The sequence below is a fragment of the Scomber scombrus genome, chromosome 4, assembly GCF_963691925.1.
Source record: "Scomber scombrus chromosome 4, fScoSco1.1, whole genome shotgun sequence".
Lineage (NCBI taxonomy): Eukaryota > Metazoa > Chordata > Actinopteri > Scombriformes > Scombridae > Scomber > Scomber scombrus.
This window is the reverse complement of record NC_084973.1, coordinates 11,157,663-11,227,230: the sequence shown is the minus strand read 5'-3', so window position 1 is coordinate 11,227,230 and position 69,568 is coordinate 11,157,663. Positions and strand designations below refer to the sequence as shown.

General features: G+C 40.7%; 3 protein-coding genes across 4 annotated transcripts; 2 read left to right on the top strand and 1 right to left on the bottom strand.

The window, feature by feature from the left end:
• The first annotated feature begins 14,690 nt into the window (after positions 1 to 14,690).
• On the top strand, positions 14,691 to 46,183 carry tcf7l1b (transcription factor 7 like 1b). 2 transcript variants are annotated; one of them, XM_062416840.1, is made up of 12 exons: positions 14,691 to 14,876; positions 15,004 to 15,076; positions 15,195 to 15,322; positions 33,515 to 33,598; positions 40,491 to 40,626; positions 41,189 to 41,291; positions 41,897 to 41,980; positions 43,883 to 44,026; positions 44,161 to 44,317; positions 44,420 to 44,527; positions 44,692 to 44,743; positions 45,291 to 46,183. In XM_062416840.1, the coding sequence occupies exons 1-12, from the start codon at positions 14,691 to 14,693 to the stop codon at positions 45,776 to 45,778; spliced, it is 1,743 nt and encodes a 580-aa protein (XP_062272824.1). In that variant the 3' UTR covers positions 45,779 to 46,183. The 2 variants fall into 2 exon arrangements, with proteins under 2 accessions (XP_062272824.1, XP_062272822.1); XM_062416838.1 differs by having other exon boundaries at positions 44,158 to 44,317.
• Positions 46,184 to 51,206: 5,023 nt separating this feature from the next.
• tgoln2 (trans-golgi network protein 2) lies at positions 51,207 to 55,056 on the top strand. Its single transcript, XM_062417760.1, has 4 exons — positions 51,207 to 51,366; positions 52,708 to 53,954; positions 54,743 to 54,826; positions 54,916 to 55,056. Exons 1-4 carry the CDS (start codon positions 51,312 to 51,314, stop codon positions 54,919 to 54,921), a joined length of 1,392 nt encoding a protein of 463 aa, XP_062273744.1. The 5' UTR covers positions 51,207 to 51,311; the 3' UTR covers positions 54,922 to 55,056.
• A 1,824-nt stretch (positions 55,057 to 56,880) lies between these two features.
• LOC133979264 (dual specificity protein phosphatase 18-like) lies at positions 56,881 to 57,645 on the bottom strand. Its single transcript, XM_062417761.1, has one exon. The coding sequence runs from the start codon at positions 57,427 to 57,429 to the stop codon at positions 56,881 to 56,883; it is 549 nt and encodes a 182-aa protein (XP_062273745.1). The 5' UTR covers positions 57,430 to 57,645.
• Positions 57,646 to 69,568: the final 11,923 nt, after the last annotated feature.

Sequence of the window (69,568 nt, the reverse complement as noted above, 5' to 3'; positions counted from 1 at the left end):
CACAGGCCAATTTATCAAATTGCATGTTGCATGCTCAGACTCAATTAATTCATTTGAATATTATTGTTTTCAAATGAATGTGTGCAAGTACAAAAATGCTTAACAATGGAGCAGCAAAGTACTATGAAGCTAAACGTGTATTATTTACACATACACAAGACGAAAGAAAGAAAAAGACTATAGAATTGCTCATTCAATACTCAATCATTGTAAAGGCATATTCATCTGAGTCAGCTGCATGCTCCGGTTTCTGCGCAGCCTTGTCCTGCAAAGCCTCATGAACTTCCCTTTATATGTCTTAAACAAGGGTGAAAAAAGAGCTCTCATTATTTTAGTGAGTATGTATGAATGGGTCGCAGTGTTCATTCTTCTTAAATGGCTGATTCAGTGTCAGGTTGAGGATCCTATCGTCAATGTGACACTGAGAGGGACCATTTTCCTTTGGAAAGCTGTAGATTCCTCCAGATAATATCTTATTGTTTGCTCATCTCTGTGCTCTCAATGACCTGCCTGTCCTCAGGGCCTCCCTGTAATCAGATTCAGCCAGCAGCAGAGGTAGCAGTTTGGGTCTTATGCAGCAGGGGCCTTGTGTTCGGAGTTTGTCTACTTGGAGAGGCCATTTATCAGCATGAGGTTTTCAGAAAGAGTCAAGCCCACACTTTGTTGGCTTAAAGCCTCAGTTCACAAAGCCTCCCACAGTCACCCTACTGTACTTTCTTCTGAAATCTCAAATCACATTGGTTTGCTTGCTACTGTGTACTTTAACCTATAGGATTTGTAGCTGGCTGAGACACTAGTGAGCCCGTCAGTTATGGGGTGCACACTACCTTGTAAGCGTTCAAAGCAATAAGCAAGACTTGTTTTTGTTTCTATAAGGCAACATATCACTGACCTGTATGGGGAATTTCCCACTTATACCCAGAAGTTGAGGTTTTAGTTTCAAGACTGGTGCCCCAAGTTCCAAATTGATGTATGAGCCAAGGTGTGAATGTGTCAGAACTGGGATGATATGGGTGGGGGTAGGAGCTTAGTTGACCTGTCTCATGATGAATATAGCCTATAGTGCTGTTATTTGAAACCATGGACTCAGCAGACTCCAGTGATCTGTCTTTTTGGTCACATGAATCATCTTTAGTAGAAGTTCCATTGTATAACAGAAAGCATTTCACTTATTGGGACAATTATCCTAAAGCTGTGTCTGAGCTTATTCCTCTCAATGGCACTTTTCCCATAGTTGCCATGACAAACCACATATGCTCACTGTCATTTTCAAAATTAACTTAAATGGTTCTTGCAAATGTCTGAATTATCCAATAAAAGCACCACCAATTAATGTTGAGCACAAGCTAGGCTCACAGTCCCCAGAGGTGTTCTACCTTCGGTCAGTGTATTAGCTTTCTGAGGGCTCTCTTATGGAACAAAGATCCATTGTTCCCACATACTAAGAGATATTTGTTCACTCCTTGTATCAATGGTCTTGATTTGATTATACACTCAGGCAATATGTGCAAGCAGTGCTCATGTTTGCAGTGAAGTCAGCACTCTGCACAATCAAATAATTCTTGAGCTAAGCAACTGGAAAAAAAGGTCATTATGTATGGAGCAATCAGTGTTTCATGGCTCATTTCCTTAGCTGTGATTTGATTTTGCTTGTCAGTGTTAAGGTGGCCTTTAACCTAGAAAATCACTATAAAATCTTAAAGGTCTAATATGAGAGCCCTCAGTAGCCTTCCCTTGTCTTCTTCGTGGTTTTGGACATTAAAACAAGCTGGTGCATGCCTGCATTTGCTTGTTTGTTTTTTGGCTTACAAGATTTACATGATGCAATCATATAAACATTTATAGCCTCAAGGATGTGCTTATTAACTGGCATTATATGCTTAAAGTGGGGCTGTAGTGAACTTTGCAGGTTTTATTGGTGGTTAAGGATGTCTCATTTACAAGCAGGGATTCTAGCACAAAAATAAGACTGGATTACTTGTTTAAAATGAGAGGCTGAGTGATACTTGTTTGTAAAAGAGTTTAAAGGTCCTAAAAGCTTTACAGCTGATGAAGAAAGTATCAAAACTCATAAGGGGAAGTAGCAATATAAAAATACAAATGCGAAAGTATGAAATATAATTTTGAAGAATGGTCCCTTTCAGCGTTTAATTCAAACTAGGCCAATGCGTGTTTAAAGACATCTAGAATATTCAGAAATTAAAAATGACTTGTGTGTGAAATGGGTTTTTTTCCACAAGAAAATTTAAATAACTAGTTACTTAGAAATTCTTACAAATTACAACTACCTCTACCTTCACGCTCAGTGAAAAAAAAAAAATCTATAAATATGTAAATAGTTATTGTTGCAAATATTTAACTGCTCGACAGAAGATGCTTCACTTCAGTGAAATGTCCATTCTCTGTATGTGCACTGGAGATGTCAGTTTTCTGCATCACACTTGCAACCTTGATTTTAACTAATGAAAAAAAAGTGATTTCACAAATCATTTTGTATGTTCATGTCTCAAACAGTTGAGAACAGAGACACTTCTACTGCACAGTGAAGCTCAAACATCCATGTGTGTTTGAGTTGAGGGATGCTTTAAACTTATCATAGGTTTCTGCAAGTATCATCCAAATTGCAAAATGATATGTAATTTAGCTATCACAGAAATGTAGGCTGAGGAATTAAATGTGGAAAATGTCCCCCTGAAATGTACTTTGGTAAAATAATATAGTATCACTGTATGGAAAAACTAAGGTAAGAGCAGAAACTCAAACTACACTTATGTTAAGATTTTTTTCAAACATTTTTACACTTGGATTAAAACAAAATGACTTAACATTGTTTTTACAACAGCAAGTATGAGTCATTGATTCAACATCTCCAAAATGATTCCTATTATTCTCCTATGATCATTACAATTTAATGTCTCTCCAGAGAGAGCAGAGAATAAGATCTGATCCAGTCCCATGTGTCCATCAACTCTGATCCACCCTTATCACATGTGCATTGTGTGGAGCACAGGCACAAACCACACGTATAGTCATAAAGAACCAGTAATCCTTTGGGGTTAAGCACTTAAAGAGCAATCCCCACGGCCCTCTGCGTTTCTCTGTGTTGCGCCACATTTCTGGCACAGTGATTGACAGCTCTGGAAACTGTTTTACTGTGCTGCTCTTGCAATGAGTAGTCTCCAGAGCCTAGGTAATAACTAGTCTGGAGTGTTGACTAATACATTTAGTGGTGACTCTCCGTAATCAAATGTGTTCCAGCTGTTTGAGCTCTGATGACAAATTCAGGTTTTCCCAGTTTGCTGAGCTTCCTTGAGAGACAAAGGAGGGATTTCCTCTGTAACAGACAGGCAGTGGCAGCACCAACAAATGGCTTGGTACTGTTATCAAATAGAAAGTCTGACTAAATATAAACTTATCTTCTGCAGCTCGAGCCTGTGCAGACATGAAGGAGAAAGCAGAAGTTGAATGAAACACTGTGTGTGTTTTCTCTGTCTTGGGACGTGAAGAATGAGGGCAGATTCATATAACAAAAACAGTAAGAGACATAAAAACTGTCCTTTCAATCGCAGCATATGGTAATATGTGTGACCAAGGTGAAAGGGACACGTCCTTGTTATCTCTTGTTACAGCCAAACACACACACATGTACACACATGCACACCATCTTCTTTACTAGGATCCAGAAGATATGCAAGATTAAACTGATGTTCAGTGGTACTAAAGCAGCCACCTGTTGTTTGACATAATTTTTCTACACTGAGGTATGTGTGTGTGTGTGTGTGTGTGTGTGTGTGTGTGTGTGTGTGTGTGTGTGTGTGTGTGTGTGTGTGTGTGTGTGTGTGTGTGTGTGTGTGTGTGTGTGTGTGTGTGGTGTGTGTGTGTGTGTGTGAAAGTAAGTGACTGGGGCATTGGGGGGCTGTCCATCCTGCTGCACAATAAACAGTTTGTTTCCCAGGAGCACCCCTCATGTTCCTGTTGTTGGCTCCAACGCTGCTCACTGGGAAACGTCCTGGCCTCTATTGTCCAGGAGGTCAGGGGTCACAGGATGCTCCTAAAGGCCCAAAAGGGGAGGTAAGAGGTTGGATTTGAGGCATGATAAAGACCCCCCGCCCCTTTCTAGACACACACACACACACACACACACACACACACACACACACACACACACACACACACACATACACAAGCACGAACCCCTTAAAAAACAAAACATTAAAATTGCTTCTTTTTCTCTTCTCTTGTCAGACCGTCTTTCACACAAAATCCCAGTCATCATCAAGAGTTTGAGGAAATGAAATCAGGACAATGCTCCAACTGACTATTTCATATTGAACATACTGATTGTCTTGAATGTGTTCCTTGTGTGTAGAGCTCTGTTCCTTGTGTACGTTCTTTGCATATCTTTAATAAAGCCCATAGGCCACAAGCTTTCCCATACAAATATGGGAAATTCAATCTAACTAGCTAACAGAGGGTAAGGCATATCATTAAATTTTAAAAAACTGCAGAGAAAGGAGTGGTTGTATTGTAGCACGTTCACCGCACAAATGTTACACTTCAACCACAGTCAGCACAAACACCGGCTGAGACGAAGGAGTATATATACGCTTGTGATTGCAGTGACCTTTTTTAACAGAATAGCATATAAACAGCCATATAAATGCTGTTTTTGCAGCCTGATTAAATATGTCATCTCATAACAACAGACGTTTACGGTAGTTAAACAGAGACATCATGCTGCCATAATGGAAACTTCTCGCACGTCTCCTGAGATTAAACTGACAGCACAAACTTAGGTGCGTATCAGTATGTGCTCCTGTGTCAGTGTGAAACAGCATCCATGCATTATTCCCTGTGAAGTTTATTTTTTAAAGCCTTTTGAACAATAAACTTTTTTTTTTTTGCACTTGAACCAAAGCGCTTTAGGGCCTGCAGCCTGTCCTCTGTATCAGTGTGCTGGAGGAGTTGGATGAGTAGACAGTGTCTCTGGACATTCAAAGAGACACATTTATCTTTTTTATGGAGCTAAGCAAACTGGAGCTTTGAACAATATTCCAGATGCCTGTTGCATTTCATTTTATCAGCTTATTACTAATAGACTGCTATCCAAAGCAACACAAAGGCTGTTATCCTTTGTGTTTGTGTCTGTTCTCAAATAAATAATAATGTATTTTTTGTGAGTGCTATTTGTCACATTTGATGTATTGTGCAGTCCACAGACAGCTTAATACATCTAACCTACTGTATCTCACATATACAGGTGAATAATAATAAACATTACAAACATAACTGAAATGGTTGACAATGTATTCAGGTAGCTTACAAGTAGCTACAGTACACAACAGTGTCAGCATACTCAATTACAAAGCCTGCATTCAGAATTGTACTCAAGTACACATACATAATTATCATCAGCACATTGTACTTGAAAGAAAGAAAAGCTCCTGTGACTGTTGTATTGCTGTATGTTTATTGGGCTATTGTTACTGATGCTGTGGAAGCACGATAACAGTTATCGTTGGTTGAGCTGGAGCTAATTTTAACCACATTATATACTGTTAGGAAGGTAAATCTGTAACAAGGTGTCATATTTTATAAGCTGATATTTTTTTAATATAAAATATTAATTAAAAAATTGAACCAGTATATTTTTATACGTAGCCTATAAATGTAGTCACATTCCACACTGAGTAATTGTGGTTTTCATTATCATTGACTACTGTCTTGCAACTGTATGTGTGAAGACTTGCAGTGTCTGATGTAAAATGAGAAGTTAATACAGGTAACATGAGAGACAATAGGTACAGCACATGGCAGTCTTCACTTTTCAACCACAGGCATTTATGAATATAATGCTCTTAGTTTGAATTACATGTTATGCATCTTCCTCAAGGCCTGACCCCTCACCTCTTCTTGCCTTGCCATATCAGGTTAGGAGTCCTACTAGAGGAGGGACATGACAGCTGGGAATGGTTTGAGGATCTCTGGATAGTTTGTTTTCAGACCACGCTGCAGGGAATGCATGAGAGACACGTGTAAGTTAGCCTTTAGGCTTTGGTGCTTATGTGCCTCGTGGTGATAAAATTGTTACTGTGAATGATATCACTGTGAAAATCTGCAGTGCAGCAGCATATCAGGTCAGTTTGAGGTGTTCTCTGTAAGTATGACAGGCTGATCTGAGTTGTCCAGGTATGTCAGTAATGTGCCACTATGTGGACTAATTAGACTCCTCTGTGCTTTGAGCACTTTGACCTATTGGAGATTCATTTCCTGGCCTGTTGTGTTTCTAAGTCTGCAACTGGGGTTCTGGTATTATTTGCGTTCTCACTTCCCAATCCTTCTCAGATGGTGGGGTGCTTTTCCCTTTCTTTATGACCAAATAAATGTGACTGGTGCCAAATAAGAAAAAAATGGGATTAAAATTCCCCTTTCGCTGTCTTGAGGAACCCAGCTGCACTGCACTGTTTGTTTTCCACAGCAGTGCAGCTGCAGAGTCGAGCATTAGAGAGGTGGGCCAAAGCAAAACAGAAATGACTTATTTTTATTGGCATGTACCTTCCCAGTCACTGAGTGATAATTGTATTGTGGAATTAGAGAGCAAGAACGAACAGCAGTCTGGTTAAGATAATTTTAAAGTAGTTAAACGCGCTTAAATGTAATATCTTCAAGGTGGTTTTCTTCACTCGGGTTTGTTTTACAGTACATCTTTTTCTCACAGAACTAAATTCTCTTTTTTCACCACAGTCTATTTCGGAAGACATAAGCTACACATACTGTAGGATGCTGAAGCTCATGAGAGACAACACAAATAGGTACAGACACAGAACATAAAAAATGATAATAGCTCAGGTGGTTAAACGATAATCTAAATTCTATAGAGCAATATGTACAGCGGTTTAGTTATGTTACAATTATTGAACAGCAGCTATTTCTGAAACCGCAGACGTGCAGCTAGACATTCAGTGAAGAAAGAATGAGCTGCAGAGAGAGAGAGGAACACACAGGAGAGGTGTTTATTCATCATGAGATAACAGGTAGAAATGTGGTGCAGCAGGTAAGACATGTCTGTGAGCAATATTATTAGGGCTATGGCACTGTTCTGGTGATTCTCAGTAAATGCTGCCTGAATGTAAAAGAGCATGACTGCCCAGCAGGTTTATGAGAGCTCACTCTCTCAGCTGAATGTGATTACTCAATACCTGCCCTGACCTGAGAAGAAAGTTCACCAAAGAGGAGAGGGAGCTGGGCTCTACACTCTTTACTTAATCATCCAACCTATCTCATGAGATTTCTCTTACACCTCTACACTGAGGTATATGTGTGTGTGTGTGTGTGTGTGTGTGTGTGTGTGTGTATGTGTGTTTGTTTTTTTTCTTCTCTTTTTTTCTTTACAATATGTCAATTTTCAGGTCTTAGAGTCTGGATGCGTCTGATCAACATGACGCAGTTCCCTGCAAAGAACGCACTGCCAGAACATCATTTTAGAAACAGCAAAACATAGTGCATATTTCATCCACTGCATTAATAATAGTGTTCAAAGAATTTCACAATTACCAGGAAAACAGATCTCTACTTTCCACATAGAGTATACCTTTTTAGCTCTGAAACAAGAATACATTTGATCATAATTTAACATGGCCATTACAAATTGATCTAATGAATATTTGAGTTTGTTAGAGACAACAAACTCCTCAACAGTCTCAGTCTCCTTATTACTCGTGTCTCAACATTCAAGTAAAAGTATATCTATTCCCGAAGACACCGGAAAGAGCAATAATACTGTAAAAATATATGCAAGCAACACGTGTACAAGTTTCTTTTTCTCCACAGCAACCCTATCACTTTGTGAGTGCACACACACAACACAACACACACACACACACACACACACACACACACACACACACACACACACACACACACACACACACACACACACACACACACACACACACACACACACACACATCCAGCTGCAGACATACAAGTATGAGGCAACCATCAGCACAGGGTTGAGCAGTAATTCTATGGAAGAGAGTTTTACACACTCACACATAAAGATGATGGTTTCCAGACCTCGTGCATTCTGACAGATTTTGTACTGGATATGGTCATTCTATAGCTAGAGAGAGAGAAAAAAATAAGCCAAAAGACAACACTAATAATAAGTAATCCATGTGAAACACAAAAGTCCTCATGGCCCGGGAGTAACTTTATCTTCTCCTGTGGATACACAGACAAAAACCAGCAAGGACGCTAAAAATATGCAAAAGACTTGTGGTGCAGTTTCCCAAGGCCAGAGAAAGGAAATAGACTGACAGTTTCTCCCTGACCCCTTTACTACCCCCCTGTAACCTCTTAACAACCCCCACGGGGGATCCTGTCTCTATGTGTAAAACAGACAGTCAAAAAGCATCCTGGAAACTTTAGAGCCACGAAAACAAGGGGACGTGAGGAAGTCCAATAAGCTTGTATGTAGAGGGCTCAGTCAGGAGATAATCTGGAGGCCACACAGACCAGGCGCCAAGCCTATAGAGCCTAAAAGCTCTGTGGCGTAGCAGAGCAGCGTGGGCATTGTTGTCTTTGGAAAGTAAGCAGCTTCAACGAGGCCAGTGGTGTGAAAGCTACCTCTCTTCTTGAGTGTCTGCTCCAGACCCTGTTGTTGACATACAGGGCAGGTGCAGCTGCTCTCTATGACTGCATCAAGTGGAACCCCCTCAACACACACACACACACACACACACACACACACACACACACACACACACATAGAGCTTGGATGTCACAAGACAGGGTTATATGGACAAAGACAAATCTACCATTTTCTTTAATATCTCTGCAACAATCAGCGAGGCATTGCTGAGTTAACACAGGGCCCACAGAGATGAAAACAATGGCTGGATTCTTCTGGCTTGAAGATGGCTATGGGAAATGGCAGGGATGCCAGGGCTGATAAGTGACTGAGGGGGCTCAAGTTACTTCCAGCTGTCTGCAGCCGTGCATGCCTCTGTGGAACGTATGGTTCACGCATAATGCAAACCATTTCATTTGTGTAATGCTCATAAAAATCTGGCGGACATATTAAATAAAGTCAACAGCCTCTCACTTGGGCAGGGTTTACATCACAGGAAAGAATCTCCAATCCTCCGAGGAGCGGTGCAATGCGTCCTCAGCTGAGAAAACACAGACAGTTGAAGACCGTGACCTTGCGAACGATGATGTTAACTGGATCAATAAAACCAGTGATAGCTGAAAGCCTGTATGCAGCATCTGGAAAGATTCAGGCTTTGTGGACAATTATGGTAGTTACATTGTTGTACATAGTAAATAGCGTCCACAGAGGACCTGTTGGTGTTGTTAGCTGTGATTACTTTTTAAGTCATAAAAGACAAATTTCCATATAGACACAGCAAAAATAAAGAATATATGTGTCTTCTTGCAATTAAAATTAGGGGGAAATTAAAGTTTGTATAAAATCAAGCCTGTAAAAGATCAATACTGTTTAAAACAAGCCGTGTTTTTGTGTGGTAAACCCAGTTATACTGAAAACTAGCGCCACACTGCATTAGCATCACCTCAATACCAGTGAGGGCCTTTTCCTGTCCATTTGGAAAATATAAGTACATTTTCAAGCTGCTACACACTCCAAAATGAGAGTGCTCTTGGCAGGCTTTGAAGTTCTCAGAAATAATGCTCCTTAAAAGCATCCTCTGCAATACAGAAAAAACATGAACATGTATTTCAGTCAAGAGCCGTGAGTGAGCCCTTTCTTAGCAACCATGTAAATCTGCACTGGAGGACATGTTTGATGTCTTTCAAGGCTTATAACGTTACACCCTTGCATGACCAGCATTGATTAGCCCTTGCTAAGGCAATATTCAGTCATTCATTTATTCACCCAGTCATTCACTGGAGGCTGTCTAAGCAGTGGATGGCTGGAAAACACTGGACAGAAATGAGTTCATTCAAATCTGTTAAAATGTGTTCATTCAGAATGAAATCTTGTCACAGCTCTAATTATATAAATTATATAGAGTTTAACATAGTCAACATTCATTTAATTAGAGCAGGTTATCAATCATGCAAGAATCCTCCTGCAGAATCAATCATTCTGCAGATAAACAAAAGAAACCAGGAACCTTCAGGAAAAATGATATTGCAAATGCAACAAAACACCAGAAAGAAGGAGAAAGGCAGGAGTAAAACTTTATTTTCCCTTCTCTGTGCACAGTTTAGTGTTTCAGCTACACCCTTTAGGCAGTAAAAACTGTCATCTAATCATATCCTCACACAGTCTTAAATGCCATATACGCCCATACCAGCCTGGAAAGGGGACCTTTCTGTGGATTAAAACGGATATGAGGTTATTTTTGTGAGATCCATGATTGCATGAGGCACTCCCATCCAGACTTAGCATGATGACTGAGGAGGTGAGCTAATATGGCACAGTGGTGATGCAAAGAGTTGTGCAATGGATCCTGCCCTTTGGTTGAAAAGGCAAATGTTTAGTTTTCAATCTTTTTAATCTTCAGATCCTGTCTCAATGAAAGTTGGTGCACAATTGATGTTTATATAATAGGGTTAGATCAGGGACAAAGGATTTGAGCGTGGAAATCTAATATAATTAAAACCACTGACAGGTATTCAATGATTTTAAACCCTTAGATCAGTCAATATTTGGATTAAAATAACATAGAAAACAATGTGTTTTACATGCAGTAAATACAATAATGTATGCTAATAACAGCATCACTTATATATACATATATATAAAATATATAAATATTAAGATATGAGATGACATCTATTATAATTGTTCCTGAATTTTTTGACCTCTTTTCCGCCCAATCTTGTGGTATTCAAGCTGTGAAAAAAAAGGAATGGAGACATTCTGGAGGGCTGATTGGATTAATGAAATAGCATGGCTTCAAAGACAATCAAATGAAACCCAAATCTCCTGAAGTGAGATAGATGGAAGCAGTAGTAGCACAATGTGTGATCTGACATGTCCTCCGCACACTTTAGCTAGTATTATTAGAGAGCTTGACAGAGTGGGTTTGGCCTGGGAAGACATATTGGACACACTGCAGCAGATCAGAGGAAAGACAAGGGAAATGCCTTAACACCTCTGAAACAGCGAGGCGAAAACGTGATGAGAAGATGGGAATTACTGCTGAATTAAGCACCGCTTTGATTGGAAAGTGATTGGCCGATGGTTGGCAAAACATGAAAGGATGACCTTGAATTCTCCAAAGCAAGTATGGATTGGCACTCAGCATCTCTCCCTCTCTCTCCTCCCTCTACTGCTTTCTCTCATCCACTCTCACTTTCTCTTGAGTATGCCAAAACGTGCATGGACATATTACTGCACAAACACATACACCGCCGGGCACATTCTGAGTGAAACACACCTGGCATGGAGGAACACATACATGTGTATCGGCACACGCAAGCACACCATCTCTCTCTTTTTCACACTCTCTTTAGTGAGGGGGGAAAAATGAACACACAGTCACGTACGACAAGCCAGAGTTGAGAGAGCAACTTCAAAGTAAGGCAGATGCAGGGACAGCACCCTCTGAATAAATTTTCTGGCCACCAGTCGATCTGCCCCCAGGCTAAGATTGTGGCTGTTCGTATCTCTCCTGACCCCTCATCAGCTCCCAGTTAAAACCAATCCTAGTCTAACAAGGAAAAGGCAGAATGGGGGATACATAGGTAAATATAAGGGAGATAAAGTCCTTTTAATGCATACAAATGTTGTTTTTTTCAAATACTTGACAGACCATATTTGCCAAAAAGCCACAGTGTAGCTGATGTGCTGAATAAATCACAGTGAATAGCTTTTTTTTCTTTCTTTCTTTAAAAAAAACTAAACAAACTCAACATATATAAGATATGTGAAAATGATCAGCCAGTTAATATAACTGATTCTGTCCACACAATCATCATGTTTTTCAAGCAAATTCAACAGCAAACCCATTAATGTACTTTAATTTTAACAATTTGCAAAGTCAGGAAGGCATCATTTTCATAGACAAAATGATGCTTTCCTGACTTTGCAATAAAACTTTTCAGATATACTGGATTTTTTTTATTTATCACAAAAGTGTTATATCTCACTGTCCTGTTACCGCTTTCTGTGAACAACAGTGAACTTGCTGCATGCCAATGCTGCTTAATAGCACACTGCTGAAACTTATGCATGAGTGAGAAGTGTCAGTGTTTAAGAGATATTCCTGTTCAGCAGCTGATTTATGCACGTGATTATTATTTTTCCGTGTTGACTTGTTTTAATATTTGATTTCTTTATTAATCATTCATAAGGCTATGGTGCATGAGCACTGAATAATTGTAATTACACCTGCTGGGACATGAGTCTGTTACATCTCTGAAAAAATATATATTTGATCTTATATGTGTTTCATTTAAGAGGAGAAAACTATAGTTCATTGACAAACAAGAGGGCTGCATCTTACATCAGGATGATTAAAATTAACATCTTGGGTGAGCATCATTTGGTAAATGCATTCTGTTACATTCTCTGCATATACTGTAGCCCAGAAAAACAATGATATGTTGCCCTTAGGGCAAATATTCACCTGTGTGTGTGCATGCAAGTGCAAATGTGTATTTCTGCGTACAAGGAACCCACTATCAATAACCACCCTGCATGCAATTCATAGAAATGCAACTATATGTTGCTTTTGACTGAATACAAATACACACACCGACGTGCAAGCACACACAAACACCCAGGAGGAGTGGAGATCTAATGAGGCCCGTAGAGACACTGCTGAATTGTCAGTCAACCCTCAGCTTGCTGACACGCAGTCGACAACATCAATGAATTATTTTCTCAAACAGGAGAAGCCTGTCGAATTGCATCAGAACCAAAGAGAAGTCCACTGGACTTGAACAGGAAAAGGTGAAGGATGAGTGAGGAAGTGTTTTAAAATAATCAAATTGAAGGGACACATGAATAACAGATAACTTATTTGTTACACCTTGGAAAACTTTTTCAACTTGTAGTGATTTGTGATCAAATATTTCTTTTTCATGCATTTGCAAACACATCTCTATGCCGTGATTATGATTTATGTGCGTGTTACTTCACAGGAACAACACACAAAAAAAAGTTGTAACCACTTCCCTTGTTCTTCCAAGACTGCTTGCAAAACCGGGCCTCCAATCCTGTTCCTCAAATCAACTGAGGCTATGTACAGTATTTCAGACTAAAGAGAGAAAAAAAAGAGCCTGGCTTGTCCTGTCATACAGGGCCTGGATGTTCAGAGGCTTGCCTCACTCTATCACGCCTATAGTTGTGCCATAATGGGCCATGCTTATCCCAGGTGTTATGGCGCTTTGTCTTCCCCAGCATATTGTTTCAGGACACACAGACATGCAATTTACATGGCAGTGTGTAATTATGACTTTCCCACTGAACCCGGGCCTGTCATTTTCACACAGATGGAGGCAGTGTGGTCTCTGGTGTTTGCCTCGGCAGTGCTGTGGATATCAGCAGGACGCACCACATGACTGCTGCTCAAGTTTACTTTGAGTCTAATAAAACACAATTAGGGAAACACATCATTTGTGCTCATCAAGTTTTAATTGCAACAAGCCTTGCCACATAGTAAAGAACAACTGATATGACGGAATGCTTCTGATGGAGATGTGTCTTCCTGTTTATAATAATAATCATACAACATATGGTGATAATAATAATTTTGGTTATATAGGCCTATGTATTGGTTACTGTATAATCAACAAAATCTTCAAGCTCTATTCGCTTTAAAATGCCCTCGACTATTTCATTGTGTTTTGTGGTGTGGTGAGTTGTGCCTTGGTGGCTTGAGGGTTAAGAATAGCTGATCTACATGGTGGTGAATGAAGTGTCGGTTTTCAATACAAACTCCTCCTCTACGGACGGACGGGCTGCGCTTTTCTTCCACTTGAACAACCAAGTAGTTTTCAGGGCGCATTCCCCGGCAGCAATGTGGAGGGAAAGGGCGACTGCGTCCAGCTGAAAATCTACCACTTCTGCATCGGGCATAGTTTTTTCTTTTACTGAGTTTATCGCCAGGAAAACAACGAAGCGTGGGTTTCAACTTCTGCGGGAATCAAGCGAGTCAGAAGTGAAGTAAACTGCAGCCTGACCGTCTCGTGTTTTTTTTTCTTCTTTTTTTGCTGCTCACTGGAGCCATTGTTTTCTTACACATGGATATTAGGAGATGAAATCGGACGTGTTTCTTGTTCTTGAGTAACCTCTCGGTCGCTCGGACTGTAGTTTATGTGGTCCCTGGGCTCTTTAGGAGGAGATCCCATTCCTCAGCAGCACAACAAGGAGACACACACATTCACACACACACAGGGGCCACAAGTTGTCCACAAGCTGCGAAAGAGACGAAACTTTGCCAAGTTGCTGCGCATCCGGCAACCGACGCCAAATACTACCCATCGATATTTCCAATCAGAGTCCTTGTTGTAACTACTCGTGGATTATTGTGAGACTCGTCATGGATCACGTTCAGAGGATGAAAAGGGAGATCTGAAAATATGAACAGTTTCGTGTAGATAGTTTGCTACTCCAGTGACTCGTTTGGACTACACTGATCTGATAGAAAAAAAGTCAATTGTTCCAGCGATTGTTTTTCCTCCTCTTGATACTAACTCACTACGCTGCAAAAATGCCACAGCTGAACGGAGGTGGTGGGGACGATTTGGGGGCCAACGATGAAATGATATCGTTCAAAGACGAAGGGGAACAGGAGGAAAAGATCTCCGAAAACGTATCGGCGGAAAGGGATTTGGATGATGTGAAATCCTCTTTAGTGAACGAGTCGGAAAACAACAGCAGCTCGTCAGACTCAGAGGTAAGGGTTGGGTGTTAAAAATATGTTATGCACATACGGCTAAGCATTGAAAGAAATGTGTTTTTAATGTGGCTGAAAGTTTCAATAGTTTCTTCCCCACTCCGTGTGTATATTCTCCCCTTGTCAGCAAGCAGAGAGGCGCCCCCAAACCAGACCCGACTCAGAAAGTTATGAGAAGGCAAGAGACTACTTCGGTGAAGGTAAAAAAAGAAGAAGAGAGAGACATAAAATGCTCAGTATTCTCTGTACTCAAGCTGGTATTTGTTGCTTTTCTGCAATTTATGAACGCTCACAAACGACTTTTCTTTCTCCCCGCAGCACTGAGAAGGCAGCAAGATGGTGGCTTTTTTAAGAGTCCACACTATCCTGGTTACCCGTTTCTTATGATCCCAGACCTCACCAATCCCTACCTATCCAACGGCTCACTGTCTCCGAGTGCAAGAACAGTAAGTGCCCATGTGGATGTGTGTTCACTCTCTGTCCTGTGCTCTGTCGCACTCTCCAAAAAAACTTTGGCCGTGCGTAAAAGTTCCTGTGTGCGCTGCCAGACCGCCATATTCCCTCCGAGTGGCCTCTCAAGGAGTACTAACTACTTCTTTGTTCTTTTTGGGGATATAACTGTCTCCCAGCCATCCACCCCCGACAAGGGTTGCGTTTGACAACTTATCATTCTGCTCAAAGTTAAGACACATTAATGTTTTTTTTGTTGGTTTGGGATAATTTATGGTTACTCCTTATCGAAAATACCCTGCAGCAGCACACATGCTGGATGTTGATTATAATGACCACGTCTTCCTAAAGCTACTTATAGCTCTTATACTATCACTGTAATTCCACTGTGGGGACTTATGTGTTGCAACATGGAGCCTAACATTCCTCTAAAATGTATTTCAGCATTGCTAGATATTTTTATGTGTGACCATTTCCACAACACTGCTTTCCTTTTTTGTACCCAGGATGCTTTTAAGAGAGACAGTTCTTTTGTTTGCAGGCTAGTAGCTGTCCATTGAGTCTATTTTAGAACCCGCAGGCATTTTTGCACACATTATCTGTAGACAAAAAGTGAGAAAACAGTTCCTAAAGTCATATCCTACAGTCATAACAATGTAATACCTTGCTTTGACACACATGGTAGGCATTTTACTGCTGTGTCCATGACAGTTCATATCCAGGGACTTTTTAAAAAGTCTAGATAAGGTTGACTGTCGTAAGTAAGTGTTGCTGATTTATCCTGTGTAATGTGTTGCATCACATCAGCTGTCCATGAAGCAGTAAATGGTTTATAACCTTTAATGGCAGTTGTTGCATTGGCTTATTTCCTGGTAAAGTGTTATTATGATTAAGTATGATTCTGCATTGCCATACATATCACATATCAAACAATCTTTTTCAATTGATAATTAACCTTACAATAATGCCAGTTAGCGATGATGCAAACATTACCTAATGTAGAAACATTTAAATTAGGTTTGTTCACATTGGGGTTAAAGAGCGCGTTGTAGAAGAATCCTGATTCTACTCACATAAGCAAGATTTTAGGTGATTTTACTAATAATATTTAGAATGCTGTAAAATACATTTTAAATGGGACTATGCAAACTTCCTTGAAATAATCCCTGCTGGAGAGCTGTGTTCCTAAAAGCACGTCCATCCCCCAATCATTGTCACATCCCCCCCAAAAACAAGTACTTTCGTTAAGGCCTGGCAGGCATCTGACTGAAAAGACCCCCCCCCTCTCCTCCTCCCTTCTTTTTTTCTGTCTTCTTTTCACTGTTCCAGGCCCACTCCCCTCGCCTCCCTGTACCTTCCATTCAATTAGAAAGGCGTTAGTTGACCATTGTTATTCTGAGCAGTCTTGATGGCTTCATTGGAGGTCCCCATTGGGGCTCATTAACTAAATTGCTACTTTGCTCACACTAGGTGATACATACCAACTTGTAGATGGTCTATCTCGTTTTCCTTTGGCCAACAGAGTTTTGCAGGAATAATGTCACAGATAAATATGCGCTGTGTATTATGCTCTTCTTTTCTGTCACTTCAGTTCTGTTGCGGGAGTTTCAGTTGGAAACATTGGCAGATGTTTTTGATATAAGCAAGAAGTGCACAAATTCAGTCAGGAATCAGTGACAGATTTTTTTCTTGTCCATTATCTTGTCTTTTTGTTTTGTCTGTTGTGTCTCTGGTAGGAAAGCCTCTCACTTCCTTGTGTGGTTGTCCAGGAAAACAAAGATGAAAATTAAAAACGGCTGTTCTCGTTGCTTGAGGCGAAGTTACAAATAATTGGTGAGGATGTAAAATTTAGAGCATAAATCCTACATATTACAGAGGAGAAAAAAAGAATGAGGTCAATGGGACAGAGTCAGTAGACTGCGTCAATCATCACCATGTCAGAAAGCAAGCAGGCAGACAATGGCTGGCATACTTAAGGTCTCCATATTGCACTGTGCTCGTTGCTCAGTGTGGATGCAGTGAATTTGATGGATGAGAGGTTCAGCTTAGTGCCTTTTTAAGGCTCGAACTCAGGGGGTTTGGTTTGTTTACACCTGTGGATGAAACTCAATGCAATCAGATTTACTGGATGATATTTACCAGTACCCTGCACCCACATCTGGCCAGCAACTTTGTTTAACTAATGAGTCCTACAGTTACATTCATCATGCACACTTATGTGGAACATACTGATTGACTTGTGTGTTAAAAATTTGCCCACTGAGTAAAATTATTTGTGTTGTTGAGATACTGCAAACAGTTCATTATATTGTGTGTCTTGGACAGCTCTGCTGGGAATGACACATTTGTTTTGTAAGTGTGGTGCGGTATGTGGTTGTACTGGTGCTGGATGAGACACTTAAAAGTTATGTCACTCAAACAGATCATTTGATTAACACCAGGCAACAAAATCTGCTGAATAGTAAAGAATTGTGGAATTACACACACGCAACAATTTGTGTGTATGTGAGAGGCATTCATTTTTATATTTTCTGCATGTATCTATTTACAACTCCCCCTTCTGGTTTGACATCTTAGTACTTTTGTATGATTTTAAAGCAGTTTACTGCATGTCAGTATTTTAAAGAACGCAGTGCTGAATAACAGATATGTTGCTCAAGAATCAGGCAGTGATTTCACTCTGCGATGTGCTACACAATGAAGGATTTGAGGCCCAACTTTTAAATTTGGATGTGGCAACCCTATCATGAGCAATGAGAGACAGGCCTACATGGGATCAGCACAGAGTTCCCCCGAGGGCCAAGCATAACTGATTTAAAGCCTGCTCAGAGCTGACATTCCACTGTAATCCACCGAGAGCTGAGGAGGAGGTTTTATGTTTTGAGAGATGTTCCACCAGACTTCTGCCTGCTACGGGGTGGAGGTTTTTCCTACCAAGTCAGGCCTACAAATCTAGTTTGTTGTTTGTCGATTCATTGATGTGATTATCGCTGCATTGTTCCCGTAGTGACGGCTCGGTGCCAGATTTAATTGGTGAACATGCACTCCGCTTGACGCCACCTCTGTGAGCTTCATCAGCACTTTTAGATAACTCTGCGAGTACATCATCGTCTTCGTCACTAAAGAGTGAAATGCCTCTTGTGTGTGAGAGGTGGCAAGTAAGCGAGAGCAAGGTTAGCCGCTCAAATATATCTTCATCAAATACACAGTGGGACACTCAAACTCCTGAGCATGATTGTTGAATAGAAAATGGTTTGAGATTGAGATATGAATGGGGAGCTTGTATAAGTCTGAACATGTCAGTGGCTACAATTGCATGCCTCTCTGACTTCTTTTTTTCCATTCTTTCTGCTGCTTTTGGTGCTTAAAAATGTGTAGACAAAGAAAAGTCAACACAGACATTGTCCCCATGAATAAAAGGACCTCTCCCTGCATAAGCAAACGTTGTTTGTGTGGAGTCGTCTTTTCATCAGGTTGCTCACTTTGGCATTTCACTCACCTCAGTGCATATACGTGTGTGTACGTGCACACATGCATCCATGCGTGCCGCACGCTTGTGTGTGTAAAGTCTGCGAGGGTGAGGGGGAGGTGGCGGTGGGGCGTTCAGGTGGATACTTCGCAACAGAGGGAACAGTGTACAGGGCTCACATTCTGACAACCCTCAGTGTTGTATTCCACTGCTGCAAGTAATCTGAATGTTAGCGCGCAAATATTTTTTCAACCAAGCACTGTGTCAACACAGCTAACATTTTTGACTGGGTTTATAGTTTTTAAAAGGTTTTTCCTTCAAAGGCAAACACATCTACATCAATTTAGTGGCACTGTTCAATTAAAAACAGATCGCCAGCAACCGCAGAAATGCCATCGCTGGCTGAGAGCACTTCCCCGGAGTGATTCGTTTGATAATGCACTTATTGCCAGGCTTGAGGAAATTAAAATAAATTTGGCAAAATATGCGTTTTGAAATATCTAATTAGTCATGATTTAGTTTAAAAGGGAGGTGATGCACTTTCACATTTCAAAAATATGAGCTTTTCAATTGATTATGCTCACATGTCTCAGGATTACTTTTATATTACGCAGAGGTAATCACAGTCAGGTCTAATTAGTGCAACATAAAGCAAAGCAGTTTATAGTGGTGATTATATTGCCGTAACATGTCACAAATGTTCCACTTTACATGCCTCTACATGTATAAATCCCTGACTGTGTAACCAACATATCAGTAGATGTTACAACTGAAAGGGATACATTTTGTTTTAATAATCTGCAGCTTTAGTTGCTTCCCATAAAAGCTTCCTTTCTGGATTTTTACTGGAACACGCTTTGGCGTTTTCAGGCCGGGGATGCTCATGCTCATTCCCTAACCACACTTGTGTAGAACTGCGTGAAATGGTGTCAGTCCTGGTCTGTATCCTTCCCTCTTTGGTCTCTGTGGAAAGCATGAGCTGGCGTCAATTCCTCCCGCTACCCCATAGCCTGCTAGTTCACTACCTACCCACCCACCCGCCCGCCTGACATTAAAAATTCTGTTTATAGTGCTCTCTGGCTTCTGTAGCGCAGGGCCCATCAGGAGCATCTCAGCACCCTTTGAGGAAAGGATAACCAACATCTCCCCTCTCCAGCCGCAGACTCCCCATGTTCAGCGACATCAATGAATCCTTTTGATGTGCCAAGATGAATATGTGTGCAAATGTGTTTTTATCAATTTATGTGTTTTTCTCATTTGCTATGTTTGGCCAGAGCTACTGCGCAGTTTGGGCTTTCGGTACCTTGCTTTTTCCCTGTGAACATTTTGGGGCACGTGTGTTTGTTCGACGTGTGTTTGACACGTTTAGCCAAAGGTGAACATCTCCCATGCACCTGAAAATCTCTTCTTTACAGCTCTGAGACAGTTTGAAGACATGTTGTAGACCATGTCAGTTCAACAGCCTCAAAAACAGAAAACCCATGTCATCAGGTCTGCACGTGTTCTGTGTTGTCAGTCTCCTTTCCATGGTCACTGTAGGGTTGAGTTATTGTGGGACTTAAGAGACACAGGAGTTGAGGTTGAAGTGATGGAATTCAAAAGCCTGCACTCCTCCACGGCACAGCTGCTAATTATCAAAAAAAGAAAGAAATAAAGAAAGGTTTCTGCCACAAAGTGAAGCTCTGAGAGATGGAGGTGTGGGAGATGGAGACACGTATCATATGTCATGTGAATACCAGCTTAGTCATGTCTATCTTGCGGTGTTAACCTGGAAGCCTGGTGTAAGTGTAGGGGTGGGGAGGCTGGAGGGTGGAGGGTGGGCCCCTGGGTTTATCTGGAGGTTTGGTTTAGTCTGTCTCGCTCCCAGGTGACAACAGTCCTGAAATTAATCAAGTCAGACAGAAAATAAACCAAAAATATGTGTCCAACTCCGTAAAACTCTAGCATGAGATGACTGAAGCGCCTTTTTTTTTTTTTTTTAATTGTGTGTCATCACTTTGAGCTCTGGTAACTTCTGGTGGGTATTTGTCAGTGATTTTGACATTTTATTGAATGTGGAGTAATTCATAATGAAATGACTCCTAAGCTGCAGTCCTAGTTGTATCTGACTGATAGGTGGGATGGGGGGGTGCGCTGACAGTAAACAGTGCTATTGGGATGCCCCATGTATGTGTACATGTATGTGGCCGTTGCACAGCCATAACCACTAGCTCACATAAAGAAATGTTTTCCCTCTATAATTGTGCCTTAAACGCTTCACTCCATGCTAATAAAACATGATTGTACAGCAGGAAGAAAAAGAAAAAGCTCTAAACAGGGTTTCATCAGTCTGGTATTCCAAGCAGCTGTTTTCAGTTTAAGCTCTGCAGGCAGCAGGAGAGGGAGAGAGAGAGAGAGGGAGAGAGAGAGAGAGAGAGCAGGCAAGAGGAGAGAGATTGTTGATGAGATGTGGTGGGAGCATAAACTGGGGCAGATACGGGTCCTGCTATTCCTTTGCCTGTTATCCCGAGGTGGGCCGGCGTCCAGACCTTGAGGCACTCACTTATCTGAAGGGATTCTGTCTCCCACAGAGCACAGCTTCTCCACCGTAGACCACATCGCCTCACCATTCCCGTACAGTCACAGCCCAATCAGCAAGCAGCAGGAGGCTATCAGATCACGCACATGTAGCATCGGTACTACTAAGATTTGTATCGGGCTTCGCTTCAGTTCACACACAGGGCATATAAATGGTTTCTCTCTGTGCAGGGACCGCTAAAGGCCATGTCATACAGTATGTGCGTAGCATCAGCGAGGTTGTAGTGGTCATACTAAATTAAGAAGTGGATGGATATCCGTCCAGGATGAGGTTAGTTGACAGAGAGCAGAGCAGCTGTGCTTCATGTTGAGGTTATAAATCAGTTTGGCTGCTTCCCACCGAGTTTGTCCTGCAATGGTGGAGCAAGTTTGGACTGCTGGTGAGGCTCATGTCCCCTGACGGACACATGTCACGTCAACACACTGCACCTGCATACACGTGCGACCCGCCGCAACCAGACCGTAAACAGTTTACAGCAGACTGGGTTAGCTTTAACTCATGTCGATTATTACTTTCCTGGTAATAGACCATGGATCCTTTTACATTTTAATACATTTTATGTTTCAGTATTGACCTGTATTCTTCCACTCACAGTAATATATAAAAAGAAAATGGAGAATGAAACCCAAACTTACAGCTGTAACTGATGATGTATGTAACTGATGAGGCTGACGCACCATCTGTAATCTGAATTTAGCTCTGGCTCTAAAAACACAAGTAATGTATGTAACGGATCATATGTTTGACTGCATAAATCTTAGAGGGAGCTGCAGGGAATTTTCCATGTTTAATACATTTGTATGAGCAACTTTCCATACGTTTGTCTAAAATACAACAATGAACTGGGGGTTGAATTTAAAACATTCTTTTATAAGATGTAGATGAGTGGTTAGTCTTAGTCAAATTTTAACTCAGTTATTAATTATCAATGTGAGTCTTATTGTTAGTATGGATTTATTCTCATGGTGGTTTGCATAACAGCATGCAGAAAGTATACATTATCTGCTGAAGTTGACACCCATATTGTGTGTAATATAATGGAATAACTATAGAATTGTGACACTAATTATGTTAAGTGTTTATTATGTGTTTTTAAGGTTAAAGGTTAGGGTCATGTCATGCAAATGAGTTAAATATAAAGAAAGAAATAAATAACGAGTTCATTTGATCATCATTTGTTAATACTCACTCAAATAACTTATTTTTTCATAAATATAAGCACCAATTTCCCATGAGATCTGGCTTCTTCTCCTTATATTGATAATAATTTAACCTTTGGGTGCCCCCTTGCTTCCCCCAGTTACCCTCATAAACCAATTTGACTTGTTAAGGAGTCACAATGTTCTGCGGAGCTTCAAATTTGATTAAAGCCAAGCAAAGGCACAAGTCATCTAAAATGTGTAGCCTCCTTATCTTAAGCAAGACTTGTGGATCCTGTTAGAACAAACAGCAGAAACCACTGATGGGCTGATATTTTTACGTTTGGCCTCAGCCACAGGATATCACTCTTTCCTAACCTTATCTGCTCAATTTAAAATTATGAGGTAATGTTCTTGATTAGTTATGAGTAATGGCTGCGGTTGAGGGCCTTGTGCTCCTCAGGCATAAGACACAAGCGGGATTCCCCTTGTGCCTGCCGCAGATGATCACCATGATTAGGTTTTCTTTGTTGGGAGATTTTATCATTTTTATATACTCAAGTTGGGATAGGGTTATGGTTAATCTTTTGGATACACTCTTTCTGTAAATGTTGTCATCTTGGATAATAGTAACGATGGACGTAGGAAGGCTGGATGACAGCTCTGCACCTCCGCTGACATAATCCCTCATTCATTTACATGGCTAGATACCAAATCCCTACAAATGTGACTGACTTATTTGCTTCAAATTTAGAGTAGCTACATTAGGAAAAAAAGATCTAATCAGCCTTATATGACATGGAGTAGGCCAAGGAGCCCTTTTGTTTGATTTGTACATGGGTTGGAGGGGCTGGCTATTGGAAATCCCTGAAGCAGGCTTTAGGGGCAGGTCTGATTCTCGTGTGAAATGGGAAGGCTCTATAGCTCTCGGCTGACTTGACTGGGGCTGTATGGGTGTGTTGGCAGGGGGAGCACCGGTCATGAATAGGGTCTTTGACTACCTCAGACTTGCCCTGAAAGGCAGGACAAAGACCCTAGGGCAACGGCTTAGAGCCTCACAGCTGAGCTACAGAATGCTTGGCCCAGTCTTCCTCCCTCCTTGCCTGATTTAAATACTACAGTGGCTTTCAGCATTCTGGCGACGGAGGCTCGCATTCACCGTGGCACATTTACCATCAACTTTTCTCTCTGTTTTTGTTTACAGTACAGCCCTGCCAGAGCTGTTTACGTAATCCGTTGTATAGAAACACTGGTGAATATGCATCAGCGAGTCTCCTAAAACTGAAGATTAGCTTCACGTTGTTCGTATTAAACATAATTTATTTCCATACACACTTAACTGCAGGCATGTGTGTACTCTCGGTCGTTAATTACGGAGCATTTTTGTTTATCTTCATGCAAGATGGAGGCATTGGCAAGTAAACGCGACGAAACTTGGTGCACACCTCGAATTGCGCGATGATGTTTGACAGATCTGACTCCTAGGTTTTGGAGATTTGCAGGGGCAGAATAAAAAGCCATAAATCTTTTCTGCAGAGTTAATGGGGTTATTTGAGTCCTGTCCAGACACTCTCTCCCCACAGAGTGTCTAGTTTCAGATGTCACTCAGAGCTTTGTTTGCCCCCCAGGGTGAAGGGTTAGAGGTCAAGGTTCAGGGCCAGTTGGCTGAGTGGTCACAAAAGCCCAGGCTTCCCTCAGCACATCCGATCCCTTCTTCCACACCAGCCTGCAGCCACAATGAAGGGATCAGTTTGCAACATTTGTCTCTTCATATTATAGTCTAAAATTAATTTTCACTCATGTCAAGGATGTAATTATGAGGGTGTAGTTCACAGTTTCACAATGCGGTCATAAAACAATGAGGGCTTGAAGCTAGAATTGTTTGTAAGTGGAAACTTGTGTAATTATTCAGTTACAGTTCTTGTTTTGGAAGAGTTTTTTTGCTGTCCGGCTACCATGTTGGACCACTGTTACCACAGAAAACTTTCAGTCACTTTCAGTTGCTATTATTTGTATAACTTGACTATTTATATTTCTGAGATATCTGCAAAAACACACTTCATTCTTTCTTTCTTTGTTAACATCAACTTTTTAAAAACTGCACCTCAGCAAAATCTCACACCAGGCTGTTAAAAAAAAGTTCTTTGTTCAAAACACCTCTGAAAGTTTGCAAGCCCACAGCCTCACCCTCGTCAGCCCCCACCCACAATCTTAACTTCTCCCTGCCCCACCACCACCCAAACATGTCCTCCAGCCAGGTTTATTATGCCGTTTCACGCAGACCAAAATTGCAGCTGCATGGAGAACAATCTGGAGCACATTAGCCCAGGCGCTGTGATTTATAAATTGTTTCTCAGGCCATAAATCCCTGCTGTAATTGTGCACAAGCACCCCTCTCTTTCTCCAGTCACTCCCCCTTCGTTTTCTCTCTCTCTCTCTCTGTCTATCTCTCTCTCTGTCTCTCTAGTAGTCTCGCTCTCTTGAGCAGCTTACAGTTCTTGGGTTAGCACTAATTGTTTGCAGAAGTGTGCAGTTTAGGATTGAGTAGAAGTTTGTTGCGTTGTGGTGCAGATTTTTGGGCTCGGAGACACGGCTCTTCATGAAAGATAAACTTTCCCTACTTTTATGCCGTCCGTGAACCTTTTCTGTTGTGTGCATAGTGTGAACCATACTTGAATGTCCAAAATGGGATGTGAGCATTTGTCTTCAGCTCCCTGTTACTGTGGTTCATGCTCTGCATTCCTGAATACTGTGTAATTGTAAGGGGCCTCTCCTAAACTCTGTCCCTGGGAATCTGATATTTACAGCAGCCCCTGATCGTAATCACCTTGCTGTTCTCATTAGATTGTATTGAAACTGAAAGATAGCAGCAGCTGTATATATTGTTTTAAATAGCATATCCAGCCTTGAGCTCTTAGTGGTCTGGTTCATGTCGCTGAGGCATTTTTTGAGCAACTTTGAAAAGTGGAAGAGCTTCTCCAAATCAATGTAAGCTTGCTTAAAACTTCTCGAACTGTGTGAAATATAATTTGTTTGGGGGAAAAAATGATATTCTCATGAGGTTAGTGGTCCCTTGCTTATGTTTTCTACTCCATTATTTTGCTTTCATCGGACCTGATGAAGCTTGACGCGGTAGGGGACCTCATGACCCAACCTCATCCCGCCTTGTGACTCCTCCAAAAGCTTTCTTCAACCTTGGAAAACTTATATGTTCTCACCGGAGAATTTATCCCTTGCAAAGTTTCAGACACGTAAGACGAGCCCAGGATGTGAACGGGAAGCCAATTTATAGCCGGAGCTATCACTCTATCATGATTTAGCGCTCAATATCACTATGCACAGCATGATGAAAATGAAGCCTCTAGATTGCAGGGAATGACTTTTACAAATGTTTCAGGTATAAAAATGCTTTGGCTCCCGTCCAGACCTCCCCGCAGTCTGCTGACAATACGCATAACTAATCCTGGGGAATGTCATGGTAGTAAGCTGGGCGCTGTGTCGTACATTGTAGAAGATTGAATCTACTTTTGAAAATATTTTCTTACTCAGTTAGATAATAATAGAGCATCATGTGTCAAATGAGTTTATTTCCTGCCCCAAAAATGGCGATTTTTTAAAACTTGTTTGCCTTATTTGGAAACATGGCTTTGATTTTGATTATTTTTACAAAAACTGTAACATCGTTCTTCTCTTCTGGCATGGGGATGATACATTTTTTTATCCTTAAATGTTTCTAAAAGTGCTCATAGACGATGTGTGTTAAGATTCTAACAGGCAGTCTCTGTGTGACGCAGACACAGAGTGACAGGGTTGAGTGCCGGAGCATACCTGTGGCATGTGAATGTGTGTGCGTGTGTGTGTGTGTGTGGTTGAGTATCGGACAGAGGTGGAGGGCGGAGAAGAGACGGAGAGTGGAGTGAGCGGGGTTAGCAGTGGGGTGATAGGGATGTCAGGTAGTAAAAACTGAGATGAGGCAGGGCCCAGAAGTCTGGAGATTTGTGCTCGCACTCCGGAGAGCAAACACAGGAGGCATCTGCAGGCAGCTGTGTGTGTGTGTGTGTGTGTGTGTGTGTGTGTGTGTGTGTGTGTGTGTGTGTGTGTGTGTGTGTGTGTGTATGTGTGTATGTGTGCATGTGGGGGGAGGGGCTGCTACTCAGGACAGGGGAGTGGGGGTGTGGAGCTGGGTGGTGTTGGGTGGTGGTGAGGAGAGGAGGGGTGGGGGGGGACTTGCAGAGTGAACACAATCAGTCCTCTGTTTTCATAAGACTTGTGGTATGTGCGAGCAGAAACAAATGTGTTTAATTTAGGCCCTTTTTTTCCCTCTCTTGCCTTCTCCACTACACCCACTTATGCCCACCTCAGTTTTTCGAAACTGACTTTTTCCCTTCAAGATGCTTCATTGCCTCTCCTGCCTCTTTCAGCTGCTCTTAGGATGTTTAAAAAAAGAAAAGAAAAAAAGGAGAGAGCCAAGAAAAACTCAGAGAAAAAGAGACAATCATCCACTGTGCCCTGTCAGAAAAAAAGACACTTTTAGCAGACACACTCAAATGTACTCATTTGGGGGGTTAGGGGTAAATATTTATCTGCAATTTCTGGAAAAAGAAGAAAAAAAAAGATTATTTTTATGTCTTCACTGAGAGTTTAGAGTGATTACTGCGCTGTGGTATTTGCCCTGTTCAGTGTGAGGGTGCACGCTGGACTTATTATTGCCTCCTAAATGCCTTGGCAGGAAACGCTGTATTATATTGGTAACCCATGCTGTCTCCAGTCAATTTGTGTTTGGTCATAAATGAAAAATTCAGGTCTCACTTGTGTGTCATTGGCGTAGACTTGGATGCACACCTACGGACGCGCGCACACACTCGTTGGATTTCTAAGTCGAGCATTACTGTAAACACCCAGCCAACCACGGGTAACCACCTCATGTTCTGGAGTTAATTATACAGACGTTTACGGTTGTGAATTTCAATGAAACGAGGGCTACTCCCCAAACAATAAAAAAAAAAAAAAGAAGTTGTGTTCCTGTGCAACTGGACAAACAATGCCACAGGACATTGAAAAGGATGACAACTTTGACATCGGAGGTGTAGCCTGTCTTGACATTAGAACGCAGTGACATTAAGCGGAGCGGTCGGTGACAATTGAAAGCAGATCTGCCAGGTACGGGAAACCACATAACTTACTTCACATAATTGACTTGAATAGCTTCGCACCCTCCTCTCTGTCTTTATGAGATGGCCTTGCTCATACCAGATGCATAATTATTTTCTTGTGTGTCTAATTATACAGTGAGTTTTATATGGGCTGTAGCAGAATTACTCACTTATTCCTTAACTTTAACCTCAGTTAAAGAACTTTCCTTTAACTATGTCTGATTACCTGAAAATCGAGACAGCGTAAGAACAATGACCACCTAATTTAAAGACTCATATGAGATCCACTGTAGAACGCTCTAAAGCTGTAGATCCAGGAAGCAATAACTCAGGATCTTGTCATGCAAAAGGAAGAAAGAAAAAAAAAAGAAGAAAAAAAACCGAAACCCTGAAACAAATAATTGCTTGAGTTGCAAAAATGCAAACTTCTGCTGAAGTCGTAACTCATAGGGATAGAATGTTAAAGAAGCTTTTCGGGTGGGGGTTTGTCTTGGCCTTGTTTTCTGTTAATGCTGTTTTATTACTGAAACAGCAGTAAATTCACTCCCAGGACTTTTCAAATAAATCCAGTTTGCCGGCCAGTTTGGCCTTGTACAGAATATGCATGAGGCAGTCATATGACACCATTGCTCATTGAGATTTTTAAACTTGAATGTTGGGATAGCTGTTACATTTAGGATGAAATGTGGAAAAGTTGCTTCCACACTATGTTTGTCTGATTTTGGAATATTAAATGACCTACTGTGTGTCCTCTAAACTGCTTCTGATCTGAAAATCTATGTAAGCTACGTACAGACATGGATGGAGCTGCTGTTGAGCGTGTAACCATCTTGAAGAATTGTGGAAAAACCTTGACGCTGTGTTGTTAGGACCTCCCTCACGCTGACTCCCCTCTTCACTCTCCTCTCTCCCTCTTTGCACTAATAGTTCTTTTGTGTACAAGAGCATGTTAAGAGGCCAATGAGCCTGGCCTTAATAGGCCACGTTACCATAGAAACCACAGCACTCTGGATGTCTGACCTTTGACCCATTTTTTTTTACTGGCTGTGAATAAGAGTGCAGGACGACCAACCAGGTCACAATAGAGGCCCGGCAAACTGAGGGAGTGCCCCTGTCATAGTCACTTAACTTCATTCCTCTATGGGCTAATGGACACTTCAAATGTGGTCGCCATTAGCAGTATGCTATCTCTACTGCCAGACCACGGCCTTCTCAGGGTTAATATAATGTAAACTGTGAGATGAGAAAAGGCTTTATCTGAAAGCTGAGTGATGCACTGAAGGACATATGTAGTTTTGGGCGCTTGTGTCGACAGAGTTTATCCTACCGTATCTAAATAAATGCAGGGAGACAAAAGCTGCTGCACTAATAAGCATAAAAATGACCCAGGGTGTCTACACCTCTTGCATTGTCAACAAAATATGTTTGTTGCTCTTTTTTTTCATACCTTCTTTGTAGATAGCTTTAATTAATAACTTCCTCCCTCACTAATCTACTTACTCTACAGTGGACGGGACAATAGGGCACGGTTGCCTCTCAGAAAAAATTGCAGTGGCCCAATAGTGCACCGCGGGTTTGACCAGCTGAGCTGCTTGTCGTTTCCCCATCAATTACACACTAATTAGCACAATGACTGCCGAGGTTTGCTTTAGAATTGTCAGTGTAATTGCCTCTAATGTTGGCAAACAATGAGTCTTAATGCAAACTCTGAGACAAGGCGGGGGCTACTTATCACATTGTCTTTGTCCTGAAAGCTTTTGATTGTGTTTCATGCATAGATCAGGTTGGGGTGTCAATGGCCCCGCATATTAGTGATAGGTGATATCAGCAGAGCAAACCAGGGAGGGACTGCTGTGTAGGGGCCTGACAGGGCCATTGTCTGGAGTTGCTGTTCATATGGGCAGAGGGACGGTAATTAACACCTCAGCCAAACAGCAAGCTGTGTGGCCCATTTGTTTTCTGTTGGGGGTAAAAGAAAACAATGGGGAGGGGCTCTCCACACAGTTGGTGATTGACATTATCTGCTGGAGTGATCCGTGGAGCCATTCCTGCTGCTATGCTATTCACCACAAGTCGGGCAAAGCCATTTCACAAGCGTTTTAAGCCTTGTCTGAGCTGCCACTTTATACATATTCACTCTTTTACTTGTTGTTTGACTTCTCCGGATCTTTTGCCCCTGACCAATTGATGTAATGCTTTTTGGCATGGTGCAGTAACATATAATCTGTTCTAAATAGCCGTAGTTGTTATGAATATCTGCCTTTTCATATAGTTAAAAAAAGGTGGGTATTCAAATTGTGTTCCTGTACAATTATAAACATTATTGTATATTAGTACTTTATTATAAAAGGGATAGTTATCATCCTTGACTATTATTGGCCACGTTAAAAGCCATTGTAAAATACACAACTGTGAACGCCAATAGTCAACTATATAAATTGTTTTAAAATGTCAGATTTTGTGAATTCTGATTTACTGGGTGTACTAAGCGTGGTGAGTAGTGGAAAGATATAGACAGGATAAAACATACCAGCCGATAGTCAAACACCCCTGTACCAGCAAGAGGAGTGCTAACATGATTGAGCATTACTTCAACAATTGCTCAATTAATGGCAATATCCAGATAAATGTTTATATTCACTCCAATCTTTAAGCGTGCTTGAGTAGCCTTATTAACATGCTTCCCACTGCGTCTGTGTGTTGCTTGGCAACCATTCTGATAAATGTTGTTGAAGGACTACATTGCATGGTGGAAGAATGATTATTTCTCATGAAATTGTTGCATTTTGGTTTATTTTATGAAATCAGGTATATGTTGTAACTGTGTTATAAAAACAAAAAGCAGCTCGAGGCCCTCAGCTGTTCTAAAATCACAGTAAACCACGGCCTCTTGTGGCTTATTTCTTTATTTGACTTTACTTTATGTGTGACTGACAATCATTATGACTTGTCAGTGGTGTGTGAATTTTGAAGTAGGCAGATAGTTGCTAGCAAAGTTTGGAATTTTTTATGTCCCTTTGGCAGAGTGTCTGACTTAGTTTTGACAACAAATGTCCAGACATCTGTCTCCTCCGTGCTCTGATGTTGGCCTGCAGTATGGCACCACACACTTCAGAGATGACAAAGACTCCTGGCTGTGTTTTCCTCTGCTCTGTGAGAGCAATGTAACAATTAGAACCCAGCTCTGGCAGACCACATGCCCCAGCATATGTTGTATTCTCTCTGTTCGAAAAACCAAAGGGCTCCAGTGTAGCTTTTTGGAAAAATTCAGTGGCATCGCTGCCACCTTTGTCGCATCTGGGTCCTGTAAAAGTAGCACATTCTACTGATGTCTATTCTGAGTGTTGGAGGCAGCAGGGAAGGCTGGAAGACAATTAGAGAGCGATGAAAATGGATCAGCTAAACTTCACTTTGGTTACACATTTCTTTCAGTACTCTGTCCGAGTCTATTTAGCAGAGCTTCCAGCTCCCATGCTGAAACAGACATTGCTACGGGCCCTGACCATATGTCTGTTCAAACTGTATTATTGTATGTATTTCTAATAAAATAAGGGCATGTGTAAACCATTGCTAAATGTCTTACATTTGAGTTTAAATGTAATTGCTGATCAGTCTTTTACAAACATTTAATAATATTTAAACCATGTCACGACTGTTAAAATCAAATGCTGGCTGCTCTTCTTCAACTGTCCCCAGTTTTTTCTTACACTTCCCTTGTGGGTTTTTTTTTTCACTTTAACACTGAGAAAGTTTTTGCTGAGCAGCATGGCCCACAATCCTTCGCCTTTTGTTTCCTGTAACAACTCATATACCCAAACACCCTCCCTCCCCCTCCCATGTGTTAGTGAGTGTTGTGCTGCGGTAGTCTGGACTGTTAGAGGCCCAGCAGCTTGTGTGACAGTGTGCGGCTGGCGTTACCTGGCTGGATGTTGCAGGGAGTGTGTGAACAGTTGCTCCACAGGGCACACTGGCAATTAAAAGAAAAGTAGACGCTCAGAAAAAAAGAGCCTGGGGGCATGTTCCTCAGTCCTGGCAGAAGCTGTCAAATAAGGGATGGATTGGGTGGGAGAGCTGGGGTGGGCACGGCTCGGGCTAGACCAAACGCTCACAATAGCGCTTGTTTCATTTGTGGAAGGGCTCATGATTGACATAGATTAGACAGAGAAAACTGCATTGTTTTGGATTTTTTCTCCAGAGAGTAGCATTCATTAGGCACCATGCACACAGCAGAGTAAAGTTTCAATAGGGAGCTAGCAGCCTCTAAAAGCAACTGCCTCCTGACAGTTGTATGGACTTGGGCCCATTAGTTGGAACCTACGATTCAGCCTTGAGCAGTATAGTGAAAATGAAGAGGGCTGATGTCAACTCGAAGAATTTCCCCCCTTTTCGAAGGGAAAAAGGGTCCCCTTCCCCCTGCCTCGGTGCTCTGTTGGACCCCAGCTGTCAGGAAACAATACCCTCTGCCTGCTCCGACAAACTCATTCCTGAAAATGTTTTTTTTTTCCCTCCTCTCCCTTTTCCCCCTCCTGCTATAATGTCTTTTCCATTTTTAACCCGCAGCCATCCAAGCTTCCTTCCTCCTTACAAATCCTGAGTGAGGAATGAAGATTTAAAAATCGAAACCTGAATGCACGGCTCCGCCAGTTTGCTTGTTTGTCATCATTTATCCTGCACCAACTTCTGAAAAGTAGACAAAAGCTTTGCATTTTTATTGTTTTCTGGTTTTGTCACAAATTAAAGAAAAGTGTCAAATCTTTTGCATTCATTAGATGTTTTCTGTGGGTGGATGTAAAACTGTTTGTGCATGGGAGCACACTGCTATGTAAATAAAAACAACTATATAGACTGCAGACTGATAGCAGTGGAGGGTGAACATGGAGAGATAGTGCAACCGCCTCTTAGACATGGAATTTGCCCAAAAATGAACAGAAATAATGACCTATGTTTCTGCATTACACAGACCTGGATGCAGAAAACACAACTTAAAATATAAAAACCTTTTAATTAATTTGAAATTGTACCAGGGAGAAAATCCACATGCATGACAAGCTGCTGTATCCGGTATTTAAACTGATTCATAAACCAGATGGTTGAGCCGTGCTTTTGGAGCTCTGGCTTCATGCTATCTCCATTGCTGGAGGACACAAAAAAATGCTCAGCTTGTTGTATTGAGCAGTAAATCACAAAAACGTCTCTCCTGGAGAGCACAGCTCTTTCTCCGTGGCATGGCGACAAGGGGACGGGCAGTAGCAATAAGACTTTGTGATAAGTGACGAAAAAAAGAGGGAAAGCAAGCATTTGCACAACCTCTGTATGATAACTTTGATACACGTGTGAAAAATAGCGATAATGAAAGGAGGAGGTACTAGTTGGATCGGGGTCAAAAGGCCAAACCAATTGAGACGGATAGACAGGAGTTAGCGCCGAGTCCGCAGCCCAACCTTTCACTGCACTGTAGATGGGGCTTCCTTCCAGCTGTCTCTTCCCACCCGCTCAGCGATGGGCGCCCACAGCTGGCCTCTTGTTTTTCCCTGACAAACGGCAATTTCACAGTCCTCCACCAGTCCGTTGTGTTCACATCACTCCCTCTCTTCCGTGCCAGAACTCACTGTCTGACTCAAGCAGCAATGTGGGTCTCGTACAGGTGTTTGCTGGAGATCTCTCTCCGGCCTTGGCACCATTCAAACCACTTTTTTTTATCTGCTCGAAGAAAAAAGATGCACTCCATACAGCTCAGTAACAGTACATATCATATTTTAAATGTATCTTTTTTTATTACTGTGTATGTTTTTTTCCTGCAGAATCTTTGTTGTGTTGTTTCATTCTTCTCCTTTCACTCTTACCCACAGTACCTGCAGATGAAATGGCCTCTTTTGGACGTCCCCGGATCTGCAGGACTCAAAGACTCACGTTCTCCAACTCCAGGACATTTAGTAAGTAGTCAGCACACTGCAGCTGTCCTGTAAACACCTTAATCCATCACATTTTTACTGATCACTCACCAATATTTCAGGTCACTGTGACATGTGTACACTGTAGTTGTTGATTCAGTGTATGCGTCAGAAAGATTGTGGACTGTGTTTGACAAAAGAGCAGCATGGGTAGTGTTTCTGAGGCAGTAGTAGAATTTCACACTGACCCATGGTGCTTTGAAAATGTGAACAGCAAGATTTTCTCTCCCTTATTTGATGGCACTAATAAGTTGTTTCCTCCATGCTGCATCCTATGGGACATTAACCCAATTATCAAACAAATCATGTAAGCTTATTGGGGGAATCTGTTTACAGCCATATAAATGCTTTAATCAAACTATCACCATAATGTGGTTATTCACAATAATGAAGTTATAGTATAAATTTACTGGTTCCCATCCATCTGTGCACAACTACAACTCACTCCACCCCTACAAGACCCACAGTGTCTGTCTTTATCACAGTAACTCCATCTCCTCTATAAAACTCTCAAGTTTGAACCTGAACTTTGCCACCCAGGTGCGAACTAGTCACCACGGTGTCTCACCCTGGTAAGACAATGCGGGGCCTCGGCAAACCTGTTTGGTAGATGAAGCTTCGAGCATCTATCTAACATCTAACATCTGACCTGTTTGATTGTATCAGGGCGTTCACTCGACAGGGAAGTTGAGTTAGGCAGTACACTTGAGTAAAAGCTGTGTTGTGACTCAGCCCCCTTGACCTTACATATCCCGGTTAGATGCTTGCTGAGTTTGCGGTTGATTCGCTGCATCCCATAATCGCGGTGATGCACATAACAAAGTCCTCATTGAGTGCAGTCAATGGGAAACTGTTATGAAGGGGAATGAGTTTGTTCATGGGAATCCAGGACTTACTTAAGTCTCAATGGAAACCAATCAGATATTTTATTAGAATAAATGCTGACCCGTCAGTGACCCTGCTGATTTCTCCCTGACACAGCAGCTACTGTGTGGGCTTCTGAACTGATTTCAATTTCTGTACTTAATATGTCACAGTATGAAATGTACGAATGCATATTGCAGTTAAACAGGATAAACAAAAAAGAGAAAGACATCTAGAATAATAGCAATTGATTTTTAAGGAAATGAAAGCACATTTTAGAAGGTTGGCTTGTTTCTGTTCTGTCCTTCAGTTATGCTGCTACTTTTCATGTGGCTGTGTGTAGGTGATTTTTTTTTGTTTTTTGTTTGGCCTTCATCTCTTTGAACGTCATTAAACCAGAAAAGTCAATACAGAAAGAAACATTGAAGAAGACCGAGAATGTGAGGGATCAAACCGTTTTCTGGCAGAAATGTTACTCACATTGTTGGAATAATAAGTAGCCACAACTTCTGTGTAATTAAACATGCACTTTCCCCAGTTCTTCTGTTAGATGCAATTAAATTATTTTTATTATCTAGATATAGGAACTTGTTGATATGCAGGTTCTACATTAGTGGTAGTATAGGTTTTAAATTAAAGTGGACTTTTTACGGGGGACAACAGTTCACTTTTATTAATATTATGATCATTTTCTGCAGTTGAATAAAATAAAAAAATCTAACGAATGGAGAGTCTAAGGTTGAACACTCAAGTTGTGCAGCTCAAATGAAACACTTGAATTGGCAGAAAAAGAATATGGGATAACACTGCTGTCTGAGAACACACTTTCATTTTAAAGCAGTGTAAAAGGTGGGGAAGTTCATTCAGAGTGTAACAGCTTTCATTATGTGAACCAAAAGAGGAAGTCACCATGCTTGTTCTGGTGACCTATCACCATAGGGTCATTTGATGATGTGTGGTGGGAAGCTCTAATACTGGATACGGCGTACCCTGGGCACAGAGGATAGAAAGTGAAACACCCCGCTGTGCCCTTACCCCCGACTTTGGGCCAGGAGCCCACATGCCCCTCTGGTTTGCTGCTGCTGACAGGGAGCCAGGCTGATTATGTGCTCATTACTCCAGCCGAGGAGAGAAGGAGTGGGAGGGGAGCAGCAGGCTGGCTCCCCAGGCCTGCAGGCTCCCCAGGCCCCAACACTGCACTAATGAGAGCAGGGGGAGCGGATGGGCACACATGGGGGGCCAGGGATTACTGCCCAGGGCTAAGAGGAGCCAGAGAGCGACCCGAGGAGAGGCAGTGAGGAGACACCAGCAGGGACTCCTGAAGCAGACCTGTGCTCCTGCAGTCGTTCTGCAAGCATTTGTTAAATCTGACATCAGTGTTTTGTTTTCATGATGGACTGGCGTAGTTTGGAGTATCTGTCGAAACCTGCTTTTAGGCATTTGTATATGTTATATATTATGTGCATGCCAGCTATGCTTAATTTTAGCTCACCGATAAAGCTTTTGAAAGGCCTGCTCAGTCAAGTACCTGCACAGATTAATAAATCATCCTCTGGCTGCACCATAGCAAGCCTCTACATGGAGACAGTGTTGATGTTTTGATATTTTTCTGAACGTTATTATCATGCATTCCCACAGACGCTTGTTAGATATCAGTATAATTACTGGTGGTGAACTGAAATTGCCATGACACTTCTGCTAATTCTGGCCATGTGGAACAAGGGAGGAGGATGTAAAATAGAAATCAGAGCATTCTGCGGATAGTATGAAAGTCCAGGGAAAGGCCGTTCTGTCACAGTGCAGATTGGGTCCATAAGGCCTGTATGCTAATCAGAGCCTGCTCTGGCCTGAGATCCTCAATTATTCAACAGACAGGTTTGTTTAGCATTCAGTTGGTATTGCTTTTGGTAGTAATGGTGGTGGTGGTGGTGGTGGTGGGAGGACTGGGAAGAAGGGAACAAGCTTTTCAAGCACCCCAGTATGCATACACACACACACACACACACACACACACACACACACACACACACACACACACACACACACACACACACACATGTGCAGCACCCCAAAGCCCCCATATCAGCTCCTGTGTTCCTTCATGAATAATACATCAAAGGCGCTGCAGGGCCAGGTGATGCAGTATGGGGAACTTGTCATCCCATCAGTAGTGGCCGAGCCGGACCTAGAGAGGCGAGGCTAGGAGAGAAGAAGAGAGGGGAGGAAGTAGAGTTGGCGCTGCTGTCTGAACTATGTGTGCCTCATCTTCAACAACATACTGACTCACAGTCATTAACACTGCGCTGATAATGATGTCAAGGATGCATACTTCCCTCACTGAGGTCATTCAGTCACTTGCAGTAATTCATCCATAAGGCCTCCTCTTTTTATCATTATCAACTACATTGACTAGTACTGTCAGTGTGAGGTGGAACTGACCAGTTCTCCAAATGTGGGCTGATCTTCACTTGACAGGGACACAAGAATCTTTGTCTGAATATTGTATTAGTGTCTAGAGTAATCAAGCCAGCAAGGGACCTGGTCCTGTCAGCGTGTCATAAGTCACTTAGTCATCGAATTGTTTAAGTGAATTGAAGTGGCATGGTCGAGAGCAGCATTCCACAGATGCCTTTTGTCTTGCTGCATGTGTCCAGTGCAATCATGAGCTCTCTCTGACAATATGAGTAGAGATACTAACTAGAAAAGATGCAGCTTTTTTTTTTTTTTTTTTAAATGTTAAAGTGATACATATAATTGCTTTCAACCCATATATTTTCAACAGACCTTTGACTGGAAGTCCGGGGAGATTTTCCCCATTTTGCATTAAGCAGTGAACAACCGGGATCCATCATGAAATCAAAGGCTTTAGGAGGACTGAACTGAATACTGATCTAAGGTCTGCAGTCCTGCTGGGCCACTGCAGAGACAAGATCCTCTTCAGAAATGAAATAAGGAACCAGAGCTTTGATTCCAGTCAAACTCTAACACAATCAGACTCAGATATATGGTAGAAATTACAAAAGATAGTGTTTATTAGCGGCAGATTTGCTTAACAATATTTGTTACCAGACTAAATCCCAGTGATATTTGGGATATATACGCTGTGCTGATTTTGTGTGCCCTCTCAATTTATTTAATGACCACTGGGGATTTTCACTCGGCCACTGGACGACTGGAGTAATGTGATGCCGCTCTTCGTTGTATTATTGTGACCCAGAATATTACCGCCATTGACCTTTTCAGAGACGATGACCAGACGTAAAGCACACGTTGTCTGTGATGAATGGCATAGTTTTCGGAGTGGTTGATTTTAAAGACATATGACACGGCCGGTCCCCTCTCGCGTCCGCTTCCTGTTGGCGTTGACAAACAAGGCTTGGATTTCTCAGCATGCCAGGCATTCTTTTCACCCTGTCTTTCCTGGAGTTTTGAAAGGCCTCTGAGCCTCCCACCCAGAATCGCCTAGCATAAAGACACACAAAGCTGCGGGGTTATTCAGTTTGTTCTAAGCTCTCTTCCCCATCGGCTGTTTGCCTAGTAATTCAATTCAGATGTGCAGGATCCAAAAACATGTTTGCTTGAATGAAATCCACCCCTCCACCCACATTGACCAAGGACTGTGCTTTTCTTAGCGCCGTTCCAAGTTGGACAGCCAAGCGAGGTACTGCCACCTCGGCCTTTTTAGTTTCAAAACCTCTTAAGAGACAGACATCTTTTCTCTGCACCGGCTCAGCAAGTTTTTGCTGTGTTTTTTTTTCTTCTTTTAAACCTTCCTGTTACTATGCCCGATCAATCACTCTAAGACCAGTTCTGGGTGTTTTTACTTGCTGGCTGTGCAGGTATGCACCACTGCAGACCTGTTTGCAACAAGCACGTCTATGTAAAGAGCTTGATTTCTGTCTGTTGATGCAGATACCATCTGGTTCCAGGTTGCTCTTTATCTGTCCTATCACGTAGATGTTGTTTATATTTAAAACACGGCTCATGTTCCATGTGGTTTCCTTATTACGCTTTGCTTGTGGATCATGAAACCGGGGTGTATGAAGCTGTCATGCGCTTGAGGAATATTACCTCTACACATAAAGCGAGTGAATGAAGGCATTGATACATTAGTGTTTAGTTTTAAGCCATGATTGAGCCATTACTCTAGCTTTTTAATTTTACATGACTGCTTTTTATGCTCTCTGCCCTGTGGAGGGGCTTAATTAATTTAAATTGATTTAAATAATCAGTCTGATTTTGATGTATTTCATTCAAAAATGAGGAAGAGAGGAATTTGCTTGATGAGGTAACCATCTCTATCCCCATCGGAGAGACTCTGGCAGGTAGGATACAGGTCAGAATAGTTTTGCATGTGTGTGCTCAATTTTTCTCCACATTTAGTCATGCCGCTGAACTGAAAGGCAGGCTGGAGTTGAAACTAGTGCCTTCGAACTTAGAAATATGTTTAGAGCACACGATTGGTGTATTCCAGAATATGAATTATTAATAGGCATCATTTGAAATTCTCACTGAACTGCTTCCCAAAATGTGTTGGCACCCAGGTCTAGAGGTCTCAAACAGCCCTCACAATATAGGGAAAATTCAGGCATATTGTACATGAAGTAGAACAACAAAGTACAACTCAAATATACATGACATGTGGGACCTGGGATTTCAACTCCGCAACTCAACAATATTTCTGCCTTGAAGCTTTATCAAAGCTGTTTCTGTGTTGTGAGAAATTGTGTTTTTGGCACATCACATGCATTGACCTTATATGCTCCAGGTCTGGAGAAACTAAAAAGGTCCTCAGGAAAGTGATCTTAATATAGCCATGTTTAACACCAGTAAATATTTTCCTCACTCCATCTGGCATTACCAGAATCAAAGCGTGCTTTAGACATGGGAGAAACCAATTTGCTAAAGATTTAAAAGGAGGAAAAGGTTGGACCTTCCTTTAAAAAAAAAAAAAAGTGGCAGAAAAAAAGCATGGCTAAGATTTGGAACAATTCTAAGCAGCTTGAAGCAAGAGAGTGTACAAATGTCTCAATGCAAACCTTGTTCCCTAGCAGACCACGTTGGAGAGACGAGAGGTTGAGAAGGGGGTGGGGAGGGATATTGAAGAAAGGTTAGCCTGGAGGAACAAGACTCCTTTCTCCCCCCCCACCCCTTGACCCTCCCATGTGACAAGTTGAGCCAACAAGTGCTCTATTCAGCCAGGCAGCCAGGGGAAATGACTGCGAGGCTGAGCGCTGGCTAATGAAAGTAGAGACGCTGTTTGTTATTATTGTCTTCATCATCCTCGTTGTAGTTGCGGTGCCGGTCAGATATCGTCAACGATCTGCACTTTTTTTTCAATGTTTTGTTGAAACAGCTAAAACAACCGTGTGAGTGCTTCAAGTAAAAGCAAGTTTCATCTCAGGACATTGTGTTCCTCACAACCTACATACTGTATGTTAGGTTATGCTGAAGTGTTTTTTTTAACACATATGCAGCACAATGTGTGTCTGTTTCCCATACTCCTATTAACTGGCTACTCTCAGACAGAGTGGGAGATGATGTCTCCAGTTGTTTATGGCTATGTAGTTTACCTTAGCCTGATTGTGTTTGTTTGTGGGCTGCTGGTATGACTTTTGGACTTGGTGGCACTGTTGTTTTTCTTGTTGGACTGAACAAACAGTTCTCTCCTCAACTAAATGGCCGTAATGGTCTTGGCATGTGTCTGCAAGGCTTTTTAGTGTTTCTTGGTGCCGGTCCAGATTGCATCACAGGGCACACGCACAGACTGTGATGTTTACCATGGAGGGCATTCACACATGATGGCCTATTTCTTTAGAACAATGACCAACAGAAGACATGTGCAGTGTATAGTATAGTGATACGCTTGTTTCTTCTATGAGTAGCACTGATGTGTTACACTGTGTGTGTCTTGGGTATTATGTTATAGATACTTGTTGCTCACTGGTCGCCTCCTGCTCATAAATTCTCTTTGTCTGTTTTTCTCTTGTTTTTTTTCCTGCATCAACAGTCCAATAAAGTCCCAGTGGTCCAGCATGCCCACCACGTCCACCCGCTGACGCCACTCATCACCTACAGCAATGAACACTTCTCCCCCGGCACGCCGCCATCGCACCTCTCTCCGGAGATCCTCGACCCAAAGACAGGTAAAGTGTCTACTGGATGCACATTGGTTGACTTAACAGCACACTGTAGTGATAAATCCGTCAGTATCAAGCACTTAAATACCTCCTGTAGACTTGAAAGGTGACTCTGCAAAATTGTAGTTACTAAGGATACAGTCAGATTGAAATAATTTACAATGAACCAGTCAGTCATACTAGACTCACCAAAGCCTGTTTATCTGACCAATGAAAGAGCAGGAAGCAGGTACAAACCAATGCAAACTCCTACTACCTAGCCTAACAGGTTCATATGTGACGTTTGAGAAGGAAATAGGTGTATTTAGCCACATTTTATTAAAAAAATGTCACTATTGGATGGCCACAACTCCCATGCTCTGTAAAGGATGACACTCCAAACCCGATACTGCCACAGTTCAAACATAACACGGGTTTAATTGTAGATTATCAAGAGTATGGTGAACCTGATGACAGATATTTTACAGATTTGCAGATTAGATTTCCTCCCGATTAAAATACCACGCCACCTCAGATGGTATGTACTGCATTTTAAAAAGCTTGTTTCACCTGTCTGTGGCGCCTGCAGGTATTCCTCGGACACCTCACCCATCGGAGCTCTCTCCGTACTACCCCCTGTCTCCTGGCGCTGTTGGTTCAATCGCTCACCCTCTGGGCTGGCTGATGCCACAGTAAGTTACTCTCCAGTCCAAACGGACAGATATGTTTATGGTTTTATTGGTGCGAGAAATCCAAATTTTACAATGTTTTTCTGGGGAAAATTAATTTTTAGATGCTCATGTATGCTGTGCGGCAATCTTTTAAGACAACCTTTGTAATTGTCCTCATTGGGTTGGCCACCTGCTGTGATGTGACAGTTAAAACGCTTGTTGTTAGCTAATTCACTTTATTGACCAACCTCTTGTGGTGAGATAAAGTTTAGTGAGGTACAACATATTTTTTGATTCATGTTGAGAAGAATAACGACAAGCATGAAAACCACAGACTTTAAGCAGAAGTGTTTAACTTGTTTAAAGGTTTTATGCCCCTCTATCTGAATGCAGGTGCACCATATCGGGGCAATAATAAATTCAAACATTTCAGTTTACTGGGAGGAATTTATGAACATTTATGGGTTTTGCTATGGGTCTTGTAATCAATTGCAACGGTGCTTTTCCACAAGCAGGGGATTTGAGTTGATGAGTAGAGGATTAGTGCTGGTGGGTTAGCTGTCAGCTGTGTTTGATCCACCTCACACTGGAGCTTTCCCCTCACTCAGTCTCCCTCTGTCTCTCAGGCAGGGCCAGCCCATGTACTCCATCCCTCCGGGGGGATTCCGTCACCCCTATCCAGCGCTAGCAATGAATGCATCCATGTCCAGGTGAGTTGGATCATGTTCAGCAACACCCCCGTCATCCCAAAGGGAGAAATTTAATATCTGCTGCTTCTTTGACATGCTGTAATCACATTTCTCCTTTCTTTGCCAGTGTTTTTAAACACTGGCAGGTGCACGTTAAAACTCCACTGTTCACATTGTTTAACTGTTGAATAGTGTACATCTTATTTTGAATGGTGGATTTTTGATAACTCTCAGTCACAAAAATGTAAAAAATAAATAATAAAGCAAAACTGAATAACATACTTTGTGAAGTCTTAGTCTATCAGAGACAAGTTCAGCTTCTCAAATAGACTGAACGCATTATTGGCATTCAGTGTTCCTCTCCCGTCTTTTCTCTTGGAGCTAAACTTCTGTGGTCAGGCCAGTGTTCTGAGCGGCTCCACAACACACACACACACACACACACACACACACACACACACACACACACACACACACACACACACACACACACACACACACACACACACACACACACACACACACACACACACACACACAAACACACACACACTCCACGGAGATGAAAGAGCTAAGGATCGATTAGGACAAATCAAAGCTTATCTGAACCTACATGTCCCATCAGACTAAACTCTCTGACCCTCTGTCAAAATTGGAAAGATTTGTAGCGAGCCTTCTGGTATTAGTATGAAATGAAATATTCAAAAGGGTCTCTGTGATCAATAGCATGTGTGGCTCCAGACTAAGATGGACTCACAACAATCAGAACATATCTCACACATTCCTAAATGAACTCGGAATTCCTACATTTTTATACCCTATTGAATGTGACAGATGTAGCAGGCGGAAAATATTGCACCAATCCACACAATTTTCAACTTCATTTATTCATTAGACTCAATAAGACAACATAAAATTGTGATTATGAAATATCAGTTTTGAATTAAGAATAAAACGTTTTGGCAACATTACAGGTAACATAAATATAACTTTATTACATGAATTTAATCGGACTATAACCACTAACCACCAGTATCAGTCAGAGCTAAAGTGACTCATTGGGGAATAAGTGGGATGTTTACAGATACAGTTAGTATGGATTAATTACCATGGGAATTATATGGTTCGTCCTTGTTTACGCTATGAATTATTAAGTGTTTCAAAGACAGACTGAAACTGAAGTAAAATATCACTTAAATATCTCGGTAGATGGCATGTATTGCACAGTCTTGACTTCAGGTTAAGGTTTCTATTCATTCAGGTAGTAAATATTATCTGGACTCCAATTCTGTATAGAAACAGCTAAAATAGCCTGTGTATAGAAGTTAATCAATACCATGTCAGTCTTTATTGTGTTTATTAAGATACAGCTGATGAGTCAAGCAAGTACAAGGCTATATTGTGTATTGTCTTGCATGATGGTCTCTGTAATGTTTTAAAATACTTAAAATAGAGGAATTTTCCAATCTAACATTAACTCAAGCGAGTGATAGTGGAGCATTGAGTTTAATTTCTCCCTTTGTCCATTACAATGCTCCATTGTATTAACAATTGGAAATTGAGAGAGACACTTTGTAAAGGTGTTCTGTTATGGACGGCCGTCAGAACACTCTCCATGGTCTGGAACGTGGTAAGGAAAGTGGTTTCAGGTGTCATGGCCATGCTGTCACCATGGTAACAACACACTCCACTTTTCTCTAGCCATTGCTGAATAAAGGGGCTTTTGAAAAACTCTTTATTTGAACAAAAAGCAAGCATGTTACTCATTGTGTGTATGAATTTAGTCGAGACAAGGCACAGTAAGCACAGTGAATTTCACACAGAGAATAAGACAGGGCAGTTGTGAGGCAAGTTAGCTGAATCTTTTTGAGGTTTAGAATGAAATCTGTTAAACTGTTAAAATTTGTATCTTTCCTCCCTCAGCTTGGTGTCCAGCCGTTTCTCCCCTCACATGGTGTCTCCACCGCCGCACAGCCTCCACCAGACCGGCATTCCCCATCCCGCCATTGTCTCCCCAGCCATAAAGCAGGAACCCAGCGGTGATAACATCAGCCCCTCAATGCATGCGTAAGAACAATTAAAATAGTAATCTTTGAGCATCTTTGTTGCACAATGTGTACCCGTGTTTGCCTTAACTTACCGGCACCTCCACACCATTCATGGTTTGTTAACGGCTTCTTCTCGATGTTTCGGATTAGCAGGAAATCACCCGTTCCCAAGAAAGAAGAGGACAAGAAGCCTCATATCAAGAAGCCTCTGAATGCTTTCATGCTGTACATGAAGGAGATGAGAGCCAAAGTAGTGGCAGAGTGCACTCTGAAAGAGAGCGCCGCCATTAACCAGATCCTTGGAAGACGGGTAAGTAGCACAGAGAGAGACATACATGTGCAAGTTTATTACTATATATGTGTGTTGGGATGTTTACTAATCCTTTGATGTCTGTTCTCTCTTTGTCTACAGTGGCATTCCCTGTCGAGAGAGGAACAAGCCAAATACTACGAACTGGCCAGAAAAGAGAGGCAACTCCACTCTCAGCTCTATCCAGGATGGTCAGCACGAGATAACTATGTGAGTAGGACATTATCATAATCGGAACGCCAAAAATTCCCTTTCTTTCTCACTATATGACTGTGACCGGTACTTATAGTCACAATACTTGGTTGGTGGTTTGTCTTTCAGTATGAAAATCAGTGTGTATCTTTTTTTAAAAATGCCATTGTTAATCTGTGCAGGGAAAGCGGAAAAAGAGGAAGAGAGAGAATAAACCAGACTCAAAGCCAGAAGGTAAGCGGGTCTTTTCTGTCTGACCACTTTTATTTGTTTTATTTTTCTTCACTGGATTACGACAGAAAAACTGTAGAAACTAACCTAGACCTTCACAAGTGCAACATCATGGGACACTTCTATTATATTTTTTCAATTATATTTATTCACCTACTTTTTGGCATGCAGCCTTCACTAACACTCGAGTACTAACTTCTTTCCCCGTTCTATATTTTGACAAGCAGCTTATGAGGTTCAGTGCTAGTAGAGGCAGGTATGTCTGCTGTTGTGCAATGAACAATGTCTTTTTTTGGGGGGTTTTTTCACATCATGCATGCATACCATTTGAATATGTTTAATGTCTTGTTTCACTCTCTGTATTGAGATGCTCTCTGTTTTCACGTTAACATGCACACGTCATGTTTCAGAACTGTCATCGCCATCATCTTCAGTGTTTTAATAATCACCCGTTCACTTGTTTCCGGCAGTGCTGAGGGACTTGTACCAGATTTGAAGCCAGCATAAGATCCATAATTCAGCTTTCTCACTTTGCCTTTGCTTCCCCTAGATTTCTCAATAAGAAGCAAGAAGCAGTGCGTGCAGTACCTGCCCTCAGAGAAGATGTGTGACAGCCCTGCGTCGTCCCACGGCAGCATGCTGGACTCGCCGGCTACTCCCTCTGCGGCTCTGGCCTCCCCGGCTGCTCCTGCCGCCACTCACTCCGAGCAGGCCCAGCCGCTATCGCTCACCACCAAACCGGAGGGACGCATGCACCACCACTTCTCCATACTTGGGAAAGCATCTGGATCCACATCCTCATCTTCCTCCTCCTCCTCCTCCTCCTCCTCTTCCTCCTCCCATCCTCCCATCTCCATCCCTATTGGTACTTCAGGTAGCCACTCGACCACACCCATCCTCACCCGGCCAATCCCGTTCACCTCTCTGCACCACTCCATGCTCTCTCCCCCTTCCCCTTTCCATCAGGCGGCCCTTCACTCCCATCATGCTCTGTTCCAGTCACAGCCCCTCTCCTTGGTTACCAAACCAACTGAATGAATCCACAAAGGCAATTTTCTCCCATTTATTGTGCTGTATATTGCTTTTCTTTAAAATAGATATTAGAACAACTTTTTTTCTAAATAATGAAAAGGAAGAAATATTATTGGTCAATATTTGACTGTCTCCTTTTCTACATCTCTCAATGAAATGTATTTTTTGTAAAGTTTACTGCAGAACTGGTTTCTTTTTTGATGCATTTATTCAATGAACCTCTTGTATAAAAGAACCAATGTACATAAAGTTTCTTTATAAAAACAAAAAGGAACAAAAACACATTTTCTTTTTAGCCAAAACCTGATTAATGTTAGTATTAAGTTTTAAGTCCTAGTACTGGCCAATAATTGCAGCCCCCTTTTCAATTCACGAGTGTGTGCCCTCTTTGACATGTTAAATAAACATTTGAAATTGTTTCTTATAAGAAATGTCTGTTTCCTGTCTTTTCACATTCATTTAGAACATGTTTTTTCATTTAATAAGAGAGGTTTCGTTAACAAGGTAATGTGGTTTGGATTAATATTCTCATAATAGTGACCGCAGTGCATAACAAGTTGATATCTGCCTTTTCAGGTGGCTTTAATGAGCAGTGTCATTTTATTACGGCCACGCTGAAATAGAATAAAAGTCCATAACACACCTGTCATTTTTTAAGCATTGTATTATGCCTCAGTTCTAAACAGTGAACATCTTCATAAAAATCTTTCTGATGGCGTGAAAGAGTTTAATGTTTAATAAATCAGAATTAGGCTAACCACACTGGAAAATGAGACCCTGAACCACAGTAACACATTTCAAGCCCAAAATAAATACAAATAAAAAAATAATAGACATCTGCTCCTTCTTGGAATATAGCGTCCCATAACAATGACAAAAAAGCAGGTCAGCCCTATCCCAGCACACCGAACCCTCCTCAGTTTCCCTGTTCCTCTTGCACTTTTACTGCATCTTTATTCACCCTTTGGCACACTGCTTAGGCTTTAATTAACTCAGAGGTAATGGAATGGAGCCCCAGGGACCTCATTAGGCATTTCAATTAGTGAAAAATACACAAGGTAGGTTACAGTTTTTGGTGGCTTTGGAGATGAGGAGTAGTGCCAGGGATGGACCAATTATGTCGGAGCAGGGGGACCGGCCTGGACGAGTGTACTGACATCCCCCCACCGCCTGACTTGGAGACTAAACCAAGATTTTGCCAAGAGGGAGATCCATAAAGCTGTTTCTCTTCCACAAGATTTGAGCTGATTGGGCCATTAAATATATACATTTCACCAGTAAAGATGACACTCAGGATACTTTTGACAGCATCATCCCACACACTGGATCAGAGCAGCATCTGTGATTGTTGATTTTAAGCCTAGACAACACAAGGCCTAGTTAGTTTCAGAGAAAATATTAATCGCCTATTTACCATCTAATTATTTATAAGAGAATAAAATATCTTAAGACACAATTATATCTTTCAGTCAGGCTTCTAAAACCACAATCAGGTCAACTGTAGATGTGTTTCTGTTGTTCTGTCTGGTCCCCTTGATGAGGTATCAAACTGTCAGTCTCCGTACTTGGTTTTAAGCAATCATTAGCCATAATAAGTCTTTGCTTGTTTGCCGTTCTATCTTACATCATTCCAGGCACAAACCTCCAATGCCACGGCTGCCTACTCTGAGCCACTTCAACAATCCGTCACTGAAATTACAGGTAATGAGTTGTCAAAACAGCCAGCAAATCTGTGTCCTCAAGGCCATACATCTAGTGCAATGTTCAATTCTCCTAGGACGCTGGCCTTATTATGAAACTCGATATCCCAAGTGATGAGAATGACTTCAAATGTGCTGCTTAGTTTAGGTTTTTCTTCTGCTAAATATGCTTATGTTGTCACTCGCATGAGCGTTACGCACAGAACTTATAAAGCATAATTATTACAACAAGATTTCCTGGATGAAATGCATTGAATAGCATATGAGTAACAGTAAACAGTATTTTAAAGCATAGGCTTTGTCTTCCTTTTTAAACAAAATATGAATTTAAAATGCAATAAGGTATGTTATCTTAAAGTCACCATGCTCCACTCTAATAATGTATTTGGTTGCTGCTCCACTCAACATCTGCCATATAAGCACGAGGTCAGATTTAATACATGTTAATTTTGCTCATTAAATTCTTCCTATCTCTTGCCAAGGTTCTTTTTTGGGCATTCCTTTGATCTTGAATTTATTCCAGGTTAACCCTTTGATACATCACATGGGTATTGTTGCACCTAGAACGGATTGTTTGTAGCTATTTGAGAAGTCCCCAAAAAATCTATAATTTTACAACTGTGCGTTGTGCAGTGCTTTAAAAAAACTCCAATAAAACACACCAGTCAGTATCATCATCTAAATTCACACAACAAGAATGGCAGACACTAGTGGATTCATATAATTGTGTTCAGATTAACACCACAAAAGATTTATCAGAAAAGACTGATCCCATATCATCCATTGACTCGTGACCTTATATTCTTATTAATAACAGGATGCTGCCTTTGCTTCACAAACAGTTTCCCAAAGTGATATTAATTGATTGTTTCTGTAACATTCAATGAGCTTAGCAAGACTCAGCTGGTGCTTTTCTGAAGATAGGTATGGCTGGCTGTGAGCTTAAGAACCTCCTTAATGTATTATTCATACCCATTTGACCTTAAAGATGGAAATGCAAATAGGTGTCAAGAATGAGAGGGATCATCGGACTTTTCAAATGTCAAATAGCCTGCCACAATTAAGACATATTCATTACAAGAACCCACAGGTCCCCACACCCAGCTGAGATGTAAAACACGTCCAATTAACATTTTGATGATTATCTTAACTCTCAAGCTACTGCACACCTTTAATAATAATCCCTATAATATTTTCTTACGTAGTCAACAGTTAAGTGACTTTGTGATAATTATTTTACTTATTCACTTATTATAAAGTAAATAAGTAAAAGAGCAGCTATGCTGGAGGGTGAGATGTAATAAAGGTTAATATGGGTACACACACACACACACACACACACACACACACACACACACACACACACACACACACACACACACACACACATACTCACACACACACACACACACACACACACACACACACACACACACACAATGATTCGGTGTCATAATGTGCTTTTATTGCAGTTTTTTTTACTGTGCTGTATATCAATACTGCCATCTGCTGTTAAATATTGACACAGCTACTCATGTGGAGACTGATGTCAGCACCTAGCCTGTGGGTGGCAGTAGTAACATAAACGTGTCCTCTACTCCTCTTGTGGTAGTTCAATAGTAAAAAAAATACAAATAAATACAAATCTACTATGCTTTCAGTAACTGGACAGTTTGATCTAACAAGAGAGATCACATTCTTAGCTTACGGCTGCTCTTCATATCAGTATTTGAAAGTGGTCAGTGGCTGATTGCGTGCTGGTTATTTAACACAATCTCTCCTTTTAGTATTTCTCAGCAGTTCCTGACTGGATGCTCACCTTGCTCTTTTCTTTGATTGTCATGTTTTGCCTTGTCTTCATTGCCCAAGTGCCAGTCTAGGTGTACATCTCAAGTCCCTTATTTGGCCTGTTTGATTAGTAGTTCTACTTGCCTTCATTCACCTACCCTTAGCCCTTAGTATGCCATGACAGCATACTTTGCATGGAGGCCACTTGAAGAGCAGAGAGAAAGTGGGCAGGAGTTGGGGGTGTTAATGGAATGCACTCACCCTTGTAGACAGTAGTCTCAGCCTAATGGGGAGTTAAGTCACTTCTGTTTACCCCTTACACTTCATAATACCATAAACAAACATTTGACTATTGTGTGGCCTAACATTATTATAATGGTAAAATGGTGTGCAAAACAGCATAATTCAGTAACATGGATAGTATGGGGAATTGCGACTTTCTATTGCAGTAAATACATCAAGCAAACAGTGATTTTGCAACCAGAATATCAATAAATACATTACATCAAGATTGAAAACAATGATGTGAACTAGATGAACTAGATGATAGGCGTGTGTGCTGATTATGCTGCTTCAAGTGTGCTGATATTATAGTTACAAAGCAAACACTCACTACCTAAGGGTGTGAGAAAAGCAGTAGTTTTGAAGAAGCAGAAAATGTTGAAAATACAGGAATTGCCAAAAAGTAGGCGTTATACCATAGCTTTGCAGAAGTAGGGGCTATTTAGGGATATATTTAAAGATATCAGTTTCCTTGTATTATTGCTTTATACACAGTAAATATAATTGCAGTGAACTGATTCAGTGTGTTCTTTGATTGCTGAAGTACTTTTTTAGCATTTTTGAGTAACAAGTGTTGTTGGGACCCTGAAGATTGATCTGGCTCATCCAAAGGAGTTTTTCCACCACATAGGCTGTAGAGAGAAAACACTGCTGCTCTGGCTGTGATAACTGTATGTGTTTATTAGTATCAGCACAATACATGTTAGTCACTCCAGTTGTTATAGCCAAATGACAACTGATCCGGCTGTGACCAGCTGCCACTGTCATTGGAAATGTCATCAGATGCTGAAAAAAGTGATGCTTCAGAGGAAAGGAGGTCTCCTTTCTCTAAACACATATTTCATAGTTTTCCAGTAAGTAGGTCTATGGAAGCTTTAACAGTGTTACCTACTTATTCCATTTTTCTTAGTGAAACACCACATGTTTTCACAGAAAGGTATGTATGAATGCATGCAAAGGAAGGTGATAGTTTGGAGTAGAAATTTGGTAACTGAGAGCAATGATTGATGAAAAAGGCCACGAAGAAGCTGCATTTGTCTCCTTGACAAATAAAAGATAACCCAGTTTTTTTTTTTTTTTTACCACAACACATATTTATGGAATAGGTTAGAGGAATGACTAAAAGAAAGCAAAAGTATAAATCAATTCAAAAAGAAGAACAAAATTAGCAAAAAGAGGGACAGGAATGAGGAGGTGGTGTTGCCTCTCTCATGACTCTGACAATCCTGGATGCTGTTATTGTTGTTTTTGTTGATCACCAGAGAAATATTTTCAGATGTGTGATAAACACTAAGTATATTATACAGGTTTATGAATTAGAAAGAGGGCAGGCAATTATAGTGTAAGTATTAACTTCCTCCTGCTCTTTTTGTGTGGTAGTTTTTTTTGGTTTGTTGAGAGTTTGTTAGTTATGTTAAATTATATTATTTATTATTGTTAGTTTGTGGTTGTTGTTTTTGTTCGTGTTTGTTTTTTATACAATGTTTCGAAAGAAAGTTTATAAAATCAAATCAAATCACGTCCCCGTTGTGTTAGACATCATCCAGTAGGTGTCAGCAGTGAGTGTGTCAGTCGACGCTTCCGCCGCAGTGTTGACGGGAAGAAGAGGCTGGTTTGTACCGTTTGTACACGGAAGCAGGAACTGGACTTCACACAAACACACCTCCAACCTGTCGAGCTGTATTTGTCAACCTGGATTTTGGCGTGAGCAGAAGACAGGGTAGACAGACTAAATCATTCTTTGTTTTTAATTTCCTGACGTGGATACCATGAGGACTCTTTCTCTGCTTCTCACAATTTTTCTGTGTTGCTGCTCGGTCAGAGGTGAGTGGAATTTTGTTGGTATCGTTTTATTATTTATGCCTCTCTCAGACTAACGACATTGTCAGACATGTTTGGCTCAGTAATCCTCATTATCTCATTCAGACAGTCGTTGGCCATTACGGGCCTGTTACACAATGACTCTCTGTTTAAGAGAGAAGAGGAATCACAGAAGACAGAATTGAGTTAAATCGAAATGAGATGAGTGTCTTTGATATTATATTAGTTCAATTAAAACCATTGAAATAAGAGCACACAATAATTAAATAGACTTAGCCTAAATAGAATAGATTTTGGTAGTAAACAAGATGAGTGGAGCAATTTGTTTTATCATTAATAATTAGTTGTAATTTGTAATCAGATTTATTTACTATCATAAGACTACATACAATAAAACAACAACAACAACAACAAAACAAAACAAGAATGCTCAAAAATATGGAAAAGAAAAGAAAAAGGAAGAATCATGGAAAAATTGTAATGGCCAGATGAAGCTGAGGACCCTGGGGGGGATTGCTGCTATTGGAGGACCATATCACCATCATTAAAATTAAGAGAAACTGGCACATAAATTATTCTTATATTACAAATGAAAAGGAAACTGGAAAGGGGAATTGGGTTTTGAAAGACTAATTTATGTTGTGAAATGGCAAATTAAAAATGAAAAGTGAAATTTGAAATCCTGAAATGGAAAATAGAAGGGCTGAAATTAAAAGTTTCAACGCATATGAAAGAAAGTGGAAAGTAAAAAAAAAAATAAAAATGATTCAGATATTATTCAGTTTTGTAATTTTTTCTCAAGTTTTATTTATAGTGTATTTTTTATATGGTGTACCAGTGCAGTATCTTTTGATACATGAAAGGGAATAAGATGTTAAGTCAGGGAATAAATTATATTATTATGTACTATTCTCCTATTGTCTTTTTGTTATCTGTACCCTTCCAATGTTTTTAAGTACTAGTATTTATTCCCACATCACTCATCCAGGACTTGAGGATTGATGTCAGAAATGTATTTTATGTATTTTATATATACCAAACTGGTCATATTTCCAATATTGCCAGTGTGTCAAGGCTGCTTCCTTGACTTTTATGTTAAAGCTCCAAATTATATGCTATAAAAGTCATAACATAACATCTAATCACATAATAAAGTCATCTAAGCTAATTCAATCGAGTGGGGTAAGCTATAAAAAAAAAGAGACAGCTAGGCCAGAACAAACAAGTAGTGGAAACTAGCATTAAAACCGTTGCTATGGAAAGTTGAAAGGAAAAGCAACTTTTTTGACTTCTTTGGCGGGAAAAACTACACAATTTATGTTTTTTGTTTTTTATTCTTTACAGCGGCTTCTGTCAAAATTTCCCCGGAGTCAGATTCAACAAATAATAAGGAAATTGATCGTCATGATAGTAAAAACATGATGCCTAAATCAGGTAATCAACATAATGCAGAGGAGAAATCTGGCCAAGAACAACAAAACGAAAATAAGGAAAAGACAGCAGGACCCACAGGAGAAATTCCACAAAATCTTGAAAGTGACAAGGACAAAACCATGGTTCTTAATGATAAGAATGTGCACAGTGATGTACAAAATGACGAAACAGGAGGCAAACCCCATTTGGACAATGCGGGAAACAAACTTCAGGGAGACAAAGCAGGAGACAAACTCCAGGTCGAGAAAGCAGGAGTCAGTGCCCAGGAAGACAAAGAAGGACACAAACTCCAGGTTGAGAACGCAGGAGTCAGTGCCCAGGGAGACAAAGAAGGACACAAACTCCAGGTTGAGAACGCAGGAGTCAGTGCCCAGGGAGACAAAGAAGGACACAAACTCCAGGTTGAGAATGCAGGAGTCAGTGCCCAGGGAGACACAGAAGGACACAAACTCCAGGTTGAGAACGCAGGAGTCAGTGCCCAGGGAGACACAGAAGGACACAAACTCCAGGTTGAGAATGCAGGAGTCAGTGCCCAGGGAGACACAGAAGGACACAAACTCCAGGTTGAGAACGCAGGAGTCAGTGCCCAGGGAGACACAGAAGGACACAAACTCCAGGTTGAGAACACAGGAGTCAGTGCCCAGGGAGACACAGAAGGACACAAACTCCAGGTTGAGAACGCAGGAGTCAGTGCCCAGGGAGACAAAGAAGGACACAAACTCCAGGTTGAGAACGCAGGAGTCAGTGCCCAGGGAGACAAAGAAGGAAACAAACCGCAGGTCGAGAACACAGGAGTCAGTGCCCAGGAAGACAAAGAAGGAAACAAACCCCATGTTGAGAACGCAGGAGTCAGTGCCCAGGAAGACAAAGAAGGAAACAAACCCCATGTTGAGAACACAGGAGTCAGTGCCCAGGAAGACAAAGAAGGAAACAAACCCCAGGTGGATAAAGGAGACAAGGAAAATGAAGAAGGGGGCAATGCCAAAGAGGATAAACCAAATGGAGATAAAGCTGGGAACAAAGAAACAGTATTGAAAAGTCCGTATGATCCAGCTGATATTAAAGATGAGGCAGAAAGCAGTCATTTCTTCGCCTACCTTGTCTGCACAGCGGTGCTGGTGGCAGTGCTTTACATCACTTACCACAACAAGCGCAAGGTATTTGGCCTTTTTAAAGTTTTGTTCTTACTCAGACCCCTCTGAGGCAAACTTGTTTCCACTGACCTAGATTGTTGTTGAAAATGTTTGTGTCTGTGTCAACTGGTTTGTTACGTCAATTCTTCTGAAACCCAGAAATTACCAACCTACTTCTGTTTCCGACCCTTATTTTGTTTTTTACATTATGTCAGGTTCACATTAGATACAATGGAATAATTAAACCACAGTGGTTTTTAATGTAGGTGTATGTTTGCTTGGTAGTTGATTAGGATTATCAGAACAAAACATTGTAAAAAATGCATGTGTTGTGCACTTACGGGATAAATCTTCATCTTCTGGGTATTCATGGCAGTGCCAAAAGAATGAAATGTAGTGAATATTTGCAAGATGTTGCAACCTTGTGAATTGCAGTCAACAATTGCAGGTGACAACTGAAAGAATCTTTAAGGACCACTTTTTGAAATTTTGGGACATAAGCTTTTTTTCTGTTGACCAAAGTAAAGTGAGAAGATTGATACCATAAAATCAACAGAGAGTGGTATCAACCTTCTTATCTAACTGTTGGCAAGAAAAAAATGAGTGTATTTGCCAAAATGTCAAATTATATGTTATGTTTATGGAAAACTGAATGTCCAGTAGTGTGTGGTGCTAGAACAATTAATTGCTGTGTATCTTCATTCTAGCATGGGTATTTTCTTATATCAATATTTGTTTTGTAGGTCTGTCTTTATAAACTAGAACAGGTCAATTAAACCATCATCTTTTTTATATTTTCTTTTTTCTCCCAGATAATTGCCTTTGTTTTAGAAGGAAAGAAGTCAAGATCCACTCGTCGACCAAAATCAACAGACTACCAAAAACTGGAACAGCATGTAAGTTGTTCATATGAAGGAGTACATTTTTTTTCTCCTCCTTTTTATGAAAAAATATCATCATTAAATTATCTTAATTTTTCTTCCAGATGTGATCTCATGTCATTATGGTGAAGCCATTGCATCGAGCAGCTGAATCTCACTGTGGGTGGTGTCGGAGAAAGGCGAGTGGATATCGACATTTGACATTTTATTGGCGTACTCTGCGTTGATTCCACCTTGTGTTGAATGGACATTGTCCCATTTTGTACCTTTTTAGATGCTTATTGCATGACTATGCAGATGACACTCTTGCCTTATTGAGGGAATTAGTGAAATGCAGTAAAATAAGCATGCTGTTTTTGCACTTGTGTCGTTATTTCACTTTTTAGGCAATCTTGTAATTTGACCTGATTTAGGTCCCCTGACTCAGGATATTCAGTAGCAGATGAAAATATTAGCTGTTTTGATTCCAGCCTTGTTGTACAGTACAGTAGTTATTGCACTGTGTACCCAAATAAGCCATCTGAATCTTTGTAAAAATATTGGCTGTGTATAAATTATTTGAGGATGTCTTAAATGTCTATTAGGTAAAAATCTGCTATTGTTGTATTATGTATCAAGATTCATGTTAAATGTATGAAATTCCTGATATTCTTGCTCATGTCCACAACCGTATGTTGTTGGCCAGATGAATGTAATAGCAAACTTTATTTTCCTAATGAGACACTAGCACAGTGCTCACCCACTCCAGCTTAAAACAGCAGTTTGACATGAATGGGAAATGCACTTATTTTCTTTCATGCTGAGAATTAGAGACTGAACCCGTTACTTCTCTTATATCTGTGTGGTATAACACGTACAGCTGCTGGTTAGATTATCTTAGCATAAAAACTGAAAACAACTAGCTTGACTTTCTGAAGGTAACAAAATCCTCCTACAAGCATCTCTAAATCCCACTGACACTGAAACATAAAAAAAGAAAAAAAACACTAGTTTTTACAGGGGCTTTGTGTTGAACCATTTCCTGGTTGGGAGCATTTATGCTATGCTAGGCAAATGTGTTGCTGGCTAATACCTTCATATGAACAGATTTGAGAGCGGTATCTAAGAAAGCAAATAAGTGTATTTTGTCTTGACTGTTTCTTTAAAAGACAACTTAATGATTAATGATGTTTTATCTGCTGTCAGGGTGTTTGGTACACATGGAAGTCTGTGCAGTGGGAATGGCGTTGTTTAAATGTAACCGTCAGTCTGGTTACTGTCTGATTACCCAAGACCTCTGTTGACAGTTAGTCTTTTGCAAACATCTTTAATGTTTACCATTTGTTGCTTTGTGTCAGAACTCTAATTTTTCCAAATGAAACTGACCAACATTTGCATTGTTTGAGAAAATGTTTGGATGCAGGGATAGGTTGACCACTAATGAATTAATTTAAATCTTCTAGATTAGATGTGTGTTTATGTTCAGGGATGACAGATGTGTGCCAAATTGCGAATGATTTTACTGTGATTCATTGTTTTGAATACTTGCGTTGTGCCTGTTTCCTAAATTATCAATGTATTTCTGTGGGGCAGTGGTCATCATTTATGGAAAGTTCTTTCTGTAAAAATGGGAAACCTATTGCAGTTGTTTCTCGGGGGGAATCAAAGCTCATAGGATATCTCAGTAAATGGTTTATAATTAAATCTGCAAAGAAAATTCCTAATTTTTAGCCATTTGGCTGAAATGAGCATGTTCAAGATGTTTAATTACCACAGTGCTACATCTTTAGTGTTTAGGTATTTATTTCAGTGTGTGAGAAATGGCTGTTCCTAAATACATCCTGCTGTCTGTGTGAATCAAATAAGATGAGTATTAAATGAAAATAAATGCTTTTTTGTACTTTCTAGCCTTAATCAAGTTGAATTTCTTCCTTGCACCCACATATTCTTTATCAACCTTTATTCTTCTTATCATGACTAAAAAGCATTTTAAGGGTATTGCCACTAAACAGGCGACACACAGTAACTGAAGTCATGTTATTGTCCGTTGCTGCAATATCCTTACACACACATAGAAGTACAGGGAGGTCTTATAGGGGCGTCATATTTCTGGCCTCTTCTTCATGAATGTCTGGTATTTCTCCCATGGAGGAGGAGACCATCCGGACAGACGTGCAACCACGACGCTTCTTCTCATATTGAATTAGCTGCTTCCAGAAGCCATTATTCGGCCTCACCATGGGTCGACAGGTCTTCACCCACCTGTGGGCCTCCAGGAGGGTCACACCGCAGTGCTTCACCAGGTAGGCCATGCACAGGGCGGCGGAGCGGCTCACACCGGCGTTGCAGTGTACCAGAGTGCGGCCATCGACATCTGCCACCAGCTGTATTTGATCTGCAACACTGTCAAAGTGATCACAGAGAGGAGACGCCGGGGAGTCAGAGACAGGGATGTGGATGTATTCCTCCACCCCTGGAGGAGCAGGGCTGCTGCTCCTGGTCTCAGTGACGTTAATGATGCAAGTTATCTTGTTAGGAGTCACCTGGGAGGCATCACGGGCTGCTCTGCCATTACTGAGATAAAGATGATCCGTGACTCGACACAGGCCAGAGAGACCTGCAGGAGCTGACTGATGCATCAACAGCGTGCTTCAGCTGGAAAAGGCGATCGACTTAGTTAACAACGATGCTGGGAAGTTGAGCCACCGCGGACCGCCAATTAATTTACTCTGCCTCTGATTGGTTAGTACTCGTTACCATCTTTGACTGGGTTGGTTAGGTTTATACATAAGGAGTGTTATGGTTAAGGTAAGGATACCAGGCTCAGCCAGTCAGAGACAGAGTAGGGCGGATTATGTCTTTGTCATCCTAGGAATAAAATAGGAACAGGATATTGCCATTGATACGTCCAAATGTGTGTCAACGTGCACGCTGTCGCCCCCAGCTGGATGGAGTTTATATAAACAGATTTTTTTTTCTTTTTCTCTATTAAAACAATTGTTTCAAGCTTACTGCTGGATACTTGTATAATAACCCCACTTTTTCATCCATTTTACAAAGTTGACTTTGAGTAGCAACTTAATACTTAGTACTTAATAATACATGTAAATATAGTAGCCTATAAGCAATACAAGGAAACGCAAATATAATCCAAATATTAATTATTATTTTTTAATAATAAAAAAACATAAATGTACTGGTTGAATTCACAGGAATTTAGGAGTGCTCTTATAACCATCAAACTCAGAGTGTGTGCGTATAATTGTCAAAGTTGCCCTTAAAGCATAACATGCCATCAGTAAAAACTTAGAGCTGTACTTTCAGGTCAAAGTAGGCCTAAAAAGTAGCTGACCTATAAGAACACCTCATGTTGCCAGTGTTCCTACATTAAGGGTAAATCAATTTAGAAAATGCTCTTCTTTTTATCGTTTTATTGTTGTTTTACATTTGGATCACTACACAGCCAACAGCGTATAGACTATACATGCGCACAGCCTGCAGTACACTGTATTAAAAAGGAAATTATTTGAGTCTGTTCTCTATTTTTATAATGTGAGACAGACTTTAAAACATTATATTTCACAGTAGGCCTACCTTTATGAGTGTTTATGTTAGTTAAAAACAGTCAGATACTTTAGACACCAGATTTCTTTACCACTTACACAGTTTGGTGATATAATTGCGGCACTCCTCTATCTTGGGTCATGGAATCTGTTTTGTTCTAATAACATCTTTTTATTCTGAATGTATCACAGTAGTGTTGTATGGTAACTTACTCTGTGATCCCTGTCCCTACTCTAGAGTTTATCATCACAGTGACTTTCACCTAGCACCACCATCAGGCCAAACAATATAAGACATCTATGGAAATATTATGAACACCTGTGCTCACCAAACACTTCTAAAATAGCATGAGATTTTCTCAAACCAAATAATAATGAGAATAGCTTGATCTCATTAGCAGTTTTTTCTCCTTGTAATGATTTTATAGTTTACTTGTGCAGATATGTTTGTATATTATTGTTATATTTTAATATTTAAAAAGTAGACAAAAATAACTCTACAAAGTGCTACAAATAAAACAGAAACAATGAATGGCAAGAATTGGACTATCAGTGAAAAAACAATAATCATAAAACTCACTGTATATAAAAGGGTAAAATAAAGAAGGTATATTAAGAATAAGGAAAAAACTTAAAACTAAATATATAACTTAAAAAATTAAGATAATTAAAATAAACCAGATTATTAACTGGCCTATAAAAGATGTAGGATTAATTTTACCTTCAAGCTAAAATGAGTGATAGTAAGTTCATTATTATATCATGGCTTCATCCGGAGTTTCATTGGGTTCAAATAAATGATCAGAATAATATAATTTATTAGTGTCATTATGTGGAGAAATTAAGTTAATAATTAGGTTTTAAATATATATATATATAAGAGCTGATTGTGTTACAGTAGAAGTAAGCTCAGGCTATAGCAGAGTACTGAGGTGTCTGATGTTTCGAGGGGGATGTTGTGTATTAGCTGGTGGTGTTTATGCCTGCAGGCAGTCCTCGGTTGCCCAGGAAACACAGATGGTGGATGAAGGGCGCGCATACAAAAGACCATAAACCTGTGGCAGCAGCTGGAGACCGAGACCACTTATTAATTCAGGTCTGCGCAGTCCCGCTCAGTCAAAGACATCGCTGTTCTGTTTAATACCTTCTATCCATTTCCTTTGTCTCGGGGTTTCCGTCTCCACTTTATCCTGTTTTCCCTGGACTGGACTCCCGTCAGTGCGCAGCTGTTGTTGGCACTCATCTGCTTCCCTCAGCTCGGCAGCCATATAGACGACGCACAGCCGAGGCTCATTTTAGTGCGTGTCGTGTAGGTCCAGAGGGCGACCAGTCTTTCACTGCAGGCGAAAGCACTGCACACACACGCCGTATGTTGCTGGTAGGCTTGTTCCCAGCATGGAAGAAGAAGGAGAAGGAGGAGAAGAAGAAGAAGAAGAAGAAGAAGAAGAAGAAGAAGAAGGAAAAGAAGAAGGAAAAGAAGAAGAAGATGTGATTCCCGACACTCCTGTCGCTCCGTTTGATGCTGCGGGACAGGTGTATGTGTAACCTGGAGATCACTGGTAGGAAAAACCATCCTGTATTTCTCATTCTGCAGTTGTTCTACATTTGATCAAACCAGTTACATTTGATTAATCCTTTATCAGATTACATAACCATTAATTCATTTAATTTCCTGCAGAGGAGGGCCTAGTCTGAAAATGTAGGCTATTTCCTCAACCTGACATCCATGCAGAGTTAATGAATATTAAATATGCTTATTTATAGAGTAGCTATTTAACAATTTAAGGTGTATTTACAGTCATTTTAAGGTTTATCTAGCCTAATCTTTGACAATATCGCTGCTGCGGTCAGTGCTACAATATACTATATACAGTACAGTACTACAGGGTACATTTCCAGATCCAGGCTGTGTCTGTATTAGTACATTTCTCCACTGCTTGGCCAAATGAACCGACCTAAAAATAACTTAAACCATGGCTGTGATTTCCTTTTATTGTTGTTTTGGGGTAACTATAAGGTACAATAATCCTTACACAATCACCTACTATAACAGAAGCTGTGGGTATTTATGGAATATGATGTGCTTTTGGTTTGTAGGTAACCTTGTGATAACTGATGCTGGACCCTGCACTGGATTCATCTACAGGGCTACTGACATGTCACCGGTCAGGATACTGGGAGGATCCACATGGGAACCAACATCAGGACAGGTTATGTGTACAGGCTGGATTATCTTTATTAAAATTGACAGGGAGGTTCAGTTTCACTTTCACACAGTGTCAGTTAGATAAACAATATCACTAAATCCTATCTCAGGTGATTGATATCTTGTAGCAGTGGGTGTATTTCAGTCTCATTTGTCTCAGACTAGATAAAAAAAAGCAGTAAGGAGAAACAATGAAACCAAAGAAGAAGAAATCCCTAGGGTAGCTTGGGAGGATACTTGGGTTGCGTCCCACTTTTTCTGCTGCTTTGTGTTGTGTATTCCTCTCCAGTTACACTGATGAGAAAGCGGATCGGAGCTCGCGCCGGACCTCATTATACTCCTGACGGCATCACTCCATCACCCTCTACAGTGCTGCCTCACAGACTGGTACAGGATCTCTCAGTAGATTTACACTACGGTGACTTTTATTTCCCTCATATTCACTTTACACTCTACACCGTGACTTGTTATATAGGTCTAGATGAATATAAACTGCAGTTACAGTTTTTACAGACTGTACAAGGCTTTTGCTTTTTCCCACTTTATGTGTGTTAATGTGTTTCTGGCTGAGAGTTCAGATAAGTGGGGAACCGATAGAACATAAGAGATTAGTGATGTGTTAAAACGCTGTCATATTTCCTGCTATATGCTGCTATCCTTCCCAGGATTATGGTTAAGAGGAGAGATAAACCAACCTGAAAGTGGAGACCGTAACCAAATCAGATTAGCATAATCTGCTTTTCGCATTCATTATTCAACATTATGCAGGATTATCCGTGAAAAAAAATGTTTGTATGTGTGTGTTTGCAAATGTGTCTTTAAAATCATGTCATGTAAAAGAGGCTAGCAGGAATCTAAAAAAACAAAAACAGAAAAAAAAGAAAATCATATTGTTTACAACAGTATTTCTTAACTGAGTTCAAATTGTAACAGCTGTTATGTCATTTGTCTGCAGTGTTTGATGCCCGGTGCCATTTCTGCTGCACCTTCAGAAGATCCATGCTTGAATGTCTGAGACTACTTCTGCTGCTCTTGTGCGTCAGTGAAAAAGGCATCGAAGACTTCTGCCACCAGCGCTTTCTGTTCAGCGTGATTCATTTTTAGCAGAGATGTGTACCACAGGTGGTGTTTTGATTCCAGGATGATACGTAACAGTGTTCCTCCCTGGCTGTGAGTAATACTAACGTAGCTCCATCCACTCCTACGCTCTTTTTGGCTGATCAGAAACACTGACACGGCAGCCACCAAACACCTCTCACGCTTGTTGTTTTTTGTAGCTGCTGTTTGCAGTGACCTCTTCACAGTGTCACCTTGGTTACTCTAACATTTCACTTACTTCTCCCTGTATAAGACACTTTAAATTCACTAGAAGTGGTGTTTTAATGGTGTTGCCTTGTCTGTTAACTCACCAGGCTAAGATGTGTCTAACTCAGACCCGAACCGGAAATTTCAAGCCTGTGATGTTAAGAAAAAACCCTGTTTAAACACATGTTGTGGTGTGAGAATGACTAGTTCTCTCACATTTTGACAATTTGTAATTAACAGAGTATATTTATTTACTTTGGGGGTGATAATAACTATTTTTATATGTACTTTGTACAGTATGTACTGTGTGTATTGTACTATAGTGTGTGGACGTTTGTGTCTGCGTGAGTGTGTGTGTGTGTGTGTGTGTGTGTGTGTGTGTGTGTGTGTGTGTGTGTGTGTGTGTGTGTGTGTGTGTGTGTGTGTGTGTGTGTGTGTGTGTGTGTGTGTGTGTGTGCATGTGCTGTATTTGCGTGTGTGTTTGTTCTTGTATGTGTGCATGTGTATTCATGTCTATCCGATAAAACATATATATATCATGGGCTTGATTTAAAAGCTGCTTTTCAGTGATTATTCTCATAGCTGCAAATTTTTCAAAATGCCTGAAGCTCTTCTTTTAGCCACTGAATGTACCAGACAATGGGCAAAATATTTACAAATGATTCTTAGCATTTGCTACAACCTCACTGAAGTACCAGTTAGGTGGGGATACTTGTGATTTAGATAATCACAAGAATGTCGCTTAAAATTAATGGTGTGTAGTTTTCTTAATTAGGCCTGCTGGCATTAATTAAAATTTCCCAAATCTTACAGCCCCATCATCTGATACTCAACCAAATTACAGCAAATGCTAATAATTATGTGCAAGTGGTATTTTACCCAGGTCTGGCTCGTACTAACAGAATCTCACTAATATCTAACAATACTAATGTCTGCTAACAGTCAGATGATTACTAACATGTACTCTGAATGCTGATGGCTGGCCTTGTTCTTTCTAACCCACTGACTAACCCTCTGCTTTATGCCCGCAGTCTGATGCACACACTCCTCTCTCATGATCCTGCAATCCTTCTTCGAGAAATGACCGATTCAGATTAATTATTACTGATGAAAATCAATGAAAAAGGCTAACATGTCAAGAAGGGTTTCAGGACTTGGGAAGGAAAATGCAATTAACCACAAGATGAAAAAGAGGAGCAGAAACAGCTGCCAATATCAGACTGGGTTGACCACATACTTCACATAAAAATCTATCAAGACTCATTGTTATATGATATCAAATGATTACTGCATCATACTTCACAGGCTAAATTCAAATCTTCAGAGACCCAGCTTTGTGTCTCTGTCTGTGTGCTGTGTGGTCAACCTTTGAAGGTGAGTGCCTGGCTTGTTGTCACCACAGATAATGCAGTAAGACACAAGCCAAGCAAACCTCGGCTCCATTACTAACCCCCTAGGATGTTGATACTAACAGTGGTAGGCTATTAGGTCCACCTGTTGCTCTTACTAACATCTCTCACTTTCTCTGACTAAAACACAGTTTTAATCTTGATGTATGTAGTTAAATGATTCTGTCTCTTTGTTCAGATCAAAGCATGCCCTGTGTTACTGGTGCCGTGAGTATTTTCTTTTTAGCAATGGGCAGTCTTACTGACAACTAAGCCGTTTAACTCTTAGATGTTGATCTCTGGAAGTCCTCATAAACAAGCGAGACAGTTTTGTTCTCTAAACAAGCAACTAACATTTCCCATAATTACAATAAATTAACATATACTAACCAAAGGGCTTTTTTACTCTCTGCAAACTAACAAACTAACCCACTAATAAACTAATGATCTAACAAACTAACTACAGTCACTAACTTTCTGCTAAGTGACCAAATCAGTGGCACCCTGAATTTGAGGAGTTGCATCACTTATTGAATGTACTAACAGGACTGAATGTGCCTGTATGTGCAAGTGTGTATGAAAGTGAGTGCAGAGGTGTGTGTGTTTGTGTGTTTGTGTGAAAGCAACTGTAAGGAAATTCCAAACTGGACAAGTGATCTTGATTTGTTCACTAAAAAAAAAATTGGACATAACATCACAGATGACATTTATCAGAGCAGTTTCAGTCAAATGTATCTACAATCACTTGTTCAGTGTAGCTGAAGGTCCGGTTGCATTTTAAAAGAGAACTATTAACCGTGAACATCTTAAAACCTACATTGTGTGGAGGAATCATACATGTAAAGAGAAAAATTTAAAGACCCCCTCCAGATATGTTTTAAGATGTGTTAAAAATACTGTGCTTAAATAACATTTTTTTTTTTTAAATCTTAAAATTACATTACGTATTAGACCAAAATTGGTTTCTAAACTTGTTGTGGTGTCACAAATCATGCTGATAGAGAAACTCTCACACACACAGCAGATAAATATGAAAACAGCCTTCTAGTGTCAAACCACGGATAAATCATTCTGAACACTTAAACAACAATAAGCAAAAACACCTTTTTCACTGGAGGGGGACTTTAAATTACACAGCTGTATTTTTTGTACCTGATTCTGATGTCTTATACTTTTTTTACTATCTCCTGCTATGTAATATTTTTTTCATGCATAAACATATTTTATTGTATTGTCTCCTGTCTCAATTAATCACACACAAAAGATTGTAAACAAGTGGGTCTAATGCAGCAGCCCTCATGCAGGCAAGCTTTCAAATTGTCAACAGCAACAACAAAAGGTAGAGTCCTGCTCAGGAACATGATTTCTGCACACAGGCAGGAAATTACAAGTTCTTTTATCCCTTTGGTCATATGGAGTGCCAACTCCAGGAGCACCATTATCTTAAATAACATCTTTAGTCTCTTGATTGCCGTAATCATACTGAGGCATTATTACAGACACATTTGCACCTGTGACCACCAACAATACAATACCCAACACACAGACACACGTTTTTAGTGCTATCCTTATGAGGACACTCATTCACATTATGCACCCTTAACCATCAAAACTGAATTCCTAACCCTGAACTGGACATAAACACAATTCTAAAATATCCTTATTCCTAAGGTCTAAAGTACTAACTGGTTCCCACAAAGACAGATGTACGTGCACGCACACACATGCACTCGCACACACGTACATGGACACGCATGCATGCACACACACGCCGCCATTCAGTCAATTTGAGAGTCATCTTTAATAACCTATTCATGTTAAATGAATAGGGGAAACATTCTCTCTTTTTTCGTGGAACAGGGAAATATTCAACCACATTATTACCATGATATTACAAAATGTAATTTAAAAAACCCACAGTGTACTTGTTTGACAAGCAAGATGTTCTACAATGTCTTTCTAAGTACTTTAAAAGCAGTAGGGTTTACATGCTCAAGATTTATTCATATTTAGTTGTTAAAGGATCATCATTTCATCTCTGAATTAAAACATATTAATGTAAAATCCCCTCCCACATGTTACATGTTACTTTTTGGAAGCATTTCAATATTTTCATGGCTGCAATGTTACAGCAGGGGGCAGCAATTTATCAGGTTAGAGGATTAGATGGTTTTTGGTGCAGTGGATACTGTTTCACCAGCGTAAAGGATGTTCTGTTTTCTTTAAAATATGCACACAATTTAAACTTTAAAGCAGCCAATAAATTAAAAACTACAATTTTCACCTTAAAACTGAAGTCACAGCACCAAGGAGATTCACAGGTTTATGAATTTGTAATATGAACTGAAGGATTGTAATGTTTCTTTGTGGTAGATTTTTCTCTGATACATTGTATGGCAGATGTTTAATGTAGGCCTACATGTTATCAGACTGATTTTCCTTTTCTAGTCAGTGAATGCTCAAGAGGACATAAATTGTACAAATTAAATTTTCTTCCATCACTAGGTTGAGATTGAGAAGGGTGTGAGCTGTGCATACTCAAGGAGTGACCTTAGGTTCCCTACACTGATAGCCTTGACTACTGTGTCCCATTATCTTATTTTATTTATTGTAAACAGTTCTGTGTGGCTGAAGTAAACTCCAAAAATGTAATACAGGTTTATATGTGTAAAAGAGAGACAGTAAATAATGATTCATGTTGTACACTCACACCTACACCTACACACACACTTCACTAGACCTTCATTCCAGTGTCCTCTCTGCTAAGCTAAGGGAGCTCTACCCCCCATTTGAGCCCGATGTGATCCAGATGACGGGGGTTTCCATAGGTAGGAGCAGCAGGGTCTGGGGTCTTCATGGGTCATCTGTAATTCACCGCAGAGCTCAGAAAGCAGAGTCTTAATGCACACAAAACCCCTCACAGAACAGTGAGGCTCCACTTAAAGTCTTAAATATCACACAAACTCCAGTTCAAAGGCAGGTATGTTAGGATGAAAAACATTAATCGGCTTAATGATGTTCTCTGGTGAATGGTTAGTTTTGCCAGTCTTTGAAAACACACTAATACGTGACTTTACAGGGACTAGGATGCCACAGAAGCATTTGTGTCTCCGAGAGAAAGAGCCGTATGGTAACAGTGTGGGCTGACAAGGAATAATTCCACAATTATCTCATCGTTTCAGAATTTCTGAGATTTTACCAATTATCTATTTCCGTCTGACTCTTTCCTTGAGTAAAATGAGGAATGTCTGTGCACAGTGCATGCGTGTGTGTATATGCGTATGTGTGTGTCTGTGTGTGTGTGTGTGTGTGTGTGTGCGCGTGTGTGTGTGTGTGTGTGTGTGTGTGATCCAGAAGCAGTTCCCTGTAACCAGAGCCTCCATCACAGGGAGGATGTCTGCTGGAATAACAGCTCACTGCCTCGAATGGAATTTGTCTGTAAGCTGTAAAAGATGGTGAGGGAGAAGAAAAGTAAGCTTGGGAAGTATTTCTCTCTGTGGTGCTGTAATCAGCAGCGCTCGACCCTGCAGAGTTTAAAATAGTAAATCCGCTCAAAGACAGTTCAAGGGCTGAACAGAGATTGCTCTCCCTGCAGGTGTGTGTGTGTGTGTGTGTGTGTGTGTGTGTGTGTGCGTGCGTGTGTGTGTGTGTGTGTGTGTGTGTGTGTGTGTGTGTGTGTGTGTGGGTGTGTGTGTGTGTGTGTCTGTGTCTGTGTCTGTGTGTCTGTGTGTCTGTGTGTCTGTGCTTGTAGTTCGAATGAAGATGTGAGAGACTGGTTATAATATTCTTGAGGTTTTCTATTTTTAGGGTACAAGTTTTATGCAGGCCTGCTGCACCAGTATATTCAGTGTTGTCAAATGCACTGTAGTTTACAGTCTTAAACAGTGTGTACTGTTTGCAAATACGCATATACCAGTGTAATTTAGCGGTGAGAGTGGAATCCTGTATTTCTAAATTTATCCACTGTTTGGACAGATAGGGAGAGATGGAGTGCACCATGTTAAGAAAAATCATACAAAGACTTCTTTGGCAAACATCTACTGCAAGCATGATTACTCACTCCACTAAAACAAAAACATGCTTAAATAAGTCTGTCTCATTGCCAGAGTTGCATTTTAAGGAACATAAATTATGCTCAGACCAGCAGGCGTTAAGAAACATGTCATTTTGTGCTTTCACTTTTTTTTTAGCAATGTGTTTTATGCTTCTTTTAAAACCTTCTTCTATAATCTAAATTTACAACCAAACAAAATGTTTCATTTGCATTTTCCTTATTTTCAATAATTGCATATTTCTTCATGTTTTATGAAGTTAGCTGGTTTTCTATCACATAGCAGATACAGACAGACTTCAGAGCTTGTGGCCAGCACTCGTATTATTTTGGGCCCCAACACAAGTATTGGAGAGCAGGAATGGAAGTGCAGAGCGGCAGAATTTGGGTCAGGGGTTGCAGGTCTTTAAATGTACAATAGGGGCTTTAACACGAGGGCAGGGGGAGTTCACGAAAATGGCTTGCAGACTTTTAAAACATTTGAAGAACAGGAAAATCTAGCTAATCTCTGTGAACAGGGCAATCTCTGTCTTAAACACGCTGCAGGTTCTTCAGAGCAACAAAACATCCAAGGACTGACATGACTCAATGTCTGCAGAACCACAAAACATAATGTGGTTCAAGTATTTTGGAAAATTTGAAGGCATGGAAACTTTGTTCACCCTCATGTTGATGCATTACTTGCATACTTGCAGCAGAGTTTTCTGCAGTGTTATCCCTACTATAATCCTCACCACTGATTCTTGCCTCATGTCCTCTTTCTGCTTCTAAACTTTAAAATCATCTTTCATTAAACTATTGGACACACGATCTCCTTCCATTAAGCAATTTGACACATGATCTACTTGGTCACACCATTTCCTCCTCCCTCTCATCTCTTTCTTCCACACACTAGGTCTTGTTAATAGTGGGAAAATGGTGATATTAAGTCAGAGACCTGGCGCTTCCTAAATGTCTTTCTTTTCCCTGCCTGCAGCCAACATTCAGAGTCTAGATAAGCGGACAGTCAGAGAGGACCAATCTGTCCTGTTGGCTGGTGAATGATGGACAGTAATTAAAAGTTAACTAATAACCTCTTCACACCTGACATTTCAACAGGGAGGTCCTGGACACCATTATCTACATATAGATTAAACAGCGTAATTGGCAGGGAGATAGGGTTAGGAGGATCGCGAGAGGAAAAGGAGAAAAAAAGGCCAGGCCATCGCCAAACCATTAAGCAGAATATCTGAGTGACACTCTGATTTTGCTCCTCTCGCTAATGCGACAGGAATTGAGCTGAACTAAAATGCTAAATGAATGAAGACTATCTCGGTGTGGTTATTACCGGGGCAAACATCGGCCATGGAAAATAGCTTTAATTTTATAATAATTGCTAGATGGACGTGACTCGTTAGAGACACAATATGAGAGCAAAAGGAGGGAGAGAGAGGGGAGGAAGGGAGGGGGGGAGACTTGGACCCTCTGAGGATGAATGCTGTTAGTTTGGTTGCAGCACTTGTGCTCCCTTAAACTGCAATTTACACACACTCATTGATAAACAATACTGTGGACCGATGAGATGGAAATGGAGAGAATCAGCATAAACACGGTGGAAATGTGAAATACTTCATTTAGAAACTCAAAAATCCCTGAATGAGTTTTTACACAGGTTACAGTCACACTTTTCATAGCTCCCACAGGTTTGCATTCAACAGTAATAGGCTTTTACTCAGCACAAGCATCACATTATTAACTGCAACATTTCTGATGTCTTAATTATATTTGGTTGAGGATCACTTTTCCTAGGGCTGTTGTAAGGGAACTGTTGTCATTCAGTGTCTCCATTAAAAGACATTAAAAAGACACAAGTTATTTTTGGACATATTTGCTTTCTTGCTTAGTAAATGACGCTACAGCAATAGCCGGTTAACTTAGCTGGAAACAGTTAGCTTGGCTCTGTCCGAAGAGGAAAATATTTAGCTTGTCAGCAACTGTAAATTTAACCAATGCCAGTTAACATGTTACAGCTCATGTGGATTAAATTAACAAAATATAATATGTTTACAAGCTTTAGTGGTGTTAATATGCAGATTTCTTTTAACCTCTGGACACAGCCATGCTATCTGATGTTGCTTTAGTGCTTAAGCTAACCATCTCCTGGCTGGCTGCAGCTTCATACTCAGCAGACAGATGAACCTCTCTGCAAGAAAGTGAATAAGAATATTTCACAAAATGTCAAACTAAGCTTTTACTATGCTCCCACTTGCAGAATGAAATATTTAC

What these genes read in the sequence shown, in the direction of transcription:
- tcf7l1b (XM_062416838.1), top strand. Translation starts at nt 14,691, where the DNA reads ATGCCACAGCTGAACGGAGGTGGTGGGGACGATTTGGGGGCCAACGAT. An exon ending in CTGGGCTGGCTGATGCCACA is followed by an intron (nt 41,292 to 41,896) that starts GTAAGTTACTCT and finishes TCTGTCTCTCAG; the next exon opens with GCAGGGCCAGCCCATGTACT. An exon ending in ATCAGCCCCTCAATGCATGC is followed by an intron (nt 44,027 to 44,157) that starts GTAAGAACAATT and finishes GTTTCGGATTAG; the next exon opens with CAGGAAATCACCCGTTCCCA.
- tgoln2 (XM_062417760.1), top strand. Translation starts at nt 51,312, where the DNA reads ATGAGGACTCTTTCTCTGCTTCTCACAATTTTTCTGTGTTGCTGCTCG. An exon ending in GTGTTGCTGCTCGGTCAGAG is followed by an intron (nt 51,367 to 52,707) that starts GTGAGTGGAATT and finishes TATTCTTTACAG; the next exon opens with CGGCTTCTGTCAAAATTTCC. An exon ending in CTTACCACAACAAGCGCAAG is followed by an intron (nt 53,955 to 54,742) that starts GTATTTGGCCTT and finishes TTTTTCTCCCAG; the next exon opens with ATAATTGCCTTTGTTTTAGA.
- LOC133979264 (XM_062417761.1), bottom strand. Translation starts at nt 57,429, where the DNA reads ATGCATCAGTCAGCTCCTGCAGGTCTCTCTGGCCTGTGTCGAGTCACG.